Source organism: Triticum urartu, chromosome 1, assembly GCF_003073215.2.
Source record: "Triticum urartu cultivar G1812 chromosome 1, Tu2.1, whole genome shotgun sequence".
NCBI classification, from domain to species: Eukaryota; Viridiplantae; Streptophyta; class Magnoliopsida; order Poales; family Poaceae; genus Triticum; species Triticum urartu.
In genome coordinates, this window is record NC_053022.1 from 5099586 (window position 1) to 5171674 (window position 72089).

A 72089-nucleotide genomic window follows, 5' to 3' on the forward strand; every position below is an offset into this window, starting at 1 on the left:
CTCTTATCGTGAGCACCCAGTTGCTATTCTTGAAGAGACTGAACGAAAGACTCGCAACAAGTCAATCAAATTTCTCAAAGTCAAGTGGTCACACCATTCCGACCGTGAAGCTACCTGGGAACGCGACGGTCACCTCCGTTCTGAGTACCCGGCGTTCTTTCAGTCCTAGATCTCGGGACGAGATCCTTTCGTAGTGGTGGAGTGTTGTAACACCCCGGATGTAACTTTCCCAATTTGTACTCCAACTCTTGCCGTTTCCGGCATTAAGTTATTTTATTTTCTCGGGTTCGGGTCTTTGTCTCCGTGTGTTGTTGTCATTCTCATGTATCTCATCATGTCATCATGTGCATTGCATTTGCATACGTGTTCATCCCCGAAATCCGGATCTCCTTCGTCTCCAAACCCCAAAAATCATCTCTCTCCGCGCCGGACGTGTCCGTCCGCCGTAGGACATGCCGCGCCGCCGCCCGCGGCCACTGGAAGGGCGACACGTGGCGCCGCCAGCGCTCCCACCACCGCGGCCCGCCCGGCCCGCGGGAGGCCCTCCCGGGCCCGGCCGCCGCCTCCCCGCTCCCTCGTCCCGCGTGCCGCCGCCGCATCGCGCGCTGCCGCCCCGCCGCCACCGCGCCGCCCCACGCAGTTCGCCCGCGCCACCCGAGGTCCCCGCCGGCCGCCACCGCCATCTCCGCCGCTAGATCCGGCCGGGAGTGGTCGGATCTTCCTCTCCCTCACCTCACCACCGCTTCTTCGAGCTCGCTGGAGCCGCCGCCACCTCGCCGGATTTCCGCCTCGGTTTGCGTGCCGGGTCAAACCCTAGATCCGGAGGTGTTTTTTTTCTTCTAAGTCCCAAAATTCCAGATCCAAGTGCTCATGTTCATAGCCTCGTAACTTTGCATCCGTAGCTCCGATTTGGGCATATAGCATATCAAAATGTTCATCTCAGAGAGTACATCATTCATTCCATTGCATCATTTTCTCATCTTGATGCCCGAAATGCTGTTAGAATAGGGCTACTTGAGTTAATTGTCATATCTGCTACTCTATTTAGCTTTTTGTCATTTTTGCCATGATTATTGTGTGCATGATATGCCCATGTGCTCTACATATGTTTTGTTAAGGGTTTTGTCATCTTTCCAGAGGTGCAACCCATGTATTTTTGTGATGTGTGTGGTGACTAGCACGAGCTTGCAAAGTGGTGCACTTGTTAATTCTGATTTCAGGAACTTAGCATTTCCACCAAGTCCTTGAGCCGCTTATCTCATGTTGTCATATGTTCATGTTGTTTCCTAGTGATCCGTGCCTCTTTTGAGGATGATCAGTAAGGATGTTTTGTTAATAATTGTAGTGCTCTATCCATCCATTTCTTTGTTTGCAATTATGTAGCACACTAGCTTGAGTCAATCGAGCTCTACTTTTGCTACTTTGTGAATCTGGGAAGATTGTCAACTTGTTTGCAATTTTGCCGATGTTGTTGTAGTTGATCCGTGCATGCTATGGTATTGTTCTTGCCATGTCTATCTTGCATTTTGTGCATTCTTCATGGATGTATGCTTAGTTTATCATGACTTGCACCGTAGTGAGTGCATCGAGCTCGTAAACATGCCTACTTGAGTTCTGTTTCGGCATGTGCCAGTTTTCACTAAGTCTGAAAACTGATTATGTTTTTGCCATGTTCACATGCTTGCAATTGTATTTTCTGATCCCTTTTGGCTCAAGGTCACTAAGGGACTTTTGTTAAGCTCTTTGAGTAGCTCCATGCCGTGCTTTACTTTTCCATGTTCAGGTCCTGTAGCATGTAGTTTTGTTGCTCCGAAGAGGGCTACCTAATCTGAAATTCCAGACAAGTGTTAATTTCACCAAGTCTGAGATCTGTTTGTCATATGCATTTTTGCCATGCTTGTTTGAACCTGTTAATGGATGAATTGGCCGTAGCTCAGTGCTAGACTTTTGTTAAGTATCTTGAATGCATCCCTGCCATGTATTTTGTTGTCATGTTTAGGTGTTGTAGCATGTTCATCTCATTGCATTTAGATGGCTACTTGCTGTAAATCGCAGACCGGTGTCATATTTGAATCGCTTGCCATTTCCAAACTGTAACTCCGATTCCGGCGTTCTTTATATCGTTTTCAAGTGATTTCATCTCATCTTTCCATTGGCACACTTGGGTTCCCAAGTTGAGGCCAGGTTCATGCATCCCTTGTCACATCCTGCATATGCATCCCGCATCGCATCCCGCATAGCATATCATCTTTGCATCGTCTTGTTTGGTCCTTGCACGTGGTTGATTGTGCCCTTGTTGTTTGTTTGTCTTGTTTGGGTAGAGCCGGGAGACGAGTTTGCTAACGAGGAGCCCGTTGAGTTTGCTTTCGAGGATCCAGTCAACTCTGACAACTGTGCAGGCAAGATGATCATACCCTCGAAATCACTACTATCTTTGCTATGCTAGTTTGCTCGCTCTTTTGCTATGCCAATGCTACGATGCCTACCACTTGCTTTCAAGCCTCCCAAATTGCCATGTCAAACCTCTAACACACCATGTCCTAGCAAACCGTTGATTGGCTAGCTTACCGCTTTGCTCAGCCCCTCTTATAGCGTTGCTAGTTGCAGGTGAAGATTGGAGGCCGTTCCTTGTTGGAACATTTATTACTTGTTGGGGATATCATTATATTGCCATGTTATCCTAATGCATCTATATACTTGGTAAAGGGTGGAAGGCTCAGCCTCTCGCCTAGTGTTTTGTTCCACTCTTGCCGCCCTAGTTTCCGTCATATCGGTGTTATGTTCCCAGATTTTGCGTTCCTTATGCGGTTGGGTTATAATGGGAACCCCTTGATATTTCGCCTTGATTAAAGCTTTTCCAGCAATTCCCAACCTTGGTTTTACCTTTTGCCACCTAGCCTCTTTTTCCCTTGGGTTTCCGGAGCCCGAGGGTCATCTTATTTTAAACCCCCCCCCCCCCCCCCCCCCCCCCCCCCCCCCCCCCCACACTAGCTTGAGTCAATCGAGCTCTACTTTTGCTACTTTGTGAATCTGGGAAGATTGTCAACTTGTTTGCAATTTTGCCGATGTTGTTGTAGTTGATCCGTGCATGCTATGGTATTGTTCTTGCCATGTCTATCTTGCATTTTGTGCATTCTTCATGGATGTATGCTTAGTTTATCATGACTTGCACCGTAGTGAGTGCATCGAGCTCGTAAACATGCCTACTTGAGTTCTGTTTCGGCATGTGCCAGTTTTCACTAAGTCTGAAAACTGATTATGTTTTTGCCATGTTCACATGCTTGCAATTGTATTTTCTGATCCCTTTTGGCTCAAGGTCACTAAGGGACTTTTGTTAAGCTCTTTGAGTAGCTCCATGCCGTTCTTTACTTTGCCATGTTCAGGTCCTGTAGCATGTAGTTTTGTTGCTCCGAAGAGGGCTACCTAATCTGAAATTCCAGACAAGTGTTAATTTCACCAAGTCTGAGATCTGTTTGTCATATGCATTTTTGCCATGCTTGTTTGAACCTGTTAATGGATGAATTGGCCGTAGCTCAGTGCTAGACTTTTGTTAAGTATCTTGAATGCATCCCTGCCATGTATTTTGTTGTCATGTTTAGGTGCTGTAGCATGTTCATCTCATTGCATTTAGATGGCTACTTGCTGTAAATCGCAGACCGGTGTCATATTTGAATCACTTGCCATTTCCAAACCGTAACTCCGATTCCGGCGTTCTTTATATCGTTTTCAAGCGATTTCATCTCATATTTCCAGTGGCACACTTGGGTTCCCAAGTTGAGGCCAGGTTCATGCATCCCTTGTCACATCCTGCATATGCATCCCGCATCGCATCCCGCATCGCATATCATCTTTGCATCGTCTTGTTTGGTCCTTGCACGTGGTTGATTGTGCCCTTGTTGTTTGTTTGTCTTGTTTGGGTAGAGCCGGGAGACGAGTTTGCTAACGAGGAGCCCGTTGAGTTTGCTTTCGAGGATCCAGTCAACTCTGACAACTGTGCAGGCAAGATGATCATACCCTCGAAATCACTACTATCTTTGCTATGCTAGTTTGCTCGCTCTTTTGCTATGCCAATGCTACGATGCCTACCACTTGCTTTCAAGCCTCCCAAATTGCCATGTCAAACCTCTAACACACCATGTCCTCGCAAACCGTTGATTGGCTAGCTTACCGCTTTGCTCAGCCCCTCTTATAGCGTTGCTAGTTGCAGGTGAAGATTGGAGGCCGTTCCTTGTTGGAACATTTATTACTTGTTGGGGATATCATTATATTGCCATGTTATCTTAATGCATCTATATACTTGGTAAAGGGTGGAAGGCTCGGCCTCTCACCTAGTGTTTTGTTCCACTCTTGCCGCCCTAGTTTCCGTCATATCGGTGTTATGTTCCCGGATTTTGCGTTCCTAACGCGGTTGGGTTATAATGGGAACCCCTTGATAGTTCGCCTTGAATAAAGCTTTTCCAGCAATGCCCAACCTTGGTTTTACCTTTTTCCACCTAGCCTCTTTTTCCCTTGGGTTTCCGGAGCCCGAGGGTCATCTTATTTTAAACCCCCCTGGGCCAGTGCTCCTGTGAGTGTTGGTCCGACCGAGTAGACTGCGGGGCCACCTCGGGGGAACTTGAGGGTTGGTTTTACTCGTAGGATGTCTCATCTGAGTGTGCCCTGAGAACGAGATATGTGCAGCTCCTATCGGGATTTGTCTGCACATTCGGGTAGTGTTGCTGGTCTTGTTTTAACCTGTCGAAGTGTCTTGAAGAACCGAGATACCGAGTCTGATCGGAACGTCTTGGGAGGAGGTCTATTCCTTCGTTGACCGTGAGAGCTTGTCATGGGCTAAGTTGGGACTCCCCTGCAGGGATTTGAACTTTCGAAAGCCGTGGCCGCGGTTATGGGCAGATGGGAATTTGTTAATATCCGGTTGTAGATAACTTGAACCTTAATTTAATTAAAATGAATCAAATGAGTGTGTTACCGTGATGGCCTCTTCTCGGCGGAGTCCGGGAAGTGGACACGGTGTTGGAGTAATGTTTGCGTAGGTTGCTCTCTAGTTTCTCACTCGCACTTTGCCTCCTCTTCTCGCTCTCTTTTGCGAATAAGTTAGCCACCATATTTGCTAGTCGCTTGCTGCAGCTCCACATATTTTACCTTGCCATACCTTTAAGCTTAAATAGTCTTGATCGCGAGGGTGCGAGATTGCTGAGTCCCTGTGGCTCATAGATTACTATTACACCAGATGCAGGGCCTAATGACTCCGCTCCAAGAGACGCGCTTGAGCTCAAGTGGGAGTTCGACGAAGACTCTCAACGTTACTATGTTTCCTTTCCCGATGATCAGTATTGGTGCCCAGTTGGGGGTGATCGGGACCGTGTCGCTTGTTGGGTTATCTTTTATTTTGGCGCCATAGTCGGGCCATGAGTGTTTGGATGATGTAATGTTATTTATGTACTTGATTGACGTGGCGAGCGTAAGCCAACTATGTTATCTCCCCTTTATAATTTATATTACATGGGATGTTGTGAAGATTGCCTAACTTCCGACATATGCCTTCAATGCGATTATGTCTCTAAGTCGTGCCTCGACACGTGGGAGCTATAGTCGCATCGAGGGTGTTACAGAAGTCCAGCCCATAAAAGAACACCAAACCCCGAACGAAGGGGTGCAGAAGAAATCCCAACCCCCGGATAAAGTGAGGGCAGAATACTACCCTTTCACCTGGCTTGGATGTGGGGATGACCTGACCCTCCTCGGGGGCCCGGTGGGCGATGTCGGCCGATAAGTAGTCGAATCGCTTCAGCTCCTCGATGTCGTGTTTGGTGACAGTGGAGGCTTCTGACTTGCTGTTGGCACCAGATCCGGCATTGGCTAAAGGTAGGGAAGAGCTGGGAAGGGATTCGCCGCAGAGGATTAAGGAAGGACACTGGAGCTCTCGAGATTGGAAAGGCAACAGCGGGAGGTGGAAGAAGGCATAATATAGTAACTGTAGTTGTTCCCCTATTTATAGGCCGCGGAGAAGCCAAGGGTTCCTTTTTCCCTGCCGTGGGCCTTTCCAGTTCCTGATATACTCGCGATGTTATGCGCGGGTGGGACAATCGTAATCATTGATCATATCCCCCCAAAAATGTGGCATGATCTCTGCCATGATGAGACATGCCAATGGAGGGGCGGCCTCGAGGCGCGTATCAAGAACTTCCAACCGTTCGGTGTTATGACTGGACGCGACCCTTCACCAAAAAGTTGTCACACGAGGAAACTACTCACATTTGGGGCACTTTGGCCTTTACGCTAAGCAAAGCCAATAATCTGGATTCCGGACACCACTCAACTCCGAGCACGCACACGACAACGTGGAAAACTCGCCTCGCAAGCCGAAGACTAGGTGATATGCGGATGCCCATCTTAAACCCTAGCATTGGATACTAGTTCCAGGGCTACTGAGGGAGTCCTGGATTAAGGGGTCCTTGGGCCGCCAGATCATTCCTTATGGGCCGGACTGATAGGCTACTATGGAGCCAATCTAGGGCGTGGACCTATGACCGGATAGGAGATCTTCAGAGCCGTGGTGTGCCCCCCAAGTCAAGATTTAGCGCGATCTTTCCTTTGTTGTAACCGACTATATGTACCCTAACCCTACTGGTGTCTATATAAACCAAAGGGTTTTAGTCTTCAGGGCTAGAACAACATCCAATCCCTCATCAACCTAGGGCTTAGCTTGTGTGATCTCAAGGTAGATCGACTATGTAATCATACCATAGACGTCAAATACAATGAAGCAGGACGTAGGGTTTTACCTCCTTGAGAGGGCCTGAACCTGGGTGAACACCGTGTTCTTCATCCCTTGTCCCCCATTCATTCTACACCCACATCTCTAGACCCCCTAGCCAAGATCCGCCGGTTTTGACATGGACAATAGGCAAGAGCTTGGGATGGATCTGGGCAATAGAGCTATGGAGGTTGTCCACAATGGCAAGGGAATGGAAGTGTGGGGAAGGTGGAACTACTGCCCTTTGCTTTTGTGGGTCTATGAAAGGCCAAGAGTCCCACTTGTCGCGCCATGGAAATTGCCCCATCCTAATCCTGGATGCCATTAGGGCATCTCCAGCCGCGCCCCCGAGAAGCCTCCCCAGGCCACTTTTTGAGCGCCGGCGGGCAAAAAATGCCCCACTCAGGCCCCCAAGACTTCATTTTTCGCCGGTAAAAGCAGAAGTTACAGCCGGCGAGCCCAGCCCACACCCAGGCAACTGGGGGGCTTCTGGGGGCACCGGCGCTTTGTTTTAACCAACCAAATTGGCCCATGTCAGCCACCCACCCCCTCTCTCTCCTCTCCTCTCTCTCCTCTCTTGTCTCTTTCCTTCTGCCTACCCCACGCACACACATTGAGCCGCATACTTTGCACGCCGAGCTGCACGGGGAGGCGGCGTGGCCGACGCTCGCACCCGCCGCTTGCCTGTGCGGTGGCCGACGTCTGCGTGTGGCCGGGGCGGAGGCGGACGCCCACGCCACCGTGCCCTGCTCGCCGGGACGGAGCTCGCTGATGAGCGTGCCATCCTCGAGTTCGAGCGCAGCTCATCTTCCAGCTCCACGCCATGTCGCCCCTGTCGCCGCTCGCCGAGTCGGGGTGGCGTGGCCTGGGCGTGGAAGCGAGGCCGACGGCTGCAGCACATGTTGGGCGCGGGCACGAGCGCGAGGCCGACGGCTGCAGCAGCACATGCCGGGCGCGGGGCGCGAGGCGAGTCCGTTCGGGCGCGCCCGCATGGCATGCCCTATTCGCAAGCTCGTCGCTGCGGATGCATGGGTCGACAGCGCGCCGGAGATTGTCACGCTAGCTCGCACCGCTGCACCTCGTAGGCGCGCGCCATGGAGTCGCGGCTAGGGTGAGGCCGGACGTGGCTGCGCGCGGCGAGTTGAGGCCGGGCCAGGCGTGGCGCGGCGCTGCTAGCTCGCGTGGGTCGCCATGAACGGGCCGGCACCCACCATGCAGCGAAGCTAGATAGCTAGCTCGCGTGGGATGCCATACCATCCAACGGAGCTAGCTAGCTCGCGTGGAGGCTCGTACTGCCTCGCACGGGCACGGCTGGCGGCGGCCTTCCACGCATAGCAGAACGCCGGTGCCACCGATGCCCATGGCGGAGGAGGATGGACGGGGTGGCCTAGGGTCGTCGGCGGCGAGCTCGAGTCCGGTGTGGTGGGCATGCCCAAAAGGTGTTTGTTGGAATGACCGGACACTGAAATTGAAAAAAAGAAGAAAATATGAACACCTATGGGAGGACGGCTGGGAGACGACATGCCCCCAGTACCAAAAATTTCGCCAGGGCCTCCCCAGGAGGCCGAAAAAACGCCTCCTAGGGGGCACAACGGCTGGAGATGCCCTTATGTGCGTGGGTTAAAACGAAATCTTGATGATATCCCCCGAAACATGGAGCACAATCTCTCCCTTGATGAGATCTGACAATGAGAAAACCGACTCGTGTCGCGATTCAAGTAATGGTAACTGACCCGCCTTGGTATAGGTGGTGACGCTTCGATAAAGTTGTCAGGCCATAAGCATTGTTCACACCTATGTGGCTGGCATTCGAGGCTAAGTTATCTCAAGTCTTCGAACATTGCAAATACCTGATTACACAAGGCGGCCGGAGGGCGGTTTCTTAAAGGACGTAGTTGCCGGTGAAAACCGAGCCGACGGCGGGCGATGGTGGCGTTCCACGTCATTACCTTGATGAAGGCATCGTCATGTGACTACCGTCGACCCACTCGTATTGTTCCAGGGGAAACTCTAGGATCTGGTGTTCCAGACCGGACGATGGCGACACCGCGGTGTCGTTTCTCTCTTGGGAGCGTCGTTTTGTGGAGCAGCGCTGGAAGTCAGAGGCAGGAGGTGGAGCGGCTTCGTCTTGCACGGAGCTTCGGTGGAGATGTCAAGTCATGCCTGACCGACAGGTGCTACGCTTGGTCATGCCTGGTTGGCAGGTGCTACGCACGACAAATCCTCCAAGGGCTTCAAGCTGTGTCGGCTGGTGGTACGTGGCAGCATGGCGCTAAGGTGTATCAGTGGCGACCGCCACATGTACGGCTGTTTGCCCGCAGGGAGGAGGTGTCGTTGGGCGCCGTGGTGGCGTCGATGATAGCTGGACCGAGCAAGGTTGATGCATCAGTACAGTTCTGAAGATGGAGCAGTGGTAGTTGGCGGCGGCAGCCTCTGAGAGCACGCCGGACCAGTATGTGCCCCAGAACCGTCAAGTGGCTAGGTTGGGGTCTCAGATCTTAGATGTTAGGCTTGGCTGCGATGTCTGTTTGGTGTTAGGCCCAGGCTATCTGCGCCCCTTCATCAACTGGATAGGTGTAGCGACAGTTTGTTGCTTAGACGACGGCTTTAGTCTTACTGTTGTATGACTTTGTAAGGTCTTGTGAGAATAATTAATAAAATGGCCGTATGCATCGTCCAGATGCAGAGGCGGGGGTCATCCTCCTTTTCTAAAAAAAAGCTGAACACCCCAAGCCGATGTTGAACCGTCTGAAGAGGATTGTTGTCTCCGGCTTAGAAGAAAAGTTCAGGGGCTACTCGCAGTGTCCTGCACTAGGTGGTACCAACCTACTCCCTTTGTTTCTAAATATTTGTCTTTCTAGAGATTTCAACAAATGACTACATAGGAAGCAAAATAAATGAATCTACACTCTAAAATATGTCTATATGCATCTGTATCTGATAGTCCATTTAAAATCTCTAAAAAAACAAATATTTTGGAACGGAGGGAGTAGTTGGGCCACAGTCCATGGGCCCAATTCACAGCCCACCGGTCTCTCAAGGAAGGACTTCGGAAGCCTCGAACCCTTTTGTGATCAAGGTCGACTCTGCCGAAGACTTGGCATGTACTTCAAGGACTGCGCCAACCATCAGCGTGGTTATCCCTAGTTGGCAACCAACCATGTCTAACCCTAGTTACCCCCGACATCTATATAAGGTGCAGAGTTTAGTCCATGGAGAGAAATTCATAACCGCAATCACCTACCTTAGGTTTTAAAACATATGATCTCGAGATAGATCAATTTGGTACTCGATACATCATCATCAATACAATAAAAAGAAGGACGTAGGGTTTTACCTCTTTGAGAAGGCCCGAACCTAGGTAACACATCGTCTCATTCGTCTCCTGTTACACATCGATCTGAGATCCAGAGCTCGGGACTGCCTGCCCGAGATCTACCAGTTTTAGTAACGACGCTACGCCTACATGAATTAATATCGAGTGAAGACAAAGCACATCGTATGGTATCAATGTACTTGATACTCTTATGGTGAAAGAAATTATGCCTATGTTAACATATGTGTGATAATACTAATAACTTGTGACGATATAGTCTCATAGTATATGACTCAGTTGGATATGTTCAACATCATTTTTATTCCAATAATTTGTTTCCAATGTTGTTGACATCCTTGTTTCCTTAACCATTACCATGATCAAGGGAACAATATTATACAGACCAGACTAGGAACCAACTTGGTGGTTATTATTCCACACATAAAAGTGGGTTTTCCTTCGAATCTCCTTTATATGTAGACCGGAGAAGCATTGCAATTATAGAGAAAGAAAAATTAATTACCAATGTGAAAATAAATAATAACATTTATTATTCCCTCTAGGAAATAAGCTCTCGTGCGAAGAAATCTATCTATCTATCTATCTATCTATACCTATACTAATTTGTGACTCCCTAAAAATTCCCACGTTAATTAGATTTTACGAATCGTTAACCTGGTGGGACCGAACTATAACAGTGCAGATTAATCCAATCTATATAACGCTCTCTAGAAATTCTCACATTAATTAGATTTTACGAGCCGTTAATTCGGTGGGACCAAATTATTATGGTATAGATTAATCCAATCTATATACCAACACTAAATAGAGACTTCAATTTATTCTTCAGATGCTAAATCGCTGGTTCACGTGAAATCTACAACCGTGGTAACAGTCCTAGACATATACGGTATGTAGTCCTCCAATTCAGTTCCACTCCAACATAAAGAAATTGTACTAACGCATCTGCATCTGACCCTCACGGCCATGGCTGATGCGTCTTCTTTCGCCTCTCTCATCTCCCCTCCTCCAGTCATCCATGATCCGCCGCTGGTCCCTCCTCCTGTACTATCACCCCGACATCTCTGTTTCCTCTTTGATCTTGCTGAGACGAGAATATAATCCTCGGGCCTGACTCCAATTGGTCTATATCCCGCGTCCTTCTCAATCCATCGAGGATGAGAGTCCAGTCCTCCGGCCATCCTCTGATTGTTTCGCGTTATACTGGAGGTCTGGAGCAAGGTGGAGAGGCCGTCTTTGTTAGCATAACCTGTGTCACAGACTACTTCTGACGGAAGCGAGACAGCGAAGAAACCTGACTTCCTTCGATTAATCGTATAGCTGCGGGAAACAACGCCAAAACACATGCAGCACATACACCGAGGTCATCCGTCCAGAAAACAAATGTGCTCATAGTCATGGGTGAGTGTGCCCACACACACACACACACACACACACACACACACGAGGAATCCCTTGATGGCCACAGGTACGCAATAGACATTGTGTTTTCTGTGTAGTCTAGATATATAAGTATATAGTCTTAGGAGAAAATTTCTCCTTTGTACTTACAGTACACATGTTGATAGCTTTTTGTTAATCTATAAGATGATTTTTACATAGCTTTCATGGGTAGATTACATAGCCTAGATACATAAGTATATAATCTTAGGAGAAAATTTCTCCTTTGTACTTCAGTACACATGTTGATAGCTTTTTGTTAACCTATAAGATGATTTTTACTTCTTCATCTGCCAGTGATATGGCTGCTGCTTCAGTTGGCACCGCAGTAGATGGGCCTAATTAAGCTGTATCGGAAGGGCATGGGAAAATAAATAGGTGAACCATTACTGATAATATGGCGGATGGATAAAAGGATTATCGCCAGCCTCTTAGACTGTCTGTCGAATCATCAAACCGTTCATTGAAGTCTCTGGTCGCATGCAGTGATTGCGTTAACGTTTCTGCTCACAACAGGAGAGGGCGACTTGGAGGAAAGCAGGGAGGCTGATGAATTTGCAGCAGCGTTGGGAAACGGGTAGGGATGTGATGTTGATTGGGGTAGCCAGGGCGATCTGCCACAAAGACATCCGGGAGAGGTGATTGCATCATGTAGAGAGATCGAAATTAGAAGTCATGGTCAATTTTTAAATTGTACGACGACGAGATGTGAGGGGTACAGCTGTAGAATCTGTAGATCGATCTCTCTGTCATCAAAGGCGTTATCCAAAGATTCCTGAATCCCGGTCTGATAAACCTTTTTTTTCTGTTTGGTAACATGCAGGGCCCGTAACATATAAGGTTTGTGGGACATCGGGGAGAGAAGATTGCATCATGTAGAGCGATTGAGAATAGAAGTCATGACCAAATTTTCAATTCAAAGGTGAGGACATTTAAGGAATAGATCTGCAGTTTGAACTTGCCGTTGTCGAAGGCGTAGTCCCAAGATACCTAAATCTATCTCCTGCGTGACGCCAAAACCCATGCACCACATATACAGCGGCCAGCCGGCCAGAAAATAAATGCGCTGACGGACACACACACACACGAGAAATCCCTCGATGGCCGCAGGAACATATGTAGTGCTTCATGGGTAGATTGCATGGTACATAAGTACTCCTTCCGTCCCATAATATAAGATCATTTAGCTTGCAAACCGATCTTATATTATGGAACGGAGGGACTAGATAGTCTTTGGAGAAAATTTCTCCTTTGTACTTGATACGGTACACATGTTGATAGCTCTTTGTTTTAGCTTCTCCAAAATTTAAAATGGTTGTTTGTGTCCCGAAGACTATAATAAGAGTTGTTGTTGCTTATAACGACTAGATATAGCCTCTCATCAGATATATATTTCCTTTCCTAAAAAAAATTGAACTTGCCATTTGAACTGGAAATACTTAGCTTGGATGATACTAATTGCACCCTTAGTATGATCATATATATTTGAAGTAATGGCATTTGCTCTCCAATCATCATCCCTGAAAAAAATTGTTTTGATGAAACACATGGCTAGGAGAAAAACGGAACAATAGTGGACTCACTAGCACGTACATGTTTCCATTCTCTAAATAGGACCGGAAGCTTCGTATTATAATTTGTTGAGATGAGTTTATGGTGTAATCTCTTAAATTTTTAGTTTCTCCATAATGTCAGAATTCCATGATGCAAAGAGAGGTATATTTGTTCATGAAGAAACCCTTCTAGCCTCTCATCTATAATATGCCGATGTGGTTACCTTTTTTACTAGAAAATTAGTTTCCCACACCAAAATCACATGTAGAGATGTACGTTCTACTTAGCCATTAATTACTAAACTAATAATTTTATATTATCCATATCATGGAATTATTGAGAATAAATTCGTTGGCAAAATCCCATTTGTTCCCTCCCAATAATCATCTACATTGCACGGCAAAAATATAATTTATAGCAATCTGTCGATAGAAGCTGATTCACAAAAAAAAAGCGATAGAAGCTATTGCTACCTTTTCACTCAGGAGTAGGTGTCTGCTGGTGAAGGTTTTACATAATTACTTTAGATTGTAATTTCTTGGATTTACAAAGCAAGGCGACATGTACTTTTAATCCAATGCTTTTCGTCTCTGTTTATAATAAGAATATACATGCGTTTAGTTGCAAGTTCAAGAAAAATATATTTCTCAAACTTCTTTTAGGTTTTCAGTTCACCAAGATATATATGCTATTACAAAAAATCATTATATTAGTCACCACCCAGTTAATTTTACTTTGTTGCTATTACATAATCCAGTGTTGTTTTATAGTACTTTCGAAAGTTGTGTGCATATCATGACATCATCATTCAATGTGATGCATCTGATATGTATAATAATTAGTTTATTTGAAAATACTTCCGCTTGATCTATTGGGTTAGAGAAATCATACTAATAATATGTGTAAGTTTGTATATAATAGTAACTGTTTGCTAATTGTAGAATTTTTTTTCCTTTTTTCTCCACTTGATTAATTTCATGATTACAATTGCTAGAGAATCAAGAGTGGATGTGAGTAAATTAATCGGGACAAAAAACATAGAAAGTCATTGTGATTTTTATATTCAGTGTGTAAACTTTTCAGCGATTGCACTTGGATAATATAGAATTAGCTTGCACGAAGAAATCATGTATTTGCAAACTGATGATGATTGTAGTAACTCATGGACTCACGTGTATTTAGATGTTTGAAAGAATGGCACGAATGTGTACAGCATGCCGATCTCCCAGTATTTACGAAAGTAGTGTTTAGTTTTGTTTGTGGGTTTTTGTCAAGATCCGAATGTTATATGTTCCCATATTTTTATTTTGGTTTGCCAAACATTACTATCCTATGTTTTTATTTTGATGCATAAACATCTCGAGGCCTAGCACGCTGAAAGAGAGTTATTTACCAGGGGTCACCATATCTAAGGTAAGTGTAACACCTTAGTACAAGTTTTCGGACTGAGCACAAGGAACCACAGTATATGCAACTAACGACTAGAGAAGATAACTGATTGGATGATAAGCTGAAGAAAACAGTGGTTTTGGCCGGTTGGCCACCTATTGGCCGATTTGGCATTTCTCCATGTATAAATGGTTGTGGTGGCCAAGGGTTTCATCCGTAAATGACATGAATGGTTCTTTATTTCCCTTTTTTTTTTTACTACTATCCCCTTTTTATGGGCATTTCAGCAAGCAGGTTCTGGGCTATGGTCGTCATTGTGCTCGCCGTTGGAGAAGAGTAGGTTGGCGCGAAAGCATAACCCGGTGGCCGCCCGCGGACAGCACACCATCAAGGACACCAAGTGGAGCCTCCCCTGCTCTCCGTCGTGCACACGACGCTGGGCGAGCAGCCTAGCCATGGTGCTCGGCATGGAGCGCGGCAAATGAATGACCTCTAGCAACGGAGCTGGCTCCCATGCCAAAGCACACTCATGACCGTTGCACCCGACGAGGTGCTAGGCCTCGAGATGCCTCCAAGCACAAGCGGTTGTGTCTTGGATCTTCACACAGACGGAGCCCTCGGCGCAGACTGTGCTGGCATAAATCCGTCAGACGCGTCACGGTGGAGCCCGGTTCACCATCTTGTTGGCCGCCCACGGATAGCCCACCACCTTGGCTCCTCCATGCCTAGCAGGGGGCAACAGTCTTGGCGAAGGACCGGATCCGCGCGTGGTGCGACGGCCGCCGCTTGCCTCTACCAGCGCCTCCTACCTTTTTTCCCAAAGGTTGTTTCCCATCAACGTGCTCGCGTGCTCTCTTTAGGATCAGCTGCGGCAAGGAAGGATTGTGGAAGGAGAAGAAATATGTGGGGTGGCCATCCTCCGTAGCAGGTCAAATATTGACATGAATTAGTTTTCGCCGCATCGACCTGACACCTGGGCCCAACCCATCAGATCAGTTGTTTTCGTGAGCTTATCTGCCGATGATAGTTCCTCATGCCCTATCCAAAAAGTGTTACTGGTTATTGTGCTAGCACCAAATGTGGTGGTTTTGAGTAAATGCCTCATTGTAAGATGAAAAAATTAAAAAAATTAGGCATTTGGACAAGAGAAACCCTAAACCCTAAACACTGACGTAATCCAGGAAATCGAATTACAAGATAGAGGGAAACCCTAAGCCATAGCTTAATCCAAAAAGAAGTATCACATTTTCACCTAGCACCACTTGGGAAAACCGTATACACAGAATCTTAGCAGCAGCGAGGTTTAAAAACAAACGCTACTGGTAATTAGCAGTAGCGAGCTTCAGAAGACTGCGCTACTAATAGCCTAGTAGCAGTAGTGCTCTAGATGAAACGAGCGCTACTACTACAATTGCCACGGTGTTGCCTTCAGGCTAGATATAATAGTAGCTCCCTTCTCCTGGACGCGCTACTGCTAAAGTACTTAGTAGCAGCGTTTTTCTTTAAACCTCGCAGCTGCTAAGTATCATCCCCTCTTGCAACTAATTAATTTTAGTCTCATACTGCTAAGCGAACAAGGTGTTTACCACCTTAAATATGTTGCTTCTCAAACTATCTCAAGCACTTGGTCTTCATTGAACTGTCTGTGTAGGATTCGTGGCTGCAATATGAATCTTCACCTATACCTATACAGGTACGGTGAGGATTCATATTGACTATTTAGATTCTACACAAAAAGGTCAATGATGACCAATGTATATTTTTGATGTTTTTACATGTAGCCTTAGCAGTAGCGTTTTTTTAGGACAAAGCGCTACTGATATTGGGCTTAGCAGTAGCGAGCTCCCTGTACCCACGCTTCTGCTACCCGGCTCCCGCACGCTCATCTCTTAATCGTCCCCCTCCGCCCGACGCCGGCAGCTGCGGTTAGGGTTTCTCCTCCGCCACCGCGCGCCAACACCACCACCGCCGCAGGTAATGCTCTTCCCCCCTCTCGCCGCCCCTCTGCTAGCTGCTCCTCCACCCTCTCGCCGCCCACTCTATCGCCGCCCGCGAGATCTGGCCGGGCGCCTTTGGCCGACTGTCCTCGATCCCCTCGTCGGTCGCTGTCTTCGCCCCCTCTCATAGGAAAGTCACCGACCTTCCCCTCGTCAGCACCCCCGACCGAGGTCACCATGCCATCCCCCCTCCTCTTCAGCACCCCCTGAGGGTTGCCCTACCTAGATGCAGCGAGGGCTTACGAATTTCATGTGGATAACTAGATGCTTTTGTTTTTCTATAATAAGTTATTTTTTGCAAAATGTAGGTGCCAATTTAGTTGAAATGCTTTGGTAGGTGGTACACGTATTTAGTTTGCAAGTGCTAAGTTAATTCCAATTAAATTTTCTACTTGTTTTCTTAATCAGTTATCTTAGGCAAATAGGGGCCAAAGTAGATGAAATGTGTCTTGATAGGTGGTACCTTGATTTTGTAGATAACTTATTACAGATCTTAGGATTATACCTTTGGTAGAGGACAAATAGTTTTTTTGGCAATAGGTGCCCCTGAAATTGCTTTTCGCGGAAGAATCTCTTCATCTAGAGATATTCTAGAAGGTGTTAGTAAGCTAATTGAGAACTTGTTGTCTGTGAGTCTTGTTGGCTAATTTGGCATTGGCCTGCTAGTTGTTGGTTCTATTATAGAAGGTGTTAGTAAGTTAATTGACAACTTGTTGTTTACTTTTTGGGATCGGGTTCCACTATGAAAATATTACTGAAGAAGAACCAAAAATATCACATACTACGGTTTTTCTTTCCTGTGAAGTGGATCGTTAATCCTTTGCTCATATTGCTTTAGGAAAATGGCGCCACCACCACCACCATGTCGACTGTGCAAATCAAGGTGCGCCAACAGCCTTGCAACTGGCAAGCTGTTCGGCATCTACTTCTAGCCGAGTTTTCATCACGCGGCGGTAAGAAATTCTATGAAATGTAACAACTATTTTATTTTTAGTGTTGGCATTACTGCATTGTGTCATTTTGTTTTTTTTACGCAGATTGTCCCATGCAATGTGAGGTTGAAATTCAACAAGCTGACAGGAGACACTGTGACATTTGAAGCTCCTGGGGGGCGTACACTATGGAGGTCGAGAAAGGACGTAATATGTCACAGATTGGAGGATATGGATGGACCTGTTTCCTCGCCCGCATGCGTCCTAATGGTGGTGAGTTGATCAGTTTCTCCTTCAGAGCAGATAGACCCAAACTGGTTGTCATTTATCTCAACCTGGTGGAAGCTGATGAAGATGACGAAGATGATGAATATAATGAGGACCCACTCGAGGAAGATGATGAGAACCCACTTCATGAAGCCATCGTAGCTGAAAGAATGAGACTGAGCGAGGAGGAGATGTTCAACCTATGGGACATAATTCCGCCATGTGATGACTTTGTCGGGGTGCCATTCGTGACCCGCCTGACAAGTACGATGGTCGATCGGCATGAAATGGTATGTTATACTGAGTGTAATAATTTGATGATATGTATATGCTTTATTGTTATACTTACAAATGCAAATTATCCGATGATATGCTTAGTGAATCCGATGATATGCTTAGTGTAGAGTCCAATGATATGCTTTGTGGAATCTAGTCGATGATATGCTTTAGTGTAGAGTCTGATCACATGCTTATTAGTGTAGAATCCAAGGAACTATTAATAGTGTAGATAATCCATGTATACTTATTAGTAGAATTCATGCTTAATTAGTACAAATGCGTAGTACTGTGTCTTTTTATAGTGTAGAAATGTATACTTAATAGAAATATATTTGCAATAGTATGTGCAAGGCTATTTATTAATTGATATGTTTTTCTTATTCAGAAATTGCTAAAGAACCTATCTGTGAGTTGCGGTATCGAGCTTGATGAAGAAGGCTCAGCTGGACTACGCCTTACCGCAAGGGGCTCCATCACCACCTGTACTTGCCGCATGGACACAGACGGTCGCACACACTTAAACTCGGTTGGGTGGAAGAGATTCCTCGTTGGCAAGAATCTTCGTGTTGGACAAGCCATCCTAATTACTATCAGGAACACCCACCGCCCAGGCTTCAGGATGATGATCGTCGTCGATATCATCTAGAACTATATATGTGTGTGTGGCTATATCATCTAGAACTGCATATGATGATCGTCGTTGATATCATGTAGAACTACATATGATTGTCGTCGTCGATATCATCTAGAACTATATATGATGATCATCATCGATATCACCTTGTACTACTTGAGGATGCATATGATGATCGTTATCGAGTAATTTGGAACGGAGATAGTACTACCTAGTACCTATAATGCTTTATGAAATTGATATCTAGTAGTACCTAGTATCTGAAAATTGCAGTTTATTGAAACTGAAATTGGGTAAGAAGCGGGGAAAAATGATGAAACACATAGCTGTAGCGCGGGGCTAGGAAACCGCTACAACTAACTAATAGTAGCGTGTTCTGGAAAAACGTTGCTGATATAGTCAATAATAGTAGCTCAGGTGCAAACCGCGCTACAAATAACAGTTAGCTGTAGCGCCTTATTGATAGCGCGGCTGCCCATACTGCTGATAGCCTTAAAACCCGCGCTACTATTAAGGTTTTCCCTAATAGTGTAGTTGTGTACCTAGCGAGTGAAATTGCTGAAATTTGCGGTTCCAGCATGGCACCCAAATTTCATCCTATGTACTGGGGTGCACCGATCACCCATCGCTGCCGATGGCAATGCACTCAACTTTCCGTGGAATATTTTTTTGCGAGAGTACGCCTAGCGTAGCATCTGATCGATGAGCACAAAGGAATATGAAGGGTAACGACATTGGGTGAACGTCTACATGTTTTCAAGGGCCCGACCGCAAAATGATGACGATCCCAGCGGTTAAAAGCAAGGATTTGGATCCCAAGTGTATGTTTTTTTCTCCCAGGGCACCGAAATTCTCGATTACCGTGGTATCCGTGAAATCTTGGAAAAATTTCGGACGAAGTTCAAATTTGAATTTTGAATTCAGTTTTCTTAAATATACGATAGATTAGGCCTGGACTCCATTTTATCATCAACCGTCGTGTGGCGAAGTGGCTAGGTGTTGTGCGTATTTCCCCCTGTCTTGAGGTTGCTAGATCTAATCACCTTCACAGCATCTTCCTTTTTTCCTAATTTTTTTAAAAAATAAAATGAACAGCTTTGTGACTCTAACCCGCAACCACAGGTAACTTAATTAGGCGGCCCAGCTAACCAGTACGCCAGACCTACCTGCCTATGCTTTGTGAGTTTCTAGCCTATCTAACTTAACTATCGGTGTTTAAATTCAAAAATTTCGAAAAAATTCAAAAATATTCGCTCGGTACAAAGGTTTCTCGTGGGGTGGCGAGAAACGCGGTTACCAGGCGCTATCCGAATATTCCGCTCGGTACCCAAAACCATGGTTAAAAGTGAGCAACGCCGACGTCGACGTGGCAGCCGCAGTATACGCGGTGACAACGCTTCACGCACCAACTACTAAGGCCAAGCAGAAAAAGCCAACGTAACAGGTATACTGATGCCACACAACCTTGTGCGCTATATATGCCCATCTCTGTTCCATCCATCGCACGGAGTCATCGCCTAGGGGTAAGATAAGATGGTCATTGGTGGAGCGCCGGCGCACGACCACGAAGCACAGTCCTCGCCGGAGGCCGGCGGGACTACGTTCCTGCGAACCTGCTTCAATGGCCTCAACGCCCTCTCCGGTGAGTCTGTTTTTCCCATTTGATTCAGGTTTTTTTCTCAAGGCCAAAAATAGTTAGTCTTTTTGACATGGCCAACCCAATGATTTTCATGGCAATTTATATGGACGTAAGGATGATGATTTTAGTTTTGTAAGCATGGCAATTTCCTGGCAAAAAAAGAACCGAGACGGATTATACTTGAACAGAGTTTACCATGAAAAATGTTCGGTTTGCCATGCCCAATAAACTGACATTAGTCGGATACTGGTTTTTTTTTTTACAGTGTCGTACCGGGCAACTTCTTTGATTTGGTTTGCGTAAAAAAAAATTGATTGATTGATTTTGTTTTCAGGTGTCGGCCTTCTGTCCATCCCTTACGCGCTGGCGGAGGGAGGGTGGTCGAGCCTGCTGCTTCTTCTCTTCGTTTCCATGGTCTGCTGCTACACCGGCCAGCTACTGCAGAAGTGCATGGGCGCATCTTCGGACGTGCTCGGCTACCCGGAGATCGGCGCGCTTGCGTTTGGTGCCAAAGGACGGTTCGCCGTGTCGGCGATCATGTACGTCGAGCTCTACCTCGTTGCCATCGGGTTTTTGATATTGGAGGGGGACAACCTGGACAAGCTGTTCCCGGGCACAAGCCTCAACCTAGGGGCCGGGCTCCTGATCTCGGGCAAGCACCTGTTCGTCGTGCTCGCGGGCATTGTGATCTTGCCCACGACATGGCTCAGGAACCTCGGCGTGCTCGCCTACGTGTCAGCCAGTGGTGTGCTCGCGTCCGTCGTGCTGGTGTTCTGCCTACTCTGGGCCGCGGTGGTCGACGGCGTCGGGTTTCAGGGGAAAGGAACCGTGCTGAACTTCAGCGGCCTGCCAACTGCTCTGGGTCTCTACATTTTCTGCTACGGCGGCCATCCCGTATTCCCAACATTGTGCAATTCCATGCACGAAAAGAACAAGTTCTCCAAGGTAATGAGTACCCTATAATTTCAATGTTTGCCAATAAGAACATACCTAAATTTTTATATTTATGGTCGCCTTTTAATGTGAAATTCGTCTGATACGCACCAATAAGTGCTTCAGCCAGAAAAATGTGATACTGGAAAAAAAAATACTTTTGACAGTGACCACCTAACACTTTTCTATACTCCACGGCCCTGACTCATGATCTTGTTTGTCTGCCCGGTGTCCATGGATAGGTACTAGTTGTATGCTTCGTTGTATCTACCCTCAACTTCGGATCCGTGGCTATACTCGGCTACCTCATGTACGGCGACGATGTTGAATCTCAGTTCACCCTGAACCTCCCGGAAGGCAAGCTCAGCTCCAAGCTAGCAATCTACACGGCGCTAATCAACCCGTTCTCAAAGTACGCTCTGATGGTGACTCCTGTCGCCACGGCGATCGAAGAGAAGCTGCTTGCTAGCAATCAGAGGTTCGTCCACATACTGGTCAGAACCTTCATTGTCATCAGCACAGTCATCATAGCCCTCACAATCCCCTTCTTCGCTGACCTCATGGCGCTCGTCGGCTCGCTCCTCATTGTCATGGCTTCGATGCTGCTCCCATGTATCTGCTACCTCAAAATCTTTGGTACGGCAAGCTGCAGCAGGGCTGAGGTTGCGCTCATGGTCATTATTATCATTCTTGGTTCCTTGGTTGCTGCAAGTGGGACATACTTTTCTTTGCAGAAGATTATTCATGATTTCTGAAGCCAGGTGTTTCAGATCAGAATGGCTGGTTATAGGTGTTCTGTAGCAATGTAAAATTGCAAATGTAATCTAAACATGAGCTACCTAGTGTGGTCCAACCATGACAGGTTGTAGATGAGCCAAGGATACTGCAGATCAGCCAATTTTATGCCCAAATATATGTTTCAGATATTCGACATGTACTACTACTAGTTGAACGCCCATGCGTTACAATAAAATAAAGAAAAATTATACTTACTAGTACAATGCCCGTGCGTTGCCACGAACTTCTGAAATAGTTAGCTGAAGTTATATAAAGTAGTTTGCAGAAGTTATATAAAGATAATCACTACTAGGGAAAACCCTAGTAGTAGCGCGGGCAGCCGCACTACTACTACGGCGCTACAACTAACAGTTAGTAGTAGCACGGTCTGTACCCGCGCTACTAATACTGACTATAACAGCAGCGCTTTTCCAGAACGCGCTACTAATAGTTAGTTGTAGCGCTTTCCTAGCCCCGCGCTGCTATATCTTTCATCATTTTCCCTCGCTTTCTACCCCGCTTCAGTTTCAATAAAACTGCAATTTCCAGATACTAGCGACTACTAGATATCAATTTCATAAAGCATTATAGGTATTGGGTAGTATTCCCTCCGTTCCAAATTACTCGTGGTGGTTTTATTTCAAATTTGAACTAAAACCACGACGAGCAATTTGGAATGGAGGGAGTACTAGATAACAATTTCATATATAGTCAACATGCATCCTCAAGCAGTACAAGGTGATATCGACGACGATCATCATATGTAGTTCTAGATGATATCGATGACGATCATCATATGTAGTTCTAGATGATATAGCCACACACACATATTTAGTTCTAGACGATATCAACGATGATCATCATCCGCAAGCCTGGGCAGTGGGTGTTCCTGATAGTAATTAGGATGGCCTGTCCAACACGAAGATTCTTGCCAACGAGGAATCTCTTCCACCCAACCAAGTTTAAGTGCGTGCGACTGTCCGTGTCCATGCGGTAAGTACAGGTGATGACGGAGCCCCTTGCGGTAAGGCGTAGTCCAGCTGAGCCTTCTTCATCAGGGTCGATACCACAACTCACAGATAGGCTCTTTGGCAATTTCTGAATAAGAAAAACATATCAATTAATAAATATCCTCGCACATACTTTCTCAAATATATTTCTATTAAGTATAGACGTCTACACTATCAAAAGACACAGTACTACACATTTGTACTAAGCATGAACTCTACTAATAAGTATATATGGATTATCTACACTATTAATAGTTCCTTGGATTCTACACTAATAAGCATGTGATCGGACTCTACACTAAAGCATATCATTGACTAGATTCCACACAACATATCATTCGACTCTACACTAAGCATATCATCGGTAATTTGCATTTGTATGTATAACATACCATATCATGCCGATCGACCATGGTACTTGTCAGGCGGGTCACCAATGGCACCCCTACAAAGTCATCACGTGGCAGAATTATGTCTCATAGGTTGCACACCTCCTCCTCGCTCAACCTCATTCTTTGAGCTACGATGGCTTTATAAGTGGGTCCTCATCATCTTCATCGAGTGGGTCCTCATTATCTTCATCATCTTCGTCATCTTCATCATATTCCACCAGGATGATATAAATGACAGCCAGCTTGGGCCTTTCTGCTCTAAAGGAGAAGCTGATCAACTCACCACCAGTAAGACGCATGTGGGCGAGGAAACGGGCCCATCCATCTCCTCCAATCTGCGACATATTGCGTCCTTTCTCAACCTCTATAGTGTACGGCCCCATGAGCCTCAAATGTCACAGTGTCTCCTGTCAGCTTGTTGAATTTCAACCTCACATGGCATGGGACGATCTGTGTAAAAAAACAAAATGACACAATGCAGTAATGCTGACACTAAAAATAAAATAGTTGTTACATTTCATACAATTTCTTACCTCCGCATGACGAAAACTCGGCTGGAAGTAGATGCCGAACAACTTGCCAGTTGCAAGGCTGTTGGCGCACCTTGACTTGCACAGTTGACATGGTGGTGGTGGTGGCGCTATTTTCCTAAAGCAATATGAGGAAAGGATTAACAATCCACTTCCCAGGAAAGAAAAACAATAGCTTGTGATATTTTTGGTTCTTCTGCAATTATATTTTCATAGTGGAACCCGATCCCAAAAGGTAAAAAACAAGCTCTCAATTAACTTACTAATACCTTCTATAACAGAACCAATAGCTAGTAGGCAAATGTCAAATCAGCCAACAAGACTCATAGACAACAAGTTCTCGATTAGATTACTAACACCTTCTAGAATATCTCTAGATGAACAGATTCTTCCGCGAGAAGCAATTTGATGGACAATTATAATCCTAACATCTAGTAACCTATAAGATGACAAGGTATCACCTACGAAAGCATTTCAGGGGCACCTATTGCCGAAAAAACTATTTGGCCCCTACCAAAGTTATAATCCTAAGATCTGTAATAAGTTATCTACCAAATCAAGGTACCACCTACCAAGGCACATTTCATCTAATTTGGCCCCTATTGCCTAAGATAACTGATTAAAAGGACAAGTGGCAAATTTAATTGGGATTAACTTAGCACTTGCAAACTAAATACTTGTACCACCTACCAAAGCATTTCAACTAAATTGTCAGCTACATTTTGCAAAAAAATAACTTCTTATAGAAAAACAAAAGCATCTAGTTATCCATATGTAATTCGCCAGCCCTCACTTCATCTAGGTAGGGCAGCCCTCGGGGGGTGCTAACGAGGAGGGGGGAAGGCATGGTGACCTCGGTTGGGGGTGCTGATGAGGGTAAGGCCGGTGAATTTCCTACGAGAGGGGGCGACGACAGCGGCCGGCGAGGGGATCGAGGGTAGTCGGCCAAAGGCGCCCGGCCAGAGCTCACGGGCGGTGACGGAGTGGGCGGCGAGAGGGTGGAGGAGCGGCTAGCAGAGGGTCGGCGAGAGGTGGGGAGCATTACCTGCGGCGGCGGTGGCCCGCGGTGGCGGAGGCGAAACCCTAACCGTAGCTGCCGACATCGGGCGGTGGGGGACGATTGAGAGATGAGCATGCGGGGGGCCGGGCCATGTGTTTTGTTTTGCTATAGCAGTAACACGGGTACAGGGAGCGTGCTACTGCTAAGCCCAATATCAGTAGCACTTTGTCCTAAAAAAATATACATTGGTCATCATTGATCTTATTATGTAGAATCTAGATAGTCAACATGAATTCTCATCGTACCTGTATAGGCACGGGTGAAGATTCATATTGCAGCCAAAAATCCTACACATGCAGTTCAATGAAGACCAAGTGCTTGAGATAGTATGAGAAGTAACATATTTAAGGTGGTAAACACCTTGTTCGCTTAGCAGTCTAAATTTAATTAGTTGCAAGAGGGGATGATACTTAGCAACAGCAAGTTTTAAAGAAAAATGCTGCTCTAAGTACTTTAGCAGTAGCGCGTCCAGGAGAAGGGCGCCACTACTATATTTAGCCTGGAGGCAACACCATGGCAATTGTAGTAGTAGCGCTCGTTTCACCTAGAGCGCTACTGCTACTGGGCTATTAGTAGCACGGTCTTATGAAGCTTTCTACTACTAATTAGCAGTAGCGTTTGTTTTTAAACCTTCCTGCTGCTAAGATTCTGTGTATAAGGTTTTCCCAGTACTGAATTAATAACCCACAAGTATGGGGGATCACAACAGTTTTCGAGGGTAGAGTATTCAAGCCAAAATTATTGATTCGACACAAGGGGAGCCAAAGAATATTCTCTAGTATTAGCAACTGAGTTGTCAATTCAACCACACCTGGAAACTTAATATCTGCAGCAACGTGTTTAGTAGCAAAGTAATATGATAGTAGTGATAGCGGTAGCAAAAGGCAATAGTAGTAAAAGCAATTTTTTTTGGTATTTTGTAGTGATGATAGCAATAGCAACGGGAAAGTAAATAAGCGAAGAACAATATATGGAAAGCTCGTAGGCAATGGATCGGTGATGGAGAATTATGCCGGATGCGGTTCATCAGGTAACAGTCATAACCTAGGGTGACACAGAACTAGCTCCAGTTTATTGATATAATGTAGGCATGTATTCCGAACATAGTCATACGTGCTTATGGAAAAGAACTTGTATGACATCTTTTGTCCTACCCTCCAGTGGCAGCGGGGTCCTTATGGAAACTAAGGGATATTAAGGCCTCCTTTTAATAGAGAACCGGAACAAAGCATTAACACATAGTGAATACATGAACTCCTCAAACTACGGTCATCACCAGTAAGTATCCCGATTATTGTCACTTCGGGGTTAACGGATCATAACACATAATATGTGACTATAGACTTGCAAGATAGGATCAAGAACACTCATATATTGATGAAAACATAAAAGGTTCAGATCTGAAATCATGGCACTCGGGCCCTAGTGACAAGCATTAAGCATAGCAAAGTCATAGCAACATCAATCTCAGAACATAGTGGACACTAGGGATCAAACCCTAACAAAACTAACTCGATTACATGATAGATCCCATCCAACCCATCACCGTCCAGCAAGCCTACGATGGAATTACTCCCGCACGGCGGTGAGCATCATGAAATTGGTGATGGAGGATGGTTGATGATGATGATGGCGACGGATTCCCCTCTCCGGAGCCCCGAACAAACTCCAGATCAGCCCTCCCGAGAGGTTTTAGGGCTTGGGGCGGCTCCGTATCGTAAAACGCGATGATTTCTTCTCTCTGATTTTTCTCTCATTGAAACTCAATATATGGAGGTGGAGTTGGAGTCAGAGAGGAAATAGGGGGACCATGAGGTAGGGGGGCGCGCCCCCCAGCCTCGTGGTGTAAGTGCATCTAGTGCCACCCCTAGTTGGTTTTGGAGTATTGACGACAAACCTAGTTGAGGGACTAATGTGTTCGTGAGAATTGCAGGATAACACAGGTAGAAGTCCCTCATTGATTCGGTTTTACTACCAGAGATGACCCCTAAAAATGTATGAAGACATTGAAGTCAAAGGTGGTACATGAAGATATTCACTTTGAAGACTATGACAAAAGAAGACACGTTATGAAGCCTATGGAGCTCGAAGACTTAGATCTTTCGTAGTTCTTTTTGTGTTGAGTCATAGGAACCACCGTACTGTTAAGTGGTGTCCAGGAGAACCAGTCAGAATGACTGAAGTGATGCCTAAACCAAAAACCTATGTCTTCGAGTGAAGACAATGAGAGCGAATCTTGTCCAGAGCCGGACAAGTCAGCTTTGCTTGTAGCCCAAGTAAATTTGCCATGAGAGTTTGAAATCTGACCGTTGAGACACGTGTCAGTCCTTAGTGACCCAGGGTCATTTCAGACAAATCAGGTCGGGTTGCCAAGTGGCTATAAATAGCCCACCCCCTACAACCATAAACGGTTGGCTGCTCAGATTTCAGTGCATGGCTTTTGTCGTTTGAGAGCAACCCACCTCGAAGCCTTTGAGAGAAAATTCCTAGTGAGGAGAAAAGCCCTAACCACCCAGAGCCAGAGTAAATTGGGCATCACTTAAGTCTTCTTGCCTGTGTGATCTGAAGACTTATTACACTTAAGGACTGTGAATCCTCCAGACGGTTAGGCGTCGCGTTCAGAGCATCCAAGAGACATTGTGGATTGCCAGTGAACGAAGTATGTGAAGGTTTGGGAGTCTACCTTGAAGACTTACCAGAGTGATTGGGCGAGGACTAAGTGACCTTAGCTCAAGGAGAATACGGTGAGGACTTGGTGTCCTGAGCTGCGTGTTCAGGACTGGGTGTCCGGGACTGTGTGTCCTAAGGTTTAAATACCTAGCCGCTCCAGCCAGACGTACAGTTGTCACAGCAACTGGAACTGGTCCAACATATCATTGTCTTCAACGAGTCATTGGTTTCATCTTCACTTCCTTTTACTTACTGTTCCTCATTGTGAAGCCATTGCATGCTTGCTCTATCTTTTGTCTTCACAACGTGAATGTATGATCTGTTTGGCTTCATAACTTCTTCCTACCTGATCCTTATTACACTGCAGCTGTTTGTCTTTGTGCTTTCACTCTATTGAATACTTGACCATGGCTTGCCTAGTGTAACCTAACTTCCGCTGCATAGTAATAGGCAAAATCTTCGCTGTCTGTCTTCATAACTCCCACGTTTTGAAGACTTTTATAAAAATCGCCTATTCACCCCCCCTCTAGTCGATATAATGCACTTTCAATTGGTATCAGAGCAAGGTGCTCCCTTGTTCTGTGTGATTCGGTTTAACCACCTGGAGTTTTAGCTATGTCGACTGCAGGGATAATCAAAGTCTCCGCTTCGTGCCCCGTCTTCGATGGAACTGAATATCCCTACTGGAAGAATAAGATGCGCATGCATCTTGAAGCCATTGACGTCGACCTATGGTATGTCGTCGAGAACGGCGTTCCCAAGGCTGGAGAAGGTGTCACTGCTGCTGATGTCAAGAAGTTCACTCAACTGGACTCTACTGCCAAAAATATCATCTGTGGTCATCTGACAAAAGGACAGTATGGCCGTGTGAGTGCCTTGAAGACATCCAAGCTGGTCTGGGACTGGCTCTCCAAGGTCAATGAAGGCATCTCAACCCAGAGAGATCATAGAATCAGTGTTCTTCGCAATCCTTTCAACCGCTTCAAGCGAAATGACAATGAGAATGTCCAGCACACATTTGACCGGCTCACTGACATCACAAATGAGCTTCAAGCCCTCGGCGCCACTGAGATCACCAAACATGAAATTGTCAAGACGCTGCTGAGATCACTTGATAGTTCGTTTGACATTCTAGCCCTGATGATTCAAGAACGTCCTGATTTCAAGACACTCAATCCGTCTGACATACTTGAGAGGCTCAACACACATGAGTTCCAGCTTTCTGAGAAAAGAGATATCTACGGTCCAAACTATGGACGAACTCGTGCCTTGAAGGCAAAAGTTGTTTCCTCATCTGAAGAAGAATCTGACAGCAGTTCTGATGATCCTGAAGACATTGAAAGGGAACTTGCAATGCTAGTGAAGAAGTTCCAAAAATTCATGAAGAAGAAAGGTTTCAGAAAGTCTTCCCGATCAAGTCCAAGGAATGATGAAGCTCCTGCTCATGACTACAAGAAGAAAACATGTCACAAGTGCAAGAAACTTGGCCACTTCATCTCTGAGTGTCCACAGTGGGATATGAGAACAAAAAGAAGAAGAAGAGCAAGGAATATGACTCTGACGATAAGAAGAAGAAGAAGAAATACTCAAAGTCTTCTTCCAAGTCTTCCTCAAAGTCTTCATCACACAAGAAGAGCTCATCTGGCAAGGCACGTGCGTTTGTTGGCAAGGAAATGGATTCAGAGGAGGAGTCCGCTTCTGAGGAGGCAGAGGTGGAATCTGAGGAGTCTGATTCTGGCATTGCGAGTCTGGCTACAGCATACGTCGCCAAGTCCATCTTCAACACTGAAGACAATGACTTCATCACCGACATTGATGCAAATGACAAGAACGACTCCACTCCTACCTACTGCTTCATGGCACGCGGTGCCAAGGTAAACACACGCACTACTCGCTATCAAACATCTAGTGACGATGACTCTGACTGTGATTCAAAACCCAGCTACAAAACACTTGCTAAAATTGCAACTGAACAACAGAAAGCTATGGAACATATTCAAAAACTGTTAGACAGAAGCGATGATCTGTTGGGTGCTGAAATGACTCGATCTGAATCCTTAATTGAAGACATAAAAAATCTTCATGTTAAGTATTAGGAACTTGAAGATCGTCTTGATACTCTCTCAACAACTCATGAAAAGCTTTCCTATTATTATCTTCAAAGGAAGCAAGAACTTGAGAAATTGAGAGCGGCTCATGAAGGTCTTCAAAAGGAAAACGAGTCACTTCGCGCCGAACAAATCAGTTCCGCTCAGGAAGGATTTGAACCACCATGTCTTAAATGCATTGAGTGTGATAATGCTACTTCTGTTGCTGAATGTTCCACTGCTACTACTGTTGCAATATCTTCAACTGTTGATGTGGTGACTAACCCCTCTGCTGAGGATACCACTGCTATTGCTGATGAGAATGCTAGGTTGAAGACATTGCTTGAAACAGGGATGTACAAAAGTCTTAAAGGACATCAGACATTATGTGATGTCCTCAAGAAGCGGATTCTGAACCGAAACCCTAGGAAAGAGGGTGTTGGGTTCATGAGGAAAATAAATGCAGATGGCTCTTACTGGAAACCTGAGCAGTACCCCATAACCACATGGGTTGCTGCAAAGGAACTTTCAGCAGATCCACCCAATTTATCTGGCTTCACATGTGCTAACCCCATTATCATTGATGAATCCTTTGATGCAAACTATAAACTATTTAAGAATCAGAATGGTGAAGTGTTTGCCAGGTACATTGGTACTAACTGCAGGAATGGACCGCCTATGAAGAAGATCTGGGTTCCGAAAAAGTGTCTGGAAAATCTTCCTGTGAATGTCTTCATGACACCTCACTTGAAGAAGACAAACCTCAGACCAAAGGCTTCATACGGTCCAAAGGCTTCATACAAACAGAGGACTCACCTGAGTCACACTAACGCAAATGTTTTGCAGGGAAACCATACTCAGGCATATGAATATGAGAGCGGTTCATCGAACCGTCATGTTCATATGACCAAAACTTATTCTGCTTATTCCTATGAGTATTATTGTCCACCTGCAAGACTGTTTGCTAAGGCTTCAAAGCCAAAATTCTCAGATGCTGCACTTAGACTTATTGCCTCTAAGCCACCCTTGAAGATGTGGGTGGTTAAGAAAGCTTAACTCTCTTTTGCAGGGAAAGGTCTCCAGCAGAAAAACAAAACCTTCTGACGCTATTGCTGGGGACCTTAAAAATCTTGTAGGGCGCAAGATAAAATGCCCGAATGGCATCATTATGTACTTCGTTCCTAAATCGCATGCTACTCTCCCTATTAGTCCTACTCTGGATCTAAGTTTTCATAACCCACTGGTTCGTCAAATGTTTTTGCTTCACAATTCTCTTCGTGAAGCCTATCCCCTAACTGCACTGTAGGGTACGACACCAGCGTCTTCAAAGTCTTCAGAATGGATTATTGACAGTGGGTGTACAAATCACATGACTGGCAAAAGAAGCCTTCTTATGGACTCAACCTTACGTCCATCCGACAAGAGCCACATCACATTTGCTCACACTGGTAAAAGTAAGGTATTGGGTCTAGGTAGAGTTGCAATCTCAAAGGATCAACACATGGATAAAGTCATGCTTGTTGAATCCCTTGGCTTCAACTTAATGTCTGTCTCAATGCTTTGCGATTTGAACATGATCGTAATGTTTGGAAAATATCGTTGCCTAGTGCTAATGGAATCTGACAAGTCTCTAGTGTTTGAAGGGTATCGAAAAGATGATCTGTACGTGGTAGATTTCTCAGCAGGGCCACAACTTGCAGTATGTCTTCTTGAAAAAGCTTCAGAATGCTGGCTTTGGGATCGGAGGCTTGGGCATGCTGGCATGAGGAACCTCCACACCCTTGCGAAGAAGAAGCATGTCATAGGCATCGAGGGCGTCAAGTTCAAGAAAGATCACTTATGCGGTGCCTGTGAAGCAGGGAAGATGACAAGGGCAAAACATCCTTCGAAGACAATCATGACTACTACACAACCCTTCGAACTGCTCCACATGGATCTTTTCGGTCCCACTCACTACTCAACTTTTACTACTACTGCTTGCCTCTATGGCTTTGTCATTGTTGATGATTACTCTAGATATACTTGGGTGCACATAATCCTTTACAAGACTGAAGTGCAGGATGTCTTCAGACGATTCGCCAATCGAGCTATGAACAATTTTGGCGCCAAGATAAAGCACATCAGAAGTGACAATGGCACTGAATTCAAGAACACTGGCCTTGATACATATCTTGATACCTTGGGCATCACACATGAATTCTCAGCTCCGTACACGCCACAGCAGAATGGCGTCGTCGAACGCAAGAACAGAACACTCATTGAGATGGCCAGAACAATGCTAGATGAATACAAGACTCCAAGAAAATTCTGGACTGAAGCCATTGACACTGCATGCCATACAATCAATCGTGTTTATCTTCACAAGCTTCTGAACAAGACATCTTATGAACTCCTAACTGGCAAGAAGCCAAATGTCAGTTACTTCAGAGTATTTGGCGCAAGGTGCTGGATCAAGGACCCACACCACACCTCAAAGTTTGCACCAAAAGCACATGAGGGATTTATGCTTGGATATGGAAAGGATTCACACTCCTACAGAGTCTTCAATCTCTTTCATTACAAAGTGGTCGAAATAGTGGATGTGCGGTTCGATGAGACAAATGGTTCACAAAGAGAGCAACTGCCAAATGTGCTAGATGAGATTCCAGCTAGTGAATCAATCAAGCTAATGGGAACTGGAGAGATTATACCTTCTGAAGCTCATCCTGAAGAACTTATCATCTCAGCACCTAATCAACATGAAGACAATGCTCAGCCTGAAGACATTCCTCCCAACAACAACACAGATCAGCAAGAGCAAAGTCTTCGCCCTGTACATCCTCGTGTTGCCAATCAAGTGCAGATTGACAGAATAATTGACAGCATCAATGCACCTAGTCCACTCACTCGTTCAAGGGCAACTCAGCTAGCAAATTTCTGTGGGCACTTCGCATTCGTCTCAATATCAGAACCCAAGAAAGTTGAAGAAGCCTTCATGGAACCTGAATGGATTCAAGCTATGCAAGAAGAGCTTCAACAGTTTGAGCTGAATAATGTATGGGAAGTGGTTAAGTGTCCTGATCCACGGAAGCACAACATAATAGGCACCAAATGGATATACCGCAACAAACAAGATGAGCATGGTCAAGTTGTTAGAAACAAAGCTCGTCTCGTTGCTCAAGGATATACTCAAGTGGAAGGCATTGACTTCGATGAAACATTTGCTCCCGTGGCTAGGCTTGAAGCCATACGCATTCTTCTGGCCTATGCAAATCATCATAACATACTTCTATATCAAATGGATGTGAAAAGTGCCTTTCTCAATGGCAAGATTGAAGAAGAAGTTTATGTTGCACAACCGCCTGGCTTTGAATATCCAAAACATCCTGATATGGTATACAAGCTCAACAAGGCACTGTATGGCCTCAAACAAGCCCCTAGGGCCTGGTATGACCCACTCAAATATTTCCTAAAGAGCAAAGGCTTCATACCTGGTTCCCTGGATCCCACTCTTTTCACGAAGACATATGATGGTGAACTGTTTGTGTGCCAAATATATGTGGATGACATTATCTTCGGATGCACCAATCAGAAGTACAGTGAAGAGTTTGGATATATGATGCAAGAGCAATATCAGATGTCCATGATGGGGGAGCTGAAGTTCTTCCTTGGTCTTCAAATACGACAACAACGCAATGGCATCTTCATATCTCAAGAGAAGTATCTCAAGATTGCCTGATGAAGTTCGGTATGCAAGACTGCAAAGGCTTCACAACACCAATGCCAGCCAAACATCATCTAGGTCCTGACGACAATGGTAAAGAGTTCGATCAAAAGGTATACCGCTCCATGATTGGTTCTTTGCTTTATTTATGTGCATCTAGGCCAGATATTATGCTTAGAGTTTGCATGTGTGCTCGATTTCAAGCGGCACCAAAGGAGTCGCATCACTTAGCTGTGAAGCGAATTCTTCGATATTTGGCTCACACCCCAACTCTAGGATTATGGTATCCAAAGGGCTCAGAGTTTGATTTGGTTGGATTTTCGGATGCTGATTATGCTGGTGACAAAGTTGATCGCAAGTCTACATCAGACACATGTCACTTTCTGGGACGATCACTTGTATGTTGGTCTTCAAAGAAGCAGAACTGTGTATCTCTCTCCACTTCTGAATCTGAATACATTGCTGCTGGATCTTGCTGCGCTCAGCTTCTGTGGATGAAGCAAACACTCAAGGACTATGGCATTCATTTGAAGCAAGTGCCACTTTACTGCGACAACGAAAGCGCCATCAAGATTGTCAACAACCCAGTTCAGCACTCGAAGACAAAGCACATTGAAATTCGTCATCACTTTCTCAGAGATCATGTTGTGAAGGAAGACATTGATATCATACACGTCAACATTGAAGAACAATTGGCAGATATCTTCACCAAGCCCTTGGATGAGAAGAGATTTTGCAAGTTACGGTGTGAGCTAAATATCCTGGAATCCTCAAATGTCCTGTGATCAGGCACACATCCTAACACTTATGCATATGATGACTTAGATGTGCAACACACAAAGTAAAGTATATCTTCAATCAATGAATACATACATTCTAAGTGTGAGTACATTAATGTGGAATTTGACTTCGGAGCGCCACGATAATTGTGCGCCGTGTCTGGGTCTAATACTTCCTATACGGTGGGTAACGCCACCACCAAACGTTCCATTTTGAAGTGTTTCACTCATGGCGTTACCTTGCAATATCTTCACATTTGATTTGGCTTCGAACTCAACCTGTCTTCATGATTATCTTCACTACATTGATTATATAGATATATACATACTAGTGTTCTGTCCTCTACAGCATTCACTTATAGCTATGTCTTCTTGGTTGAATCTTTTGAACTAAGTGAATGTGATCGGACCCTAATCTCTCTATGCTTTCTATCTCAAATTCTATCTCTCCAAGTCATATGCATTCTATTGAAACTGTCGAATGTCTTCACTGTGTCCTTGTCAGCAGAAGATACAGAGACAACCATAAAGTCCGTTTTCAATGCTCATTCCTCCACATAAAATCCGGAGAAGCAGGAACGACCGCCCGACAATCCAGGCGTGCGTGGGACGTGGAACAAACCCCAAACTTCCGCAAACTGGCCACACGTTCCTCAAATGCGAACCGCCAAGGGCACCTAAGTAATAGCGCAGTGCCGCCCCTGCGACTATAAATTCACACTTACCGCGGTCATTATCTCCTTCTTCCACCCTTGCACGAACCCTAGCGCCACCGCTAGCACTCGACGACACCGGCGATGAAGCGCTTCGCTGCCGCAACTTCTCCGACGCCGTCTTCACGCCGATCACGGACATCGTTCTCTCCGCCGTCGCCGTAGGTGTCTTCCGTCGCCAAGTTAGGGCACGGAGGATTGAACTGCTCGGCATCATCTCCCACTTCCGTCTAGCAGTTCCGAGTGTGGTAAATAAAACTTCTTTTTACAGCCCCGTTTGATCTCATGGTTCTGTCACTTTCTACCATAAGAAGTTTATCTTCACACTAGTTAGATCTCTCAATCTGCATCTCATAACATGCCTAGTATATTCACTTGTGCTTAATAAAGTAGTTAGATTCCTCACTTGTACTGATCTATGGGTTCGTACAAATCTAGAACCAACTTCTTATCTATGAGTGAATGTCTTCGCACGATGAGGTCAATGTCTTCTAAACTGATTAATCTTCAAAACCTTCTGAGAATGCATATGACCTCTTCCCCTTCCCTCGCACCTTAATGCTGTCACAGGTACATGTCCGTGGGAGAATCCTTTGGTTCTCATAGTCTGCATTCATTTGCAGAATTCCTACAGCATCACATAAACTCTCCTGAAGCCAGTTCTTGTTGGTCCAGCAAAAGAAAGCCTTTGAAGCCTTTGAAAGTTTTGAAGCCTTTCAAGTTACAGCTTACGGCTTCAGAAGCAGCAGCAAGGAAGGGGGGCAGACAGAGACGTGAAGGAACTTCCAAAGATCTTCCTGAAGACTTGGCAGAAATGTATAAAACAGATCCTGAAGAGAGCTATGGGCAGCGCAAGACCCGAATCCAATGGATTCGACGCTATTGGGCAGAACAATGGTTCAAATACCGCTTCGTCACCCAGGAGTATACTGAGAAATGTGCCATCAAGAAACCATGGGGGGACATCCTTTACAACAATCTCATACCCAAGACCAGAGATGAAGCCATTGCTCAAGGCTTCTACCCGTGCATGGTCCGAGGACCACAGCCTGATGATGCGCATCCATCGTCACTCCTCTGGTGTCGTGACGACAATCTCTTCAAGCACAACTTTCAGTTTTCCCAACAATCAGCAAAGCTGAACAAGAAGAAATTTGGGTTAGACTTCAACCCTGGTCCTTCAGCACCAAGGGCAGATGGCACACGCTACGCAGAACCCAATGTCATCGGTCCGTTTGCCAATCTTGAGGGCCTCATCACCCACATTTTAGTCCAAGGGACTGCCGTGAATGACCCTCCAGCTGACTCTGAGTCTGATGAAGCTCCTGCTGTACCGAAGCCAAAGCAGTCGAAGAAGCCAAAAGCTTCAAAGCCAGCCCCTTCATCAAAAATCTCAAGGGTGAAGCCATTGGCAACTGCACCTCCTGAAGTCAGTGTGCAGTCTGAAGACGTATCCCGCGTCTCCAAGCCCCAGAAGGAAAAGGTGCCCCAGCAACACACCGGCAAAGAGCTCACTGCTGCTGCCATTCTGCGCAGTGAAGCCATTGATCTATCAAGCGATGAAGATCTTGGAGATGACGCTCTAGAGCAGCTTATCAAAAGCAAAGAAGAAGCTAAAATCTTCAACAACTTGCCTCTCTTTGATGTCGCCATCATCCACAACTTCATCGACGAATAGTTTGCCTCACCAGACATCAGCTTCAAAGATCTGCAGCTGCCTGTCGGCCTCAGCGTCGCCTTCCAAGGTGCAATTGCTTCAGAACTTGCCATTGCTCAGCGCATTGTTGAGTTGAAGCAGAAAATTGATCATGAAAAGGCTCAGTTCAAGAAGCACATGGCCAGGCTCAGCGTGCAGGAAGTGAAGAGCTTCAAAACCATGTTGCATGAGCTCAAGGAAAATTTTCTGAAGAAGCGTGCTGAAGCTCAAGGTTCACGTGAGCGGATGAAGTCTTTGGATGAACGATGCGTGCAAGCCTACAATGAGGCCGAAAAGCGCAAGGCACTTGGGCGTCCTGGCATCGACCCCAAGATGGCCGCAAAGAAAAAGAAGAAGACTGTTCCAGCTGAACCAGAGGCACCAAGGCAGGAAGCTATTCCAATTGTCTTCCCAACCGCCACGACTGGCTCGAAGCCAAAGAGCCGGTCAACCGCTTCAGAGCTCAAAAAGACACGGAATGCAGAGGCTGAAGCTAGGAAGAGGAAACACTCTGAAGCCTCTCCTTCTGACCCCAGCAAGAAGAAGCGCAAGATCAAGAAAGCTCGGGCTGCTCCCACAGAGCCCTTGATGGTTGAACCCCTCTCTATGGTTCACCCCAATGCAGAAAGACAACTGACAGTTCATGAGCCTGCTCCCACAGAGGCTCCTGAAGCTGAAGATATTCCAGCAGCCGACCCCATAGCTGCTGAAGACATTGGTCCCCAGGACAATGTGCAAGATGATGCAGCCCTTCCTCAGCTTGAAACAAGCGAACTCATCAGCATTGGTCGTCCTCTGACGCCAATTGCACAAGATGCGTCATGGGCGGATCGCCCTCAAGAGGAAGAAGAAATTGAGGCCCAGCCCACTCCAACCCCACAGGCGTCGTCTGCATTCCGCAGGCTTCGCAAAGGTCCAAGGCCTCAAGTCTATACTGAAGAAATTCCGGCTGCATCAGCCGAAGACAATGAAGAAGCACCACCAGAACCCACTCCCCCGCTCCACCAAGAAGCAGTTCTCCAGGAGAACGTGCTTGTAACCGACCCTCCAGCTAGTCGAGCGGAGGCTGAAAATGTTGAGTCTGCCACAACCAACACTGAAGCCAATGTGGAGCCCTCCCCACCAAAAGCTTCAGAAGACAGCGAAGCTACTGATCCAGACACTTCTGTTCCTGAGTCTGCTGCAGGTCCTCAATTTGATTACCATGTTGAGCACAGGCCTCATGTCCAGAAGCCAGTCCCAAGGCTGCCAAGGTTCCCAGGTCCTGCATCAGCACCTGGCTCCTTTGATATCAATAGCTTCAAGGCAGACAATACATTCTTCAACAGCTCCAAGAACCCCTATTCAAGGGAAAGGATTGTATCAGATAGGTTCTGGAGCTATCCTCAGCGCAGCTACTATTCATGCATCCTATACAACCAAGGTCGCATCTTCCCGCACAAGCGCCTTGAGGTTGAAGCCATTGCTGGTCTGCCCTGTCTAGAGGAAGCTTTGGATTGCTTTAAGCAAGTGGGTCTGCTGCAGTTTGTCACTGATGAAGAGCACTGGAATGAAGAGCTTCTACTTCAGTTCTATGCCACCCTCCATATTAAAGGATACAACAGAGATCCGAAGACTTGGGTCCTGGAGTGGATGGCCGGCAATGTCCATCATGAAGTCAATGCATTTGATATCATTGAGCTCACCGGCCTGCCCACTCCTAGCGAATTCTTCGAGGAAGGTTGTCAACTACATGCTGAAGCTATTGAGAGCATATTCCAGAGGCCTGAGACAAATATGAGTCAGATTCTCTCAATGATGAAGCCATTGCCCCATGATGCACCCTATCCAACTGAGTTCTTCGTTGAAGACCTTGAGTACCTGCCGAGGACCATATATCACATCATCCGGCGGACTCTCTGGCCCATTAAGGGACACTCTCCACATGCCAAGATTGAGGGTGCAATGAAGACTCTCATATTCTATATCCTTCATGGCAAATGCTTCAACGCACAGGATTTCTTCATACGCCAACTTGCAGCGTCAGGCTCAGATTTATTTGGTTTGAAGTTCTATGCTCCTTGGGTGATGAGGCTGATCAACCTGCACTCTGAGATCTCGTATCAGCCCTCAGCCCGAAACCATCGGATCTTCTTGCCAGATGTGGATACCTCTGCTGAAGCTATATATCCTGAGCCTGCCAAGCAACCTATAAGTCTTCAGAATGCAGAACACCAGAGCTTCACGCAGAACGTTGAAGGTGTTGAAGCCATATCCAGGGTGTATCCGTTGGCTGGCACTACACGTGCACCAGCATCTACTGAAGCCACAAACAGCACAAATGCTCAAAGACCCAAGAAGCGCGCTCGTGCCCTCAATGACCGAGAGCTTCTTGTGGCCCTTCACCAAAAGCAAGATAGGCATCACGACTGGCTAAAGTGTCAGATGAAAAGCCTCTTGGTGGATGTTAATCGTCTTCGAAATCTTGCCACCAAGAATGCTTTCGTCACTCATGAAACCTGTCGTCGTACATGGAAAGGGCTATCAATGATATGTACTGAAGCTGAACTTGAGGAGGATGACTTCACAGAGAGATTCAAGTTTGACACCACACCTCCTAGAAGGGCTGTGATGCGCAACACACCATCACTTGAAGACTCTGAGTTTTCTTCATCTGCTGCCACAGTCACTGCCAGAATCATTGATGAAGAAGACGATGCTACATCACCGCCACCTGCTTCAGCACCTCCAAGCTCTTCTGCACCGCCAACCACCTCCAATGAACCTGCTGCTCCTGGGAACGAGTAGACACTCTATGTCTTCAAACCTTTTTGATCCTTGCTGACAAAAGGGGGAGAAGCATATGGGTTGATAGTCTTCAAGCGGGTCCATATGGGCAGGTGCTTTAAGTTTTGCTATATTTTGCTTCGTGCTTACAACTCTCGTTTTTACTTCATTTGGTTGTTTGAGTTGTAACGCTAAGACTCGATGGTCGTCTGCTACTTGTTTGCCACCCTGTTATGCAAAGATAAATTCCGCATGTGCGACGACAAATTCTGCACTTATCTCATTCTGCAGACGTCCATTTTCCATTATGCATGTCATTATCTTGATATACTTTCACATGCATAGTGGATTGTCATCATAAGCTGAAGTGGATCTCCTCAAGTACAACCTGCCATGTGCATTTTCATTCCAAAAGCAAATTAACTTATATGCACATCTTCAGGGGGAGCCCTTGCAACTTATGAAGACAATTCCTCATCCTTTACAATTTCACAGACTATATTCCCCGTTGAAAACTTCAGCTAGTTTGTCATCAATCACCAAAAAGGGGGGAGATTGTAAGTGCATCTAGTGCCACCCCTAGTTGGTTTTGGAGTATTGACGACAAACCTAGTTGAGGGACTAATGTGTTCATGAGAATTGCAGGATAACACAGATAGAAGTCCCTCATTGATTCGGTTTTACTACCAGAGATGACCCCTAAAAATGTATGAAGACATTGAAGTCAAAGGTGGTACATGAAGATATTCACTTTGAAGACTATGACAAAAGAAGACACGTTATGAAGCCTATGGAGCTCGAAGACTTAGATCTTTCGTAGTTATTTTTGTGTTGAGTCATAGGAACCACCGTACTGTTAAGTGGGGTCCAGGAGAACCAGTCAGAATGACTGAAGTGATGCCTAAACCAAAAACCTATGTCTTCGAGTGAAGACAATGAGAGCGAATCTTGTCCAGAGCCGGACAAGTCAGCTTTGCTTGTAGCCCAAGTAAAGTTGCCATGAGAGTTTGAAATCTGACCGTTGAGACACGTGTCAGTTCCTTAGTGACCCAGGGTCATTTCGGACAAATCAGGTCGGGTTGCCAAGTGGCTATAAATAGCCCACCCCCTACAACCATAAACGGTTGGCTGCTCAGATTTCAGTGCACGGCTTTTGTCGTTTGAGAGCAACCCACCTCGAAGCCTTTGAGAGAAAATTCCTAGCGAGGAGAAAAGCCCTAACCACCCAGAGCCAGAGTAAATTGGGCATCACTTAAGTTTTCTTGTCTGTGTGATCTGAAGACTTATTACACTTGAGGACTGTGAATCCTCCAGACGGTTAGGCATCGCGTTCAGAGCATCCAAGAGACATTGTGGATTGCCAGTGAACGAAGTCTGTGAAGGTTTGGGAGTCTACCTTGAAGACTTACCAGAGTGATTGGGCGAGGACTAAGTGACCTTAGCTCAAGGAGAATACGGTGAGGACTTGGTGTCCTGAGCTGCGTGTTCAGGACTGGGTGTCCGGGACTGTGTGTCCTAAGGTTTAAATACCTAGCCGCTCCAACCAGACGTACAGTTGTCACAGCAACTGGAACTGGTCCAACATATCATTGTCTTCAACGAGTCACTGGTTTCATCTTCACTTCCTTTTACTTACTGTTCCTCATTGTGAAGCCATTGCATGCTTGCTCTATCTTTTGTCTTCACAACGTGAATGTATGATCTGTTTGGCTTCATAACTTCTTCCTACCTGATCCTTATTACACTGCAGCTGTTTGTCTTTGTGCTTTCACTCTATTGAATACTTGACCATGGCTTGCCTATTGTAATCTAACTTTCGCTGCATACTAATAGGCAAAATCTTCGCTGTCTGTCTTCATAACTCCCATGTTTTGAAGACTTTCATAAAAATCGCCTATTCACCCCCCCCTCTAGTCGATATAATGCACTTTCACGTGGCAAGGTGGTGGCCCCCCTGGCCTTAATCTTTGGTAGGTATTTTTCTTATTTTCTGAAAAGTGTCTCCGTGAAGTTTCAGGTCATTCCGAGAACGTTTGCTCCTGCAGATAAATAACACCATGGTAATTCTGCTGAAAACAGCGTCAGTCCGGGTTAGTTCCATTCAAATCATGCAAGTTAGAGTCCAAAACAAGGCCAAAAGTGTTTGGAAAAGTAGATATGTTGGAGACGTATCAACTCCCATAGCTTAAACCTTTGCTTGTCCTCAAGCAATTCAGTTGACAAACTGAAAGTGTTAAAGAAAAACTTTTACAAACTCTGTTTGCTCTTGTTGTTGTAAATATGTAAAGCCAGCATTCAAGTTTTCAGCAAAGATTATAACTAACCACATTCACAATAACGCATAGGTCTCAAGTTTGCTCATATCAATAGCATAATTAACTAGCGAGTCATAATAATAAAACTCGGATGACAACACTTTCTCAAAAAAATCATAATATGATATAACAGGGTGGTATCTTGCTAGCCCTTTCTGAGACTGCAAAACATAAATGCAGAACACCTTTAAAGACCAAGGACTGACTAGACATTGTAATTCATGGTAAAAGAGATCCAGCCAAGTCATACTCAATGTAAACTAACAGTAATGAATGCAAATGACAACGGTGCTCTCCAACTGGTGCTTATTAATAAGAGGATGGCGACTCAGCATAAAAGTAAATAGATAGGCCCTTCACAGAGGGAAGCAGGGATTTGTAGAGGTGCTAGAGCTCGGTTTTGAAACAGAGGTGAATAATATTTTGAGCGGTATACTTTCATTGTCAACATAACAACCAAGAGACGGCGATATCTTCCATGCTACACACATTATAGGCGGTTCCCAAACAGAATGGTAAAGTTTATACTCCCCCTTCCACCACAAGCATCAATCCATGGCTTGCTCGAAACAACGAGTGCCTCCAACTAACAAGAGTCCCAGGGGGAGTTTTGTTTGTAATTATTTTGATTTAGTTTGCATAAAGCATGGGACTGGGCATCCCGGTGACCAGCCATTTATCTCGTGAGTGAGGAGCGGAGTCCACTCCTCTTGAGAATAACCCGCCTAACATGAAAGATACAGACAACCCTAGTTGATACATGAGCTATTCGAGCATACAAAACAGGATATTTATTTGAAGGTTTAGAGTTTGGCACATACAAATTTACTTGGAATGGCAAGTAGATACCGTATATAGGTAGGTATAGTGGACTCATGTGGAATAACTTTGGGGTTTAGGGGATTAGATGCACAAGCAGTATTCCCGCTTAGTATAGGTGAAGGCTAGCAAAAGACTGGGAAGCGACCAGCTAGAGAGCGACAATAGTCATGAACATGCATTAAAATTAATCAACACTGAATGCAAGCATGAGTAGGATATAATCCACCATGAACATAAATATCGTGAAGGCTATGTTGATTTTGTTTCAACTACATGCGTGAACATGTGCCAAGTCAAGTCACATAAATCATTCAAAGGAGGATACCACCTATCATACCACATCATAACCATTTTAATAGCATGTTGGCACGCAAGGTAAACCATTATAACTCATAGCTAATCAAGCATGGTATAAAAAACTATGATCTCTAGTTGTCATTGCAAACATGTTTATTTATAATAGGCTGAATCAGGAACGATGAACTAATCATATTTACAAAAAGAAAAGAGGTCGAGTTCATACCAGCTTTTCTCATCTTAGTCAGTCCATCATATATCGCCATAATTGCCTTTCACTTGCATGACCGAACGATGTGAATAATAATAATAGTGCACGTGCATTGGACTAAGCTGGAATCTGCACGCATTCAATAAACAGGAGAAAACAAGGCAATATGGGCTCTTTTGTCAGATCAACAATAATGCATATAAGAGTCACTTCAACAATTTAATCATGTTCTTCTCCTATCGACCCCCAAAGAAAAGAAAAGAAATAAAACTATTTACACGGGAAAGCTCCCAACAAGCAAAAGAAGAACAAAAAATCCTTTTGGGTTTTCTTTCTAATTACTACTACAAGCATAGAAAGTAAATTAATTAAAAGCTACAACTAATTTTTTTGTTTTTTCTTAAGGTTTATTAAACACACAAGAAGAAAGCATAAAAAGGAAAATAAACTAGCATGGATGATACAATGAAAAAGTATGAGCACCGACATCTAGCAATGAGTGTGTGAGCATAAATGTAATGTCGGTGAGAAATACGTACTCCCCCAAGCTTAGGCTTTTGGCCTAAGTTGGTCTATGGCCACGGCTGGCCTGGCGGATATCCATAATAATAGCTGGGGTCGTACTGAGAAGAAGAGGAGGAAGGCTCTGATTGCCACTGGCTGACAATCATCTCCGGATCCCACTGGTAATTAGACTGTCGTGAAGGATCAAATTGTAGTTCCGGCTCTGGCTCCTCGGCTCGTGCAGGGTTCCGGTAGGCGTGAATAGGCGTCAACAGAACAAGGTACGTGCCTACAGTCAAATCAAACAAAGAAGAAGCAGGCAATGTAATAGTCTCAGAATGATGTTTATTAAAGAACAATTGATATCTAAGCTCTCCTTCCCTATTCTTAATAATAAAATCATGTGCCACCATACTTTTATAATCTAGATAAACATGAGGCAGCACTTTTTCTTCCTTCTCAGCATGCCTAATAGGTATGTTAAAATGTGCAGCTTGGCGTGTAGCATAGATGCCTCCAAAGATGGGGCCCTTGGTATGGTTCAGACTTAACCGTTTGGCAATAATGCTGCCCATACTAAAAGAGTTATCACCATATAAACCGTGGTGCAAAATAATAATATCAGGGATACTCAGGTTTCCACAGTTTTCGCGACCAATTAAGCAACAACTAGCAAATAATGCAAAGTAGCGTAAAACAGGAAAATGTATGCTAGTGATTTGTGCATTGGAAACCTTCCTTGTTTCTTTGAAGAACCACCTTGAACATTTTCCTAAGCATTTTTCTTCCTCTGTAAAAGTAAACCAAACTCAATAATATTGATAGCAACTACTCCTACAAGTGCCTAGGGCCTATATCATGCATCAAAACTACTTTTGACCATATAAATTGGACATGCAAGCTCAAGAACAGGGTCACCTAAGCAACAAAAATTTGCAATGAATAAAGCACTAGAACAAAAACTAATTGGACCAATGGAGGAGTCACATACCAACACTATTAGAAAATAGGGCTTTCGTTCAGACCAGATAAGCCCATTAGTCTCGATTCATACACGAACCGGGACTAATGTGAGCATTGGTCCCGGTTCGTGCGCTAAAGGCATTAGTCCCGGTTCAAATGGGCCCTTTAGTCCCGGTTTGAGACACGAACCGGGACTAAAGGGTGTGATGCCCTTTAGTCTCGGTTCGTATCTCAAACCGGGACTAAAGATTAGACCTTTAGTACCGGTTTGAGACACGAAACGGTACTAAAGGGCATTGCACCCTTTAGTACCGGTTCGTGTCCCAAACCGGGACTAAAGGTCCCATTTTCAAACTCTACCCCATCCCCCCTGTGGATCGCCTTTTCAGTTTTGTAAAAACCAAAAGAAAATGGTAAAAACTTGAAAAATTAAAATCCTTCGAGATGTAGTTATGTTACTACATCTACTAGTTAGGAAAATTTAAAAACATAAATTTGGACATGTTTTGCAAAAAGTGTAGGCAAAATGTAAAACGTCTGTAACTTTTGCATACGATGTTGGAAAAAAAACATACAATATATCAAAATGTTCAGAACAAAAATCCGCATCCGATTTTGACCGCCTATGGCCTATTTGCAAATTTCTAGAATCCTCAAATTCCAAAAGGAAAAAAAGATATGCTCAAATTTCAGTTTTTTTGAAATTTGGTTAAATCTGGTCAAACTACTTATTCAAAAAGTATTAGTGTTACTAAATAATTATTCAAGAATATTAGTGTTACTAAATAATTATTTCAATTTTTGTGAATTTTGGTCAAATTTGGTCAAACTGTGGTCAAACTACTTATTCAAGAAATATGGGTTACTAAATAATTATTCAAGAATATTAGTGTTACTAAATAATTATTTCAATTTTTTAATTTTGGTCAAATCTGGTCAAACTATGGTCAAACTACTTATTTAAGAAATATTAGTGTTAATAAATAATTATTGTTTTTTAGAATAATAGTTTCAAACTCAAACAATGAAACGTGTGACTTCATGCTCAAGCTAAACTCCTGAGGGTTAATATGATTGACATCTTACTATTGTCAGGAAAACAACAAGTGCAGACTTGGAAACGAGGGGGGATAGAACCCGGAAGTTAAGCGTGCTCAGGCTGGAGTAGTGAGAGGATGGATGACCGTTCGGGAAGTTAGATGATTTGGAATGATGAGGGGTGATTAGAGATTAGAGGTTAAAATAATTCAGAAATTTGAAAATCGAGAAAAAATTCAAAAAAAATTCCAGAATTTAAAAAAAAAATCATAAAATTTCCTGTTACCAACCGGGACTAAAGGTGGACCTCCAGGCAGCGGCCACGTGGAGGGCCTTTAGTCCCGGTTAGTGCAAGGAACAATCTCCCCAAGCAATTTTGTGAGAGGTGCTTTGAGCAAGGAGATCGAAAATGGCAGCAAAACGAGCTTGGACTCGGGTTTGAGATGGTTATTCGTGTTTGGGGGAGGAAGATGAAGTGTATGGGTGAAAGGATAAGTGGAGGAGGGCCACTGTGGGCCCTTGAGGCAGGTGGGCGCGCCCTCGACCCTCGTGGCACGGTGGTTGACCCCCCCTCATGTGTATTCAGTTCCATAAATCCTCAAATATTCTAGAAAAAATCATATTTAATTTTCAGGGCATTTGGAGAACTTTTATTTTCGAGGTATTTTTATATTGCACGGATAATCAGATAACAGACATAAAATATTTATTTTTATTTTATTTAATATAAATAACAGAAAGTAAAAGTGGGGTACAGAAGGTTGTGACTTCTAGTTTCATCCATCTCATGATCATCAAAAGGAATCCACTAACAAGGTTGATCAAGTCTTGTTAACGAACTCATTCCGAATAACATGGAACTGGAGAAATTTCGAATAACACTGTGTTACCTCAACGGGGATATGCACATCCCCAATAATAAGAATATCATATTTCTTCTTGACAGTAGGTAGAGGAAATTCAAAACCTCCAAATATAATCGATGGAATTTTTCCAATAGAGTTGATACTATGAACTTGAGGTTGTTTCCTCAGAAAGTGCACTGTATGCTCATTACCATTAACATGAAAAGTGACATTGCCTTTAGTGCAATCAATAACAGCCCCTGTAGTATTCAAAAAGGGTCTTCCAAGAATAATAGACATACTATCGTCCTCGGGAATATCAAGAATAACAAAGTCCGTTAAAATAGTAACATTTGCAACTACAACAGGCATATCCTCACAAATACCGACAAGTATAGCAGTTGATTTATCAGCCATTTGCAAAGATATTTCAGTAGGTGTCAACTTATTCAAATCAAGTATACGATATAAAGAGAGAGGCATAACACTAACACCGGCTCCAAGATCACATAAAGCAGTTTTAACATAGTTTCTTTTAATAGAGCATGGTATAGTGGGTACCTCTGGATCTCCAAGTTTCTTTGGTATTCCACCCTTAAAAGTATAATTAGCAAGCATGATGGAAATTTCAGCTTCTGGTATCTTTATTTTATTTTTAATAATATCTTTCATGTACTTAGCATAAGGATTAGTTTTAAGCATATCAGTTAATCGCATACGCAAAAATATAGGTCTAATAATTTCAGCAAATCTCTCAAAATCCTCATCATCCTTTTTTCTTGGACGGTTTGGAAGGAAAAGGCATGGGTTTCTGAACCCAAGGCTCTCTTTCTTTACCATGTTTCCTAGCAACAAAATCTTTCTTATCATAACGTTGATTCTATGATTGTGGGTTATCAAGATCAACAGCAGGTTCAATTTCTATGTCATTATCATTACTAGGTTGAGCATCATTATGAACATTATCATTAACATTACCACTAGTTTCAGGTTCATTACCAGATTGAGTTTCAGCATCAGAAATAGAAATATCATTTGGATTCTCAGGTGTTTCAACAATAGGATCACTAGAAGCATGCAAAGTCTTATCATTTTTCTTTTTCTTATTTTTAAGAGAACTAGGTGCATCTATATTATTTCTCTGAGAATCTTGCTCAATTCTCTTAGGATGGCCTTCATGATACAAAGGTTCCTGAGTCATTCTACCAGTTCTAGTAGCCACTCTAACAGCATAATCATTATCTTTACTATTCAATTCATTGAGCAAATCATTTTGAGCTTTAAGTACTTGTTCTACTTGAGTGGTAACCATAGAAGCATGTTTACTAATAAGTTTAAGTTCACTTTTAACATTAGCTATATAATCACCCAAGTGTCCAAGCATATTTGAATTATATTTCAGTTGTCTACCAAAATAAGCATTAAAGTCTTCTTGCTTAGCCATAAATTTATCAAACTCATCTAAGCATGGGCTAGCAAATTTAGTAAATGGGATTTCAGCTTTTATCATATCTATAGAGAGAATTTACCTTTACTACCTATGTCGGGTTATCAAGACCATGAGTTTCTTCAATAGGTAAAGGATTAAGATTATATGTTTCTTGATCAGGCGGTAAATTAAGACCGTGTATTTCTTCAATAGGAGGTAAATTCTTAACATCTTCAGCTTTAATACCTTTTTCTTTCATAGATTTCTTTGCCTCTTGCATATCTTCAGGAGTGAGAAATAGAATACCCCTCTTCTTCGGAGTTGGCTTACAAGTAGGCTCATGAATTGGCTCCGGAGGTGTCCAATTATTTTCATTTGTCAACATATTATTCAATAGAATTTCAGCTTCATCCGGTGTTCTTTCCCTGAAAACAGAACCAGCACAACTATCTATGTAATCTCTGGAGGCATCGGTTAGTCCATTATAAAAGATATCGAGTATTTCATTTTTCTTAAGAGGATGATTAGGCAAAGCATTACATAATTGGAGAAGCCTCCCCCAAGCTTGTGGGAGACTCTCTTCTTCAATTTGCACAAAATTATATATATATCCATTAAAGCAGCTTGTTTCTTATGAGAAGGGAAATATTTAGCAGAGAAGTAATAAATCATATCCTGGGGACTACGCACACAACCAGGATCAAGAGAATTAAACCATATCTTAGCATCACCCTTTAATTAGAACGGAAATATTTTAAGGATGTAAAAGTAACGGGTTCTCTCATCTTTAGTGAATAGGGTGGCTATATCATTCAATTTAGTAAGATGTGCCACAACAGTTTCAGATTCATAACCATGGAAAGGATCAGATTCAACCAAAGTAATTATATCAGGATCAACAGAGAATTCATACTCCTTATCAGTAACAAAGATAGGTGAAGTAGCAAAAGCAAGGTCAGGTTTCATTCCATCATTTAGGGATTACTTACTCCATTTAGCTAATAATTTTTTAGCTCAGTTTTATTTCTGCAAGCTAAAATAGCTAAAGAAGCATCTTGATCAAAAACATAACCCTTAGGAATGGCAAGTGGTTCTTCATCATCACTTTCATCAGTATCATTAGATTCAATATTTTCAATTTCTCTAGCCCTAGCAAGTTGTTCATCAAGAAAAGCACTAAGTGGCATAGTAGTATCAGGCATAGAGGTAGTTTCATCATAAGTATCATGCATAGCAGAAGTGGCATCATCAATAACATGCAACATATCAAAACGAATAGCAGAAGCAGGTGTAGGTGTCGCAAGCTTACTCAAAACAGAAGGTGAATCAAGTGTAGAGCTAGATGGCAGGTCCTTACGTCCCCTCGTAGTTGAGGGATAGATCTTGGTTTTTGGATCTCTCAAGTTCTTCATAATGATAAGAAGATATATATCCCAAGTGACTCAAAGAATAGAGCTATGCTCCCTGGCAACGGCGCCAGAAAATAGTCTTGATAACCCACAAGTATAGGGGATCGCAACAGTTTTCGAGGGTAGAGTATTCAACCCAAATTTATTGATTCGACACAAGGGGAGCCAAAGAATATTCTCAAGTATTAGCAACTGAGTTGTCAATTCAACCACACCTGGAAACTTAATATCTGCAGCGAAGTGTTTCGTAGCAAAGTAATATGATAGTAGTGATAACGGTACCAAAAGGCAACAGTAGTAAAAGCAATGTTTTTGGTATTTTGTAGTGATGATAGCAATAACAACGAGAAAGTAAATAAGTGAAGAACAATATATGGAAAGCTCATAGGCACTGAATCGATGATGGAGAATTATGCCGGATGCGGTTCATCATGTAACAGTCATAACCTAGGGTGACAAAAAACTAGCGCCAGTTCATTGATATAATGTAGGCATGTATTCCGAACATAGTCATACGTGCTTATGGAAAAGAACTTGCATGACATCTTTTGTCCTACCCTCCCGTGGCAGCGGGGTCCTTACGGAAACTAAGGGATATTAAGGCCTCCTTTTAATAGAGAACTGGAACAAATCATTAACACATAGTGAATACATGAACTCCTCAAACTACGGTCATCACCGGTAAGTATCCTGATTATTGGCACTTCGGGGTTAACGGATCATAACACATAATAGGTGACTATATACTTGCAAGATAGGGTCAAGAACACTCATATATTGATGAAAACATAATAGGTTCAGATCTGAAATCATGTCACTTGGGCCCTAGTGACAAGCATTAAGCATAGCAAAGTCATAGCAACATCAATCTCAGAACATAGTGGACACTAGGGATCAAACCCTAACAGAACTACACTACTAGGAAAAGGTCTATAGATGAAATGGATACTCGTCACCATATATATGTGCAGCTCCTATCGGTATTTGTCTGCACATTCGGGTGGCTTTGCTGGTCTTGTTTTACCATTGTCGAAATGTCTTGTAACCGGGATTCCGAGTCTGATCGGGTCTTCATGGGAGAAGGAATATCCTTCGTTGACCATGAGAGCTTGTGATGGGCTAAGTTGGGACACCCCTGCAGGGTTTTGAGCTTTTGAAAGCCGTGCCCGTGGTTATGGGCAGATGGGAATTTGTTAATGTCCAGTAGTAGAGAACTTGACACTTAACTTAATTAAAATGCATCAACCGCGTGTGTAGCCGTGATGGTCTCTTTCCGGCGGAGTCCGGGACACGGTTTTGGAGTTATGTTTGAGCATAAATAGTTCCAGGATCACTTCTTGATCGCTTCTAGCTTCTCGACCGTTACGTTGCTTCTCTTCTCGCTCTTATTTGCGTATGTTAGCCACCATATATGTTTAGTGCTTGCTGCAGCTCCACCTCACTAACCTTTCCTACCCATAAGCTTAAATAGTTTTGATCTCGCGGGTGTGAGATTGCTGAGTCCTCGTGACTCACAGATACTTCCAAATAGTTGCAGGTGTCGATGATGCCAGTGTAGGTGACGCAACCGAGCTTAATTGGGAGCTTGATGAAGATCTTGATCGTTGTTTTGTTTCGTTTCCTGTTGATCAGTAGTGGAGCCCAGTTGGGACGATCGGGGATCTAGCAATTGGGGTTTTCTTCTTTTATTTGGTTCCGTAGTCGGACCTTGATTGTATTCTGGATGATGTATGTTTTGTTGGAAATATGAGCAAATTACTACGAGATTTAATCCAAATAATTAGAAGATAAAGCATGACTACAGTAGCAGAGATTAAACTAATAATGTGAACTAGCATAGCAGATGAACAGATCACATCTAGGGCACATACTAGAAACATGAATTCTACCACGATCTCGAAAAGGAAGGATAGAATCACATACGGTGCAGCGGGAGCAGCACCGCCGGCGTTGACATTGTCACCCATGTCGTCGAGGATGGGGTTGCCGAGGTCGGGGAAGAAGTCGTCGTTCGCGAAGTCGTCGTTGCCAGGAGTCGCGCGAGTGCGCTCCCCAAAAATATGATCGCCCCTCTCCCGTACAAGATCACGAGAGGCGGGGTTCCGGAGGCCTGCTGTTCCTTCTCCCGGTGCACGCCAAAAGGAAGGATGGAGAAGACTTGCTTGGCGGCGCAATGATCTAGAACGATGGTAAGAAACCATACGAAGCGGCGGCCGCTAGGGTAGACGTCTGCCTGACTATATAGTGCGGGCCGGGTAGGTCGTTGGAGTAAACCCCATGTCCGAGTCATCACGATCCAAATGAATCGGAAATAGTTCAGTAATTAACGCGTCCGTTAATTATTAATTAATGACTCATTAATTTTTCCTGAGTAGCAAAAATATAGACAACGTGCATAGCTCTGTCCTCGGCTTGGCTCAATCCCGCAACCCGCGGCGCGTCGTGACGAGGCATGGCGTGGCGTGGCGTGGCGAGGCGAGCGAGGAGGAGAAGCGCACGTGTAGGTCTCCTCTTCTCATGCTCATACAAGTGGTATAAGAGCTCACCTTATAAAGAGGTGCAACTCTCTCTCAACTTCCGGGGTGGGACTAAACTTTAGCCTCACTCACTCCACTCACATGTGTGCATGAATGGGCCAAGAGAATTTCAGAATTTTAGTTGGGCTTTGGGCCAAAGGCCTACTAGCAAAATTCCAACAATCCCCCACAAAGTCTCATGGCACATCTCATCATTTAGTTCCAAAACATTGTTTATATACCGGTGCTTAGTGGAGACTGTGAAGTTAAACTTCCACTTAGAGATTTATGCTACACTAGATCACAACTTGAATAGTGGACTATGCCTTGAACTACAAGTTTTCTACGAGACTAGTTTCACACAAATTCTTGACCAATACTAGGCTGCCGCAAGGCTTCCCCGCGGGTGGAGCATATATGTCATACTCCAGGGCCTTTTCATGAATTTATTAGAGAACACCCAATTCTCACAGACTGCGACGTTAACAGTCAAATTCATATAGGTGTGTTCCTCAGAAGATGTTCTGCAGGAAAACATCTATGCTTACCCGAATAAGCCACTTGGAACACATTAAGATAAGTATCAACCTGCCATGCAGATCAGGAGAGTATTGCATCTTCATGGAGTGGGATAGGTAATATAGGGATACTCTCCTCCCAACTGACCAACAGCTTGTCTCCCACTTCTACTTCACGGGATCTCCGATCACATAGAGTGGGTTACCACTATGGACAACTCATGCGGTGGGTCTCAGACCCATCTCCATCGATGCATTATCTATCACATTACGTGATAGACCCTTTGTGAAGGGATCTGCCAAATTTTTCGATGTTTGGATATAATCCAACGTAATAACTCCGGAGTTCCTTAATTTTCTGACAGATTTCAGTCTCCTCTTCACATGCCTTGAGGACTTCATATTGTCCTTTGAACTGTTTATTTTGACGATCACAGTTTGATTATCATAGTTCATCGGGATAGGGGGTATAGGTTTTTCAACCATAGGTAAGTCCATCAAGAGTTCACGAAGCCAATCTTCTTCAACAGTGGCAGTGTCTAATGCTGTGAGTTCTGCTTCCATAGTTGACCTCGTTAAGATGGTCTGCTTGCAAGACTTCCAGGAAACAGCGCCACCACCAAGTGTGAAAACATAACCACTTGTGGCCTTAATCTCATCAGCATCAGATATCCAGTTTGAGTCACTATAACCCTCCAGTACCCTTGGATACCCGGTGTAGTGAATCCCATAGCTCGCGGTGCCTTTCAAATAGCGCATAACTCTCTCAAGCGCATGCCAATGATCATCTCCCGGTTTTGACACAAACCGACTCAGCTTGCTCACAGCAAAAGAGATGTCAGGCCAAATACATAAGCGAGCCAATAATCTGAGAATACCTCAGTTGATCTCTAGCAATCCGTCGGTTCTTTTGAAGCAACACACTAGCATCATATGGAGTAGGAGAAGGCGTGCAGTCGCTATACCCAAAACGACTCAAGACCTTTTCCACATAGTGAGACTGAAGCAGTGTGATCCCACCATTCTCATCTCTCAACAGCTTGATGTTTAAGATAACATCAGCTACTCCTAGATCCTTCATCTCAAAACAGCGAGATAAGAAATCCTTAACCTCCTTGATTAAATCAAGTTTGGTTCCAAAGATCAGTATGTTGTCGACATATAGACAAAGAATAACTCCTTCGCCCCCACCATAGCGATAGTACACGCACTTGTCACCATCGTTTACTACAAAGCCGGCAGTAGTTAATGTTCTTTCGAACTTCTCATGCCACTCCTTAGGAGCTTGTTTAAGGCCATATAAAGACTTTAATAACTTGCACACCTTTCCTTCCTGACCAGGTACTACAAAACCATCTGGCTGATCCATGTAAATTTCCTCCTTCAACTCTCCATTGAGGAAAGTTGTCTTAACGTCCATTTGATGAACGAGAAGACCATGTGAGGCAGCCAGTGATAGTAGCACCCGAATTGTAGTCAGTCTAGCCACGGGTGAGTAAGTGTCAAAGAAGTCTTCACCTTCTTTCTGGGTATAACCCTTGGCCACAAGCCGTGCCTTGTACTTTTCAATCGTACCATCAGGTCCAAGCTTCTTCTTGAACACCCAATTACATCCTACAGGTTTGCACCCATAAGGACGGTCAGTGATCTCCCAGGTACCGTTAGCTAAGATGGAATCCACCTCGCTACGTACAGCTTCCTTCCAATAGTCAGCATCAGGAGATGCGTAGGCTTCTGAAATAGTCCTGGGTGTGTCATCCACAAGGTACACGATGAAATCATCACCAAAGGACTTTGCAGTCCTCTGTCTCTTACTCCTCACAGGAGTTCCATTGTCACCCTCAACAGGATTCTCAACGTGTTCCATCGCAATGGTGGGTTCAGGAATTACAGTGAATTCCTCACTAGATGGAGTACGTATCTCCTGATTTGATGAACTCGACATATCCTTCATAGGAAATATGTCCTCAAAGAAAGTTGCATCATTCGACTCCATAATCGTACCAACATGCATGTTGGATACCTCAGATTTTATTATCAAAAATCTATAGCCGATGCTATGAAAAGCATAGCCCAGAAGAACACAATTCACGGTTTTTGGTCCAAGCTTGTGCTTCTTGAGAATTGGTATATTGACTTTCGCCAAACAACCCCAAGTACGTAGGTAAGAGAGTTTCGATCTTATCCTTTCCCATTCCTCAAACGGAGTCATGGTCTTATGCTTTGTGGGAACTCGGTTTAGGACATTACACGCAGTCATTAGCGCCTCCCCCCACCATTCCTTGGAAAGACCCAATGTGTCTAACATGGTGTTAACCATATCAGCTAGAGTTCGGTTCTTTCTTTCGGCTACCCCATTTGACTGAGGTGAGTAGGGAGGCGTCATCTCATGGATTATACCATGTTCCGCACAAAACAGATCAAATTCATTGGAAAAATACTCTCCACCACGATCGGACCTAAGTCGTTTAATTTTTCTATCAAGTTGGTTCTCTGCCTCAGCTTTATAGTTTTTGAAGAAAGTTAAAGCCTCATCTTTTGATTTCAGGAGATATACATAACAATATCTAGTAGAGTTATCAATCAACGTCATGAAGTATCTCTTTCCACCTTTTGTCAACACGCCATTCATCTCACAAAGATCAGAATGTATAAGCTCTAGTGGCGCCAAGTCTCTTGCCTCTGCAGTCTTATGGGACTTGCGAGGTTGCTTAGCTTGCACACATACTTGGCACTTAGAGCCTTTGACAGTAGAGATTTTCAGAATTAAATTCATATTGGCTAGCCACGTCATGCAACCAAAGTTAATGTGACAAAGTCGTGAATGCCAAATATCAGACTCATTGTTGTGGCAAACATTATTAATAACTTTAGTGCAAATATCTGACAAAGACAGGCGGAACAAGCCTCCGCTCTCATAGCCTTTTCCAACAAATTGTCCATACTTAGAAATTACAACTTTATTGGATTCGAAAACCAACTTAAAACCATCTCGACATAAACGGGAACCACTAACGAGATTTTTATTTATGGACGACACATGATGAATGTTCTTCAGACGCACAGTCTTCCCCGAAGTAAACTTCAGATCGACCGTACCAACACCTCGAACGATGGCATGTGACCCATTCCCCATCAGCACGGGTGAAGTCCCTGTTGCCTGGTAAGAAAACATGAAGGCGTTAGCACAAACATGTACATTGGCACCGGTGTCAATTAACCAATCAGGGGATTTAAAAATTGAAAGGATGGTAGGTAAAATACCGTACCCTGATTCCTTCATATCAATATCACCGATGACAATATTAGCGGACTTGCCGCTCTTCTCATGTTCGTGCTCCTCAAAGCGGTTAGGACACTTCGGAACCCAGTGCTTAGGATCACCGGAGACATGGCAAAGTCCTTTCCCCTTCTTATGAGAATTCTTCTTGAAGTTGGTAGAATGTGATGGCTTGTTCTTTGTATCAAACTTGCCTTTGCCCTGAGTTTTGTTCTTATTGTTTTTGAACTTGTTGGGCTGGGAGTTCTTCTTCTGTATGATGTGGGCACTAGAACCTCCCTCGGCAACTCGAGCACGTGTGTCCTTTGCTCTCGCCTTCTCTTCAACATCAAAAGTACCAATGAGATCCGCAACGGAAAACTCCTGTCTCTTGTGTTTCAGGGAAGTAGCAAAATTGTTCCACGAAGGTGGAATCATGGAAATGATGCCTCCGGCAACAAATTTTTCCGGTAACACATACTTGAAGTACTCAAGTTCTTTTGCGAGCGACTGTATCTCATGAGCCTGCTGTACAACAGGGCGCTCATCAGTCATCTTGTAGTCATAGAATTGCTCCATGATGTACAACTCGCTGCCGGCGTCCAAGGCACCAAACTTGGCCTCGAGCGCAGCCCACATGTCCTTGCTGTTGTCAAACGACATATACGAATCCACAGTGGAGTCATCAAGAATACTCAGAAGAGCGCCTTTAAAGAGGGTATCGATCTTCTCAAAAGCTTCCAGCTGTGCTAGATTAAGATCGCCCTCAGGCTTGCCCTTGGTGGCGTCATAGTAGCCCATGGTCTGAAACCAGTAGACTGCTCTCGTGCGCCACCTCTTATATTGCGCCCCCTTAAAGGCAGGCGGCTTTAGATGCGCAGCAAAACCACTCGGAGTAAATTGCCTATAATCAGGATTTTGGATTGTTGGAAATATGAGCAATTTACTACGAGATTTAATCCGAATAATTAGAAGATAAATCATGACTACGGTAGCAGAGATTAAACTAATCATGCGAACTAGCATAGCAGATGAACATATCACATCTAGGGCACATACTAGAAACATGAATTCTACCGCAATCTTGAAAAGGAAGGATAGAATCAAATACGATGCAGCGGGAGCAGCACCGCCGGTGTTGAAGTTGTCACCCATGTCGTCGAGGATGAGGTTGCCGAGGTCGGGGAAGAAGTCGTCGTTCGCGAAGTCGTTGCTGCCAGCAGTCGCGCGAGTGCGCTCCCCAAAAACCTGATCGCCCCTCTCCCGTACAGGATCACGAGAGGCGGGGTTCCGGAGGCCTGCTGTCCCTTCTCCCGGTGCACGCCGAAAGGAGGGATGGAGAAGACTTGCTTGGCGGCGCAATGATCTGGAACGGTGGTGAGAAACCATACAAAGCGGCGGCCGCTAGGGCAGACGTCTGCCCGGCTATATTGTGCGAGCCGGGTAGGTCGTGGGAGTAAACCCCACGTCCGAGTCGTCGCGATCCAAAAGAATCGGAAATGGTTCAGTAATTAACGCGTCCGTTAATTATTAATTAATGACTCATTATTTTTTCCCGAGCAGCAAAAATATAGACAACGTGCATAGATCTGTCCTCGGCTCGGCTCAATCCCGCGGCGCGGCGCGGCGCGGCGAGGCGTGGCGTGGCGAGCGAGGAGGAGGAGGAGCGCGCGTGTAGGTCTCCTCTTCGCATGCTCATACAAGTGGTAGAAGAGCTCACCTTATAAAGAGGTGCAACTCTCTCTCTCAACTTCCGGGGTGGGACTAAACTTTAGCCTCACTCACTCCACTCACATGTGTGCATGAATGGGCCAAGAGAATTTCAGAATTTTAGTTGGGCTTTGGGCCTAGCAAAATTCCAACATGTTTAACTTGTATTTGTGTGAAGTGGCGATTGTAAGCCAACTCTTTATCCCTTTCTTATTCAGTACATGGGATGTGTAAAGATTACCCCTCTTGCGACATGCCTACCATGCGGTTATGCCTCTAAGTCGTGCCCCGACACGTGGGAGATATAGCCGCATCATGGGTGTTACAAGTTGGTATCGTGGGTGCTCAGCTTGGAGTAATTTCAGTATGGGTGACCGACCGGGAAGTTGCTCCCGGGTGCATATGAGTGAGGACAAAATGCACAGAAAAGACTAATATTGATTTATGGGGCCAGTCTAGATCCCGCCGGGAGTGACGACCACCGGCGAGTGTGTCCGGGGCGTTACACCTCTTCGGTGAAAAAACCTTAGAAAATGTCTGGATGTACAGATAGATAGGGCAGAAGCAAGTATTTGCAAGTGATGCGCGTAAGACAGGGCAAACAAAGGAAAAAATCAGAGCATCCCGTGCACATAAAATCATCAGAGATGCTACAGCTACGGGCAGTTTTTCACAGATTCAAGGGTACGGACGGGATTGTTGTCACCTGGTTCAGGTTGGGTGGAGCAGGACCCCACCCCTGGATTTCAGGGCTTAGAGTGAATTAGGAGATGCCACATACGGCTGTAAGATTGTTCCTGTAAGCCTCGTCCGTAAGTCTATCATTTTCGTAAAATCATTTGCATGAGGATTCGGTTGTGGTATTTCCTTTTAGTACTACTAAACGCTTGTTGGCTAAGAGCGTGTCGGCATCGATATCAACAAGCACATGATCCTTGCTGGATGTCCTTAAGGAGTCACGCTTAGTAAGTTGTTTCTGTCCTGGATGGATGTGGTAGCCAGTTGAAAGGATACTTTATTTATCCTTAGTTGCTTCATCTAGAACTATTAGTAGTAAATGGCATCATCAAGTAGTAGTTAGATTCAGTATACTATACGTACACACATACATATATGTGCAGTCATTTGTTTAATCAATCAATCAGTGGAACGTACGTTACCATGTAAACTTTGCTGTGGGCACCGGCGCCGAGGCTGCGCTCGTCGGAGAAACCGTCGGTGAGCTCTTGGATGGACAGGCGATCATCCATTGGCCCCGGTTGGTGGTGGTCGTTGTCGGAGAAAGGTTCCGCAGTCTCATCGTGGTCCATGCTGATGCTGTTCGTTGTCCTGGCGGAGAAGAGAAATAGGAAGGCAGCAAGGGGTGATGATCGAATAAACTGTGTGTTCCTTGATCTCTGCAGTGGCGGAAGACACGCCTACAGGCTACAGCTCAGTGGAATCCTCATCATGTTTTTTTGGTGTTGGAGCAGCAGCAGCTTATGCTCAGTGGGACTCTCTACGGAGGAACCGGAGGTGGAAATCGATGGAGATGCTGCTTATGATAGAGATGGGTAGCTAACAGTGGTGAAGTAGAGCAGATGCGTATGACGGAGTAGAATGGTCCCTTTTAAGAGCAGTCATGATTTAGCTTGTGTTTGTGGGGAGGTGGATCAATCGGCATTGGAAGTCATCAGCACATGTAGGAATCGGCATTGAGGCTGGTTGGCGGAGAAATATTTGGGCACATTAAAGCAAAGACCAAGAAACTGGTTGATCAATAGTTGGACTCAAAAATTGCTTAATAGCACTAGAAGAGAGGTGTTGATAAAATTCATGTGTGATCCAATCTTACTCGATGAAGTGTTTTCAACATTTGAAGAAATTTTTTAAGAATCTTATAAGTGTCCTTTGGTGGGGAGGTGTTGATAGTGTCGAGAGATTTTTTTTTCATAATATAAATCTCTTATCTGCTGTAAAATAATAACAAATATAATAATAACAACGGCTGCTCTTATCAAGTCCCATTCTTCCATCAATAATCAGTAACAATGCAAAAGCTCTTGAATTGGGTCTGTGTACTCCCCATCATGCAAATTGTGATCTGCAAGATCTAACGTGAGAAATGTAAAAAACTAACAGAGATGATGCATAAACAGGAGATGTTTATCCCTGGAGATGTAAAGTTCATACATACACATCAGAGTGCAACAACAGTACAACTTGCTGAGCATCAACATGGTTTCTTTTAGACACACATCTTAAAAGAAAGAAAGAAATGGGAAGCAAACAGTCAGCCGCGCAGATGAACGTACATACACAAGTGTCTCGGAGCCGAGTGGCACGCAGGCCATTCAATCCGCCATGGACATACAGAACGGAAATGAATCGATCAGAATACCGGACATGCGGATCCCTGCGATGCGGCGAACGACTTCAGCAAGAAGATACTTCCTCCATCATCAAAACGGGCTTGGGTTTAGTTGGATGTTCTTCAAGTTGTCGCTCCAGGTCTTGCTTGAGCGCCACGTCACAGAAACCTATAATCTGGACTTCCTTGAGTTCCTCTAGATGTGCTAGCCCAGAAATCTGCGATCCACCAGCGCAGTGAACCTTCAGCAGATGAAGATAGCGCATTGCCCCTTCTTCAAAAGCTAGCTGTAACCTGGAGCTGCAATCAATTTCGATGAACTCAAGGACCAAAAACTCCCGACCTAATTGGTTCCTGAAACAAATATTGAGCTCAACATCTTGACTTGGCTTGACACAAAGACGTAATCTTCGTAGAAATGTTATATCTCCGAGGGAATCTATCACCTCCTCCAGCATTAATACTGTCATCTCAAGATCCAACTTAATGTAATTTCTTAACTGACTGGTCCAGGCTGGCAACTTAGATACATGACCGTACAGCTTAAAGCTTGTTAGGTTTTTCTTTAGTGACTCCTCAGGGATGTCATCCAGACAAGAGAAGAAATCCTGGATATCCTCGTCGAGGCGCACTGACAAAGACTGCAAATGGCCCTGAGCCATGATGGCAGAATAGAAATCCTGGACGTTGTCGTGGTTGACTCCTGACACCCCGAGCTTGCGCACCTGGGTAAGATTCTTGAGTTCTTTCAGGATGGCATGGCCCCCCTTGGTGCCAACATCGATAACACCTAGCGTGTGCAAAGCCATCAGTTTCCCTATCCCTCTGGGTAGCTTAACACCGGGATGAGAGCTGATGAACCGGGGTCGGCGAAACTTATTGGGTAACCCGGAGGACCCTTCAGTACTTCTTTCTTGTGCTGATGGCTCCTCGTCTCCTCGTGCTGCAGTGGTGCCGGCACGAATATACTGTAGCTTTTGCAGGTTGATGATGGTTGATGGCAGCATGGCCACAGAGGTGTGTCTCACATCCAGAGTCTCGAGCTGCTTCAGATTGCCCAGTGAATCGGGCAAACGGGACAAACTCGTGATTCCTCGCAGAGAGAGGAACTTGAGGCGAGACAGTAGCTTCACAATCTTCTCGAGGTCGTCGTTTGTTACTTCTGAGGTGTCTTCCAGATCTAGCACCCGAAGAACCTTCATCTTTTCAGAGATGAAGAATGACTTCCACTCCCCAAACACTGTCAAAGACCGTAGTCGCGAGAAGTCGATGCTGTCAAACACATATCTATCTCTATCCCAGCTGCTTCTGATGACAAGGTGCCTTCCTGTGTACTGCGAGTTTTGGCTGCAATGCTCCTCCAGTGCAAAGACCATGTTATCTTCCATTGGCTGTGAGACAATGTACTCTCGGAAAAAACCATTGACACTGCACGAAGTCAGGCTCATGGATGGCACATTGGTTGTCACTGATTGAAGCTGGATCATACTTAGATCGATGAGCTTTCCAAAGGATTTTTCCCCGTTTTGCTCCGCAATAGCATTAACAGTGTCTCTGGAAGTAAATAAATTTAAAAAATCTATTTTTTTCAACAAAACATTGTTGAATGCTTCACCTACGTGCAAAGTTTCATGGGGAAAAACATTATATTAGTATTGCTCCGGGTAAAATAAAATTGTTGATGCTCCTAAAAGGTATTTTTAATCATTTTTGGAGTACTGGTTTTGCCTTTTTTTTAAGTCACCACAAATGTCACTCCATCCTTCATCCACTTACTACTAGTAGATTTGAGGAAACGATGCATTTTACTACTCCCTCTGTAAACAAATATAAGACCTTTTAGATCACTATTATTTGTTTACGGAGGAAGTATGTAGTACATGTAGAACAACATGATCCTGACACATTTAGTTTACTCCTTCCCTTCCTAGATATAAGCTTTTTTGGAGATTTCAATACGGACTACATTTGGATGTATAGACATATTTTAGATTGTAGATTCGCTTATTTTGCTCCGTATGTAGTCCATATTGGAATCTTTAAAAAGGTTTATATTTAGAGTAGATTAATATAAATGTACTACAGGTTACAATCAACTGTGACGCAGTGGAGACACGTTGGGGCTGTAGAATAAGTTAGTAAATTTATTTTTAGAAAAAAGAGGAACGTAGAATAAGTTAGTCTACACACATGGCACACACGCTGCATATTTTCAAGCCTAGAGTTTTCTTTTTCATGGCACACACAACTCATACTCTGATCGACTTCTGTTCTTTTTAAATCGATCTCACTACCCTCATCCCATTTTCCTCTCGGTTTATTCCCTCCTACCCTCATCCCATGTTCCTTGTCAATCACCGCAAAGACTATGGCTCACTTACCGAACAAGTTCTCGCCTCTAGCGATTATGTAGCGCTTCACCGCCCAATAAGTGGAAGACTACACTGGCGCTAGCAATTTTGGGGTCCTTCTGTCCGTTTTTTGGAAACCCCCCCCCCCCCCCCCTGCCGGTTTTTTCCTATGTTTTCCTTTACTGGTTCGTAGTTTTTTCCTCTTTTCTATTCATTTTTACAAAAACAATTCCTATTCATTGTTTTTTTTCAAATACATGTTGACTTTCTTAAAATACACGATGAACATTTTTCGTATACAGGTTGAACATTTTTCAGAACACAATGACCAATTTAAAATACACAATGAACATTTATCTGAATACATGTTGAACATTTGTAAAATGCACATGGAACATTTTTGGAATACACAATGAACATTTTTGAACACATATTAAATATTTTTCAAAATGTTAGAAATATTTTTATAAAATAAGCAAACATTTTGCAAGTGTTTGCGAACATTATATTAATGGCATAAATTCCATGTAGAGATGGCTTCTTGGAGAAGAGAGGTTATCATCTCATTATATATGTGATATGTTGACAAAAAATCTGACGTGGTATGGGAAGACACCACGCCAAGGTCAAGCACTAGGAGTATGTGACAAAAATGTGATGTGGCATGGGAAGACGTGACGCCAAGGTGAAGCACTAGGAGAGCCTAAGGGGCCGTTTGGATGGCAACCAACCCCCGCCTTACCAAAATATTGGCGTTGACCAAACGGCCAGGCACCTGTTTGGTTGGACGGCCAAACTTCTATCCGACGCCAATATTTCGGTTAGCGGTTCAGGTTCCACTCCAATGCAAGGACGAATCGGCGGTGGCAAATTCCATTGCCAATTATTTGGCTCGCCAGGTTTTGGCGTGACTGGCTTAGGTGCCATCCAAACGGCCCCTAATTCTCCACAACCAGAGAACCTCCATTTTAGAGGATCCTTGTGGGTGATGAAGGCATTCACTGGCTCCAAATACAAATGATTTGCATGTATTGCATGGTACCTTGCTTTCTATATCAGCTTTACTGACTTCTTGTCCCAGAAGGATGATGACACCGTGCCTACTTTGTGACACTTGTCGAAATGAAGTATAACATAATTGAGTTGCCGTGTTCTATTACGTATTTAGAGGATAGGCAGTTTGCACTTCTATGAGCATTGTCTTTTTGACAAGTAGACACATCTAAGGTTCAAGTCTGTGCACAACGATGGCCATCCTAGACAAACTAGCTAGTGGGGCGAGACACTGATAACATCTCTTGGAGGAGATAATATTTCTTACCTTTGTAGATGATTTAAGCATGAAGGTCTTTGATTATTTCCTAGAGTCCAATGATGTGACATTTGGTCTTTTTAGCCGAGCAATGGCAAATTGTTCTGCTAAAGAGAGTTTGAGACATTTTACCGAGATGCCCACACTACTAAACACACTAAAATTGGTACTCCACAGCATAATGGAAGAGTGGAATGTATTTACAAGACGTAGTTGAGAGGACCCGTCGGATGCCCTCTCATGTAGGACCACATAGTCTTGGGCAGAGGGTATCATGAGGAACTAATTAACTCCATAGCTTTACTGTGAACACTCTACTTTCTCTAAACTTATCTATTTTGTATTAAAAAGCACGATATGGGTTTCCCTAATAGGGGCCATGTTTATCCGCATCATCTGAAATATTTTGACTGATGGATCTATGTACTTACGTGTAAGGATCTAACCACATACACCGAAGGAAGTAATATATATATAGTGTTTTTCGAAATGACATAATCATCATTCGACTAAAAATGTTTAAATATGTTAACCGTACATGTGACATCTCATTTGGCATTACTTTTACGGTATCTACAAAACAAAGCAAAATCGAACTATATGAATATTAATAAAACCATAAATTTATTCCTCAGACATTTTGAACACATTAGAGATGATGCCTTTGTATTTGCAGGGGTCACTATACTAGTATAAATTAAATAAGAAATCTTGCGGACGCATATGCTTCCAAAACATACCTGGCCTCTGAAAAGGCGACGGGCTACATCATGTTCTGAAGTTTTCAAATTGCACACCAAGCTATCGTTATCTGCACAATGTATGGCAAGGCTTGCTTCATCTGTAACTACAATGGTAGTACTGCCTTTAGCTGCTCCAAGTTCCAAGGCAGTATTTATCGAGTCCCACTGTTCCATGGACTCCAAACCATTGATAACAAAGAGACATCGATGCTGACGGAGAATATGACAGCACACCACTTCGACTGATGAGTGCTTCGACAACAAATCACAATTATCCATTTCCTCAGCTTCATTAGTTATTGAACATAAATCCCAAAGTAATCTGCGACAGAAGTCATGCAAAGAGAATGGATGGGTTATGTCAACCCATGCATATTTTCCCCATCTGTGAATGTACTTGGGCAACATCTGGTCATGGTAGATACGGCTGACTAGAGCTGATTTTCCATCACCAGGAATCCCCGACACGGACATCACTTGAACTGCCAAAGAAATTTTTTTATTACCCCTGATTTCAGAGTCTACCTGTTTCAATATATCAAGGATTTGGGCTGCTTCAGACTCAAAAGGATGAAAATTCGCCCAGTGGCCCACTTCATCATTGTATTTATCTCCATCAAGTTGAGAACCCTGAAAGTAGGAAACAATATATGACAGAACCGCATTCCATTTTTTCAAACCCAGCATGCATAGAAGAGTGCGAGTAAGTTATACTCATCACAATGTAAACTGTAGGAATGCAATTCGGCACTGCTGTCCCATGTTCTCACTGATAAACTCATCATTATCGTTTCTGGAAAACAAAGGCATGATAAATGGGAATATGTGATTTACCATAATTCACTGCAATGCCAAATACAACCTAAACCTATTTTTTACTTCTCATTGACATATGCTACAGCAGTCCCAGAGAATTCTCTGACCACTCCTTGCCAAGTTGTCATGCTGCCATGTGCTGATATATAATCCTATCTTCTCGTCTGCTATGAGACAGATTCCTATATGCTATCACTAGATAGTAATATATACTTTTTAGGATAATAAGTGAATGTCATGTCAATGTTACAAACTTTCTGTACCTTTCTTCTTCGTTAGAGGTTCTACCATGCGATGGTACCACATGTAGCTCTATAAAGAACCACAAAACAAGAATTCTTTCGTGGTTCCCTTTAAAACAGTCATGTCTGTCAACATGATATCCTAAATATATTTCAAACAACGATATATTTATATATGTACACATATGTGTGATAGGCACTTGCTCCTACACTAACCAGCCGTCTAAAAAGGAAGCAATATATATACTGCCATTGTCTCGTGTAAGCAAGAAAAAAAATTGGAGCACAAACTAATCTGATAAAGATGGTTGCATAACAGGCATAATTGGATGTGTTCAGTCAAAGAAGTTAAATTTGTACCTCCTTTTTAATAAGTGTCATTTTTGTCAATCACTGATATTTACAAGCAAAAAAGAAAAAACCGCAGAAGGACTAGAAAACTAAAAAAACATAAATGGAACTAAGCTTGGATTGGAGTAGCCCATGGATCATGGAAGACAACCGAAGGTGTTATTTTTTTCTCAAATACTTCTGGAAAGCATGCCATTTTCATTAAGAAGAAGAACCAAGAAGGCTAATGTACAAACCCAGCGCCAAACAAAAACAAAGAAAAGTAAACACTAGAGTTAAACAAACCAAAGGGGGGAAGCGGGTATTATCTCTGGTTTAGATTCCATATCTGTCCTAAACATATTATGAAAGCAAGCAAAAGAAGTATGACATCCAACAGAAGAATGAATCGGAGATGGCTCTACATATGATAAGATAGCCAATTTGCAAAATCAGAGGGACACGATAAGATCCCGATGCCTTTTGTCCCTAGAGGGTTCTTTTTAAAAGAAGACAAGGAAAACTGATCAGCACACTACCAAAATTGCACCTTTGGCATATAATCTGCAATTTCTCCCACTACTTTGTTCTTCTACTGTTTCCTTACGTTCCAAATAAGAAAAATATATTAACATCAAAGATATTTTCAATTCGCTGGTTTACATACCAGGGGTTAATACTAGCAGGGATTATTTAAATCATAACCTACGTATTTTGTAAACATTGGAATGACAAATAAATTAAAAAAATAGATGGAACAAATCATGCAAGAGCGCCATTGTTTGAGTAAAAACTGGCCGAAATAATTGGATTACCAATCTTACCTCCTTGAATAATATACAAACAGAGTGATCTGGTGAGAACTGCCTGATCTCGGATATCTGGTACGGATGGCCGGTGCACAAGCTTGCGATTTCAAAGTGCTGCGTGGACACGATGATCCGGCTCCCACTGTTAGTGTCTGGCAGGTATGCCCTGGCGGCGTCCCAGACAGCCATGCTGGACAGGCCCTCCAGGACAACGAGATACCTATGCTCACAGACTTGCCTCATGAACTCGTCAGCGAGGTCATGTTCTGGCACTGCCTCCATCTTCATCCTCTTGAGAACATCGACACCAAGTATTGGTCATTGCTCTTGGCGTGACCTCGCGTGCAACTGGGCCAAGAAGCTCTGGATGAACTCGTCAGGATTAAAAGGATGCATGATCTTTACCCAAGCACGGCATGTGAAGTTTCGGCGGATCTCAGGGTCGACATAGGCCTTCCTAACGATGGATGTCATCCCAAGATCACCGCCGGTTCCCCACAAAGAGATCACTTCAAGGGCACGGTCTTGACGATTGACCAGGTCGGCGAGGTTCCATAAAACATGCTGCTTCTTGGCCGCATCCTTGGCCTGGGCAAGCATGTCGAACTTAGCCGCGCCAGTGATCGGTGGATGCGGTGGATGCGGCTGTGCAACAAATGGCTTGGACCCAGAGTCATTGACGAGATTGTAGCGCATGTTTCGCTGGCTCACATCCTGGACCCTCGCCTTGAGCTCCGTTATGTTGTTGACGGCCTGGTCCAGGGGCAGCGGCGGCGCCATGCAGGACGGCACCACACGCCACCACCAGGCCGGCTTGTTGTCTAGGTGGACAACAAACTCGATGCAGTCTTCCACATCGTAAGCCAGGTCCCGGATCTGCCTCACCCAGGCCTTCACCACGGCGTTCTTGGCGCGCTCCTCGTCGGTGGTGTTGAGGAAGCACTGCATCATCTGGAACTCGATGCTGATGAAAACCAGGTCGCGTTGCACGCTCTGCTTGAGCTTTGCCTCATCATCGATCGCCGACTTGGCCGAGCAGCGTCCCTTCCACCACCGTCTTGGCCACCCCCAGAACAAGATCCCCCATTGCGCGTGGTTCAGCTCACTCAACTCCTCTACTCGATCTGTTTTAAAGGTTCTACCAAGCGATTGCTAGTGTTGTGCGCCGGAGATGCTCTTATAGAGGGGAGAGCTGGTGCATGACAGCAAATGTCTGCATTACTTTGATTCCATATGATCTTCATCCAGTAAAGTGTCGATTCATTGATTGCTATACAAGACAAGTACTACCCACTACTCCCGACCCAAGTCTGCTTTTTTGCTTTGCTTTGCCAGGGGTCTAGTAGCTTTGCTTTGCGTACCATGTGTACACAGAATCATGTTCCATGGTAGCTTTGCTTTGCGTATCATGTGTACACAGAGCTGGATACGTAATCTCCATATATCTCTCTTATTATTTAAGTACGTGGATGTAAGGTTTTGTTCAACAAGCCCTTTAACAAAAACAAAACAAAACAAAACAAGCACTGTGTTGTTCCATCTCTCTGAGAGATTGTAATCTTAATTTGCTTTGCGGTTCAATCCAGCGATAATTCCGCCGTAAACCCCGTCAATCAAAAAAGAAAACAACTTGAACAATTTATGTCATGCTCATGTAGAAAACAGCTTAAGCATCGACGCTCACCTGAATAAAGAAGAGGAGGTGCAGGATAATTAGTTAATAGTAATAACTGAAGCCCACATCCCATGGTCCATGGATCCAAGAGCTCCAACTCCAGTCCAAACTTTTTGCTCCTAGAGCTTCAGATCCGTGGTGGATAGATATCACATAAAAAATCACCGTCTACACATGCAGTGGTTGAATCCTGAGGGTAGTTCACAGTGGCAAGCTTAAGCAGAGACTAATTTAATTAGGAGATTAACAGTAAGACCAGATGGGACGGAGGTTCGTTACCGTCGGCAGGTCCTCCCTCCGTAAGGACGGCGGCGGCGACCTGGGCCCGCTGTCGCCGTCGCCGTCGCCGACGCCGTGGTGGCGCTCCAGACAGCACGCCGTCGCCGAGTCCATGGGCTGCTCTGCTGCGGGAAGAGAGGAAGAGGAACGGCGGGCTGATTGAGAAAGGGGCTCCGACTCCAAGATCGATCGGTCTATCGGGAACCCAACCAGTAGGAGCAGAAAACAAATAGGCAGCACAATAAAAACAACTCGCAGAGCACTTCTTCTTCAGTACAACCCTCTTGGACACATCAACGGTCCAGATTAAAAGATACTCTTTCGTGAGAATAAGGGAGTAGGGATAGGATGGGAAATTTAGATGGGGGAGGCGTACCGTGGTGTACTGCGGCGTAGCGAGGCGCGTGTCCGTACGGCCTGCTGTACGCCCGTACGTGGGCGGTGTACGCCGCGTGAGGAGGAAGGCGGGCCCACACGTACTAAACCCTAATCCATTAATTCGGCGCGGATTAGGCGAATCCATTAACGCCGGCGCAGTGAGACGTCCCGTTGCCGGCGTCGGTCCGTGGGCGGCACGGATTCACACGCCACTGCCTACCGCGCGCCTGCGCACGCCACCGCTTGACCGCCCGCGCAAGCTGCCCCCTCGCGTACCAGGCATTAATCGCCGGCGCCGATTCACACGCCGCCGCCTGCCATTCTGCGCCCCTTGACCGCCCGCTCGGCTGCCCCCCGGCATTGATCGCCGGCACCCCACCCACCCACCACTACGCCCTATAAAGAGCACCTCGCGCCCTCCGTCGGCTCGCACACCACCCTCGCCTCGCCTTCTCCCCCTGTCGCCGGCGTCGCCCTCTTGCGCCCTTCCCTCCTTGCGCGTCGTACCTTTTCCTCTCGCCGGCGATGGCACGCCCCAACTTGACGCTTGAGGAGGCGGAGGAGCTCGCCCACTTCGTCATCCCCGCTGCGCTCGACGTGCGCCTGCCGGCAAGGTGCCGCCTGAGCGTCCACGGCGTTCCTGTGGCGCCGGTGCCCGAGGTCGGCACCCACCTCTTCGCCCGCGCCGTCGGCCTGTACAGGGCTCGCCTGTCGCCGGAGGAGCTCACTGACCCCCAGTACGCCCCCTACAACCCCGGCTGGGCGGACCGCCTCGCCGATGATCACCTGCGCCGCCTCCACGCCTACGCCGGCCCGCGCCCGCCCACGAAGCACAACCGCGCACGGCGGCATCAGCTCTGGGATGGGCGCACCTTCGAGGAGGTGGTCGCGCCGTACCACACGCAGGCGGTCGCTGGCGCCGTGCCAGCTCCGCCGGGGTACGGCTTTGAGCTGTACCGCCGCGGCGAGGCGCGCTCGACCCGCGCCCGCGTCGACTTCGGCGCCATGCACCCGCGCGCGACCCGCGGAGGCCCAGGCGGTGACCGCGGCGCTGTCCGCCTCGGCCCCGGCGATCGCCGTACGGCGGGCAGGAACGACACCGGGTCCAGCCGTACCGCGGGCAGGGACGGCGCCGGGTCCAGCCGCGCCCCTCCGCCCGAGCCGCAGCAGTATCCAGAGACGGCATTGGTGGCGGAGTACAGGCGGCTGGCGGCGGAGGCCGGCGACCCGGACAACATGCCGGGCTACATGACGGCGCTCCGGGAGTCAGAGAACATGCCGCAGCCGCCGCCGCTCGTTCAGGAGTACATTCAGGTCGCCCCGGGCGCCGTCCACCCGGAGGACCCGGAGGACTTTCCCAGGTATCACGCCGCGCTCGAGGACTCGATGGCTGCGCCGGCCATGCCCGTGGTGCCCCTCGACGACAGCAGCAGCAGCGACGACAGCGACAACGGCGACGGGCTCTATGACGAGGCAGACTTCGGCAACGTGGAGGACGAGTAGTTTAGGGTTACTTTCAAAATGCCGTTTAGTAATATTTAATTATTTTCGTAATGTTTTTTAGTTAAGTATTATTTCTAGTACTATGTAAAATATCTATGAAAACTATAATGAAATATCGAGTGTTTGAATGGATGGTTTTTAAATGTTGTTGAAGAATCAAGTGTTTGAATCGATACTGTTATTTTTAGTTTTAAAAAGAGTTGTATTTAAAAAATAAAAAATTAGAAAAGAATTAAACTTGAACTAAAAAAACCTATGAAAACTAGAAAAGTAAATATAAAACCAAACAATAAAAAATTGACATAATATTCGCAAAACAAGTTCGAAGATTTAAAAAAACGCCGCCCCGGAGCCGAGCGAGGCTTAGTAAGTCCCCGCAAGGCCCACCGGCCCAACCAGGCGGCGTAGAGAGAAAGTAGGCGGACTATTTCTTCGGATCACGTCGGTGTAGGACGGGGCGCGCTATTTAAGCTGGTGCAGGCGAGCTCCGGCAGGCGAGGTGGGACTAAAGGTAGAGCTCGCCTGTCACGACGCTGCGTGTGGACCGCCTAGTTGGGCCAATTTCTGTGGGCCGCTGTAAGGCGCACGTGCGAATGGCCTCTCGCGGCGCTGCGCGTTGACTGGCAAGGTGGGCCGATTTCAGTAGGCCTAGTGGGCCGCTGGAAGGCGTGCCTGCGAGCGGTCGAGGGCGCAGGGTGGGGGGGGTTGATACGATGGATGGTTTTGTTTAGTCCCACCTCGCCCGCCGAAGGACGCCCAGACCGGCTTATATAGGCGGATTCATGCACCCTAGCAGATAAGAAAGATAGTAATAATGTGATTTGACTTTGCACTTCCCGGGCAGCTCTGCCGCAGCTGCCCGGATAGTGTTACACTGTCCGGGTAGCTACGGTAGTGCTGCTAGTGCATTGTAAACTCAGATCACATCATTATTATGTATCTTATTTTTGATAGTTTAGCACTTTACGCAAAGTTTGTTTTATTAATACATAAAGTTTTGTAATATTTTTGTCTGGTCAGTGTTTTACTTGTTTCAAATTTATAATGGCAAAAAGCCATGAAACTTGTCATGCATCATATTCATTTAAAGAATGTCGAAAAATACCTCGTTTTCGGACAGGGCCTTTTCTCCTACCAGAACGGTCTACGGAGAAGTAGGTCAATTTGGTGACATCTTCAAAATGGCCTGAAATTTTGCATGTGAGTTCTGTTGGAAATATGCCCTAGAGGCAATAATAAAAGCATTATTATTATATTTCCTTGTTCATGATAATTGTCTTTATTCATGCTATAATTGTATTATCCGGAAATCGTAATACATGTGTGAATAACAGACACCAACATGTCCCTAGTAAGCCTCTAGTTGACTAGCTCGTTGATCAACAGATAGTCATGGTTTCCTGACTATGGACATTGGATGTCATTGATAATGAGATCACATCATTAGGAGAATGATGTGATGGACAAGACCCAATCCTAAACATAGCACAAGATCGTATAGTTCGTTTGCTAGAGTTTTCCAATGTCAAAGTATCTTTTCCTTAGACCATGAGATCGTGTAACTCCCGGATACCGTAGGAGTGCTTTGGGTATACCAAACGTCACAAGTAACTGGGTGACTATAAAGGTAGACTACGGGTATCTCCGAAAGTGTCTGTTGGGTGACATGGATCAAGACTGGGATTTGTCACTCCGTATGACGGAGAGGTATCACCGGGCCCACTCGGTAATGCATCATCATAATGAGCTCAAAGTGACCAAGTGTCTGGTCACGGGATCATGCATTACGGTACGAGTAAAGTGACTTGCCGGTAACGAGATTGAACGAGGTATTGGGATACCGACGATCGAATCTCGGGCAAGTAACATATCGATTGACAAAGGGAATTGCATACGAGGTTGATTGAATCCTCGACATCGTGGTTCATCCGATGAAATCATCGTGGAGCATGTGGTAACCAACATGGGTATCCAGATCCCGCTGTTGGTTATTGATCGGAGAGTCGTCTCGGTCATGTCTGCTTGTCTCCCGAACCCGTAGGGTCTACACACTTAAGGTTCGGTGACGCTAGGGTTGTGAAGATATGTATATGCAGAAACCCGAATGTTGTTCGGAGTCCCGGA

At 44.9% G+C, this 72089-nt stretch overlaps 3 protein-coding genes across 3 annotated transcripts; 1 reads left to right on the forward strand and 2 right to left on the reverse strand.

Moving 5' to 3' along the window:
* Positions 1-20119: 20119 nt before the first annotated feature.
* LOC125532488 (amino acid transporter AVT1I-like) lies at positions 20120-21913 on the forward strand. The gene is made up of 3 exons (XM_048696546.1): positions 20120-20228; positions 20560-21170; positions 21401-21913. Exons 1-3 carry the CDS (start codon positions 20120-20122, stop codon positions 21911-21913), a joined length of 1233 nt encoding a protein of 410 aa, XP_048552503.1.
* Positions 21914-59343: 37430 nt separating this feature from the next.
* On the reverse strand, positions 59344-61389 carry LOC125541512 (disease resistance protein Pik-2-like). Its single transcript, XM_048704904.1, has one exon. The coding sequence runs from the start codon at positions 61012-61014 to the stop codon at positions 59593-59595; it is 1422 nt and encodes a 473-aa protein (XP_048560861.1). The 5' UTR covers positions 61015-61389; the 3' UTR covers positions 59344-59592.
* Positions 61390-62680: 1291 nt separating this feature from the next.
* Positions 62681-67312, reverse strand: LOC125541519 (disease resistance protein PIK6-NP-like). Its single transcript, XM_048704914.1, has 2 exons — positions 66146-67312; positions 62681-64001 (listed from the first exon to the last, which is right to left on the reverse strand). Exon 1 carries the CDS (start codon positions 67079-67081, stop codon positions 66449-66451), a length of 633 nt encoding a protein of 210 aa, XP_048560871.1. The 5' UTR covers positions 67082-67312; the 3' UTR covers positions 62681-64001; positions 66146-66448.
* Between the last annotated feature and the right edge of the window lie 4777 nt (positions 67313-72089).

What these genes read in the sequence shown, in the direction of transcription:
- LOC125541512 (XM_048704904.1), bottom strand. Translation starts at nt 61,014, where the DNA reads ATGATCCAGCTTCAATCAGTGACAACCAATGTGCCATCCATGAGCCTG.
- LOC125541519 (XM_048704914.1), bottom strand. Translation starts at nt 67,081, where the DNA reads ATGATGCAGTGCTTCCTCAACACCACCGACGAGGAGCGCGCCAAGAAC.
- LOC125532488 (XM_048696546.1), top strand. Translation starts at nt 20,120, where the DNA reads ATGGTCATTGGTGGAGCGCCGGCGCACGACCACGAAGCACAGTCCTCG. An exon ending in TGGCCTCAACGCCCTCTCCG is followed by an intron (nt 20,229 to 20,559) that starts GTGAGTCTGTTT and finishes TTTTGTTTTCAG; the next exon opens with GTGTCGGCCTTCTGTCCATC. An exon ending in AAAAGAACAAGTTCTCCAAG is followed by an intron (nt 21,171 to 21,400) that starts GTAATGAGTACC and finishes GTCCATGGATAG; the next exon opens with GTACTAGTTGTATGCTTCGT.